Source organism: Myxine glutinosa, chromosome 4 (genome assembly GCF_964187855.1).
Source record: "Myxine glutinosa chromosome 4, kmMyxGlut1.1, whole genome shotgun sequence".
Classification (NCBI taxonomy): Eukaryota; Metazoa; Chordata; class Myxini; order Myxiniformes; family Myxinidae; genus Myxine; species Myxine glutinosa.
In genome coordinates, this window is record NC_136264.1 from 14,477,430 (window position 1) to 14,549,518 (window position 72,089).

The 72,089-nt window shown below is 43.5% G+C and overlaps 1 protein-coding gene across 1 annotated transcript; it reads left to right on the plus strand.

The window, feature by feature from the left end:
• Window positions 1-10,311: 10,311 nt before the first annotated feature.
• On the plus strand, window positions 10,312-22,841 carry LOC137424456 (juxtaposed with another zinc finger protein 1-like). The gene is made up of 5 exons (XM_068111924.2): window positions 10,312-10,713; window positions 17,025-17,097; window positions 17,748-17,914; window positions 18,464-18,633; window positions 22,480-22,841. The coding sequence occupies exons 1-5, from the start codon at window positions 10,599-10,601 to the stop codon at window positions 22,654-22,656; spliced, it is 702 nt and encodes a 233-aa protein (XP_067968025.2). The 5' UTR covers window positions 10,312-10,598; the 3' UTR covers window positions 22,657-22,841.
• Window positions 22,842-72,089: the final 49,248 nt, after the last annotated feature.

Consider the following 72,089-nt stretch of genomic DNA (forward strand, 5'->3'; position numbering starts at 1 on the left):
ACGACTGTTCACTGGTTTGATAATATCTCAATACAATTGTGATTTGACATTATATTTTGATATATTAATGGTTCGAGCAACGGTACCCGCCCTATGGGCGGGGCTTCAATTGGGAAGCCCAAATGAAAAGGCAAAGATCAGAAATTGAAGGCTTTTTATTTTATTTTAAACGATTCATATAAACATCCGTTAAATCATATCATACACAAATCATCAAAATTTAAACAGTACATGGCGCCCATTTTGAAAAAAAGATTGAATTCTGCAAAACGGAAGCGGCCGCTACACGTCTTTCTCAGTCGCTTTGCACACGCTGCCCTGTTACTTCGGAGCCGCACGTTTATATAGGAAGAGTTCGTCAGGAGTCAATCTACTCTCTTCTGGTACGTAGAATAAACAGTATTTGTAGAATTTCAACAAAAGTCACATCACTGTTCATATCGGTAAATATTATTCCATCGTGTTTGGAAAAATTGGAAAACTTGGAAAAATTGGAAAAACAATGTAGCCTATTTTACTCCAAGGGGTCCCAGGAATACCCACCCAAAATATCGTTGCGATTGGTTGATCCGTTTTTTGCGGTACCTTCAAACGGACGGATGGACATTTGGTGAATTATAGTAAGATAGTATTAATTTTTGATTGGAATGGTGAATGATGCTGTTTGGAATGAAAATATGGGGAACGTGATGTCAATGCCATTCGACTGATGGTGGCACAGGAATGCGGAATTTATTGGTTCATCGCTTGCCATTCACCGTTTTTTTTTTATCCGAGTCATTCACGAACCGGTTGTCCATACGTGGTCAAAAAAATTAATACTTTGTTGCATTATTTGCTATCTTGTATCCCCACCAAGGTCATACTATCCTCTTCAACTAAAGTATGAAAGAAGCTCGGCGATGCCGATGCAAGGCTATCGGTCTTGTTTTGTGTTGAATTGTGATTCTACACACTTTGAAGGGTAATTTAGTACTAAATTTGAAAATTTGATTATTTTATTGCAAACTAGCCGAAAGCACCGGCGTTGCTCGGGTTCTTTTTGAATGAATTTACTCGCTGCCATAGAAGATTGACTACTATAATTCAGCTCAGCTTTTAATTGCGGAATGGGCCCAGCCCGGCCGAGGCAGCCTTGACCGGCCTCGCCACCTAGCCTATAACCTTCCCAGGGCCCGTCCCGACATTTTTGGTTCTTTTTGAATGAATTTACTACTATAATTCAGCTTTTACTCGTGGCAGTAGAAGATTGACTACTATAATTCAGCTCACCTTTTAATTGCGAAATGGGCCCAGCCCGGCCGAGGCAGCCTTGACCGGCCTCGCCACCTAGCCTATAACCTTCCCAGGGCCCGTCCCGACATTTTTGGTTCTTTTTGAATGAATTTACTACTATAATTCAGCTTTTACTCGTGGCAGTAGAAGATTGACTACTATAATTCAGCTCACCTTTTAATTGCGAAATGGGCCCAGCCCGGACAAAGCGGCCTCGACCGGCCTCGCCACCTAGCCTATAACCTTCCCGGGGCCCGTCCCGACATTTTTGGTTCTTTTTGAATGAATTTACTACTAAAATTCAGCTTTTACTCGTGGCAGTAGAAGATTGACTACCATAATTCAGCTCACCTTTTAATTGCGGAATGGGCCCAGCCCGGCCGAGGCAGCCTTGACCGGCCTCGCCACCTAGCCTATAACCTTCCCAGGGCCCGTCCCGACATTTTTGGTTCTTTTTGAATGAATTTACTACTATAATTCAGCTTTTACTCGTGGCAGTAGAAGATTGACTACTATAATTCAGCTCACCTTGCGAAATGGGCCCAGCCCGGCCGATGCGGCCTCGACCGGCCTCGCCACCGAGCCTATAACCTTCCCGGGGCCCGTCCCGACATTTTTGGTTCTTTTTGAATGAATTTACTACTATAATTCAGCTTTTACTCGCGGCTGTAGAAGATTGACTACTATAATTCAGCTCAGCTTTTAATTGCGAAATGGGCCCAGCCCGGACAAAGCGGCCTCGACCGGCCTCGCCACCTAGCCTATAACCTTCCCGGGCCCGTCCCGACATTTTTAGTTCTTTTTGAATGAATTTGCTACTATAATTTCAGCTTTTACTCGTGGCTGGAGAAGATTGATTACTATAATTCAGCTAAGCTTTTAATTGCGAAACGTGCCCAGCCCGGCCGAGGTGAGCCTCGACCGGCCTCGCCACCTTGCCTATAACCTTCCCGGGCCCGTCCCGACATTTTTTGTTTCAGAGGTTTCCTCCTATCTTTCACTGTTCAGGAGATTAGCGCGTGCAGACAAACAAACAAACAAAAACTTTCTTTTATATATATACAAGTATATAGACTAGCCGAAAGCACTCGGCGTTGCACGGGGTCTTTTTGCATGAATTTACTACGATAATGCAGCTTTTACCCACGGCTGAAGAAGATTTACTACGATAATTCAGCTTTTACTCGTGGCTGTAGAAGATTTACTACTATAATTCAGCTTTTACTCGTGGCTGTCAAAGATTTACTACGATAATTCAGCTTTTACCCACGGCTGTAGAAGATTTACTACTATAATTCAGCTTTTACCCATGGCTGTAGAATATTTACTATGATAATTCAGCTTTTACCCACGGCTGTAGAAGATTTACTACTATAATTCAGCTTTTACCCACGGCTGTAGAAGATTGATTACAATAATTCAGCTTTTATTCACGGCTGCAGAAGATTGACGACTATAATTCAGCTTTTACTTGCGGCTGTAGAAGATTGACTACTATAATTCAGCTTTTACCCGCGGCTGCAGAAGATTGACTACTATAATTCAGCTTTTACCCACGGCTGTGGAAGATTTACGACTATAATTCGGCTTTTACCCGCGGCTGTAGAAGATTGACTGCTATAATTCAGCTTTTACCCGCGGCTGTAGATGATTTACTCCTATAATTCAGCTTTTACCCACGGCTGTTGAAGATTGATTACCGGTACTATAATTCAGCTTTCACCCGCGGCTGTAGAGGATTTACTACTATAATTCAGCTTTTACCCACGGTTGTGGAAGATTTACTACGATAATTCAGCTTTTACTCACGGCCGCAGAAGATTGACTACTATAATTCAGCTTTTACTCACGGCTGTAGAAGATTCGACTACTATAATTCAGCTTTTACCCGTGGCTGTAGAAGATTTACTACGATAATTCAGCTTTTACTCACGGCCGCAGAAGATTGACTACTATAATTCAGCTTTTACTCGCGGCTGTCGAAGATTGACTACTATAATTCAGCTTTTACCTGCGGCTGTAGAAGATTTACGACTATAATTCAGCTTTCACCCACGGCTGTAGAAGATTTACTGCTATAATTCAGCTTTTACCCGTGGCTGTAAAAGATTTACAACTATAATTCAGCTTTTACCCGTGGCTGTAAAAGATTTACAACTATAATTCAGCTTTAACCCACGGCTGTGGAAGATTGACCACCGGTACTATAATTCAGCTCAGCTTTTAATTGCGAAATGGGCCCAGGCCGGCCTCGCCACCTAGCCTATAACCTTCCCGGGGCCCGTCCCGACATTTTTTGTTTCAGAGGTTTCCTCCTATATTTCACCGTTCAGGAGATTAGCGCGTGCAGACAAACAAACAAACAAAAACTTTCTTTTATATATATATAGACAAGACGAAAGCATCCGGCGTTGCCCGGGTTCTTTTTGAATCAATTTACTACCATAATTCAGCTTTTACTCGCGGCCGTAGAAGATTGACTACTATAATTCAGCTCAGCTTTTAATTGCGAAATGGGTCCAGCCCGGACAAAGCGGCCTCGCCCGGCCTCGCCACCTGGCCTGTAACCTTACTGGGACCGTCCCGACATTTTTGGTCTTTTTGAATGAATTTACTAATATAATTCAGCTTTTACTTGCGGCCGTAGAAGATTGACTACCATAATTCAGCTCAGCTTTTAATTGCGAAATGGGCCCAGCCCGGCCGAAGCGGCCTCGACCGGCCTCGCCACCTAGCCTATAACCTTCCCGGGGCCCGTCCCGGCATTTTTAGTTCTTTTTGAATGAATTTACTACCATAATTCAGCTTTTACTTGCGGCCTTAGAAGATTGACGACTATAATTCAGCTCAGCTTTTAATTGTGAAATGGGCCCAGCCTGGCCGAAGCGGCCTCGACCGGCCTCGCCACCTAGCCTATACCCTTCCCGGGGCCCGTCCCGACATTTTTAGTTCTTTTTGAATGAATTTACTACTTGAATTCAGCTTTTACTTGCGGCCGTAGAAGATTGACTACTATAATTCAGCTCAGCTTTTAATTGCGAAATGGGCCCAGCCCGGCCGAAGCGGCCTCGATCGGCCTCGCCACCTAGCCTATAACTTTCCCGGGGCCCGTCCCGACATTTTTGGTTCTTTTTGAATGAACATCCTACTATAATTCTGCTTTTACCCGCGGCTGTAGAAGATTGACTACCGGTACTATAATTCAGCTCAGCTTTTAATTGTGAAATGGGCCCAGCCCGGCCGAGGCGGCTTCGGCCGACCTCGACACCTAGCCTATAACCTTCCCGGGGCCCGTCCCGACATTTTTAGTACTTTTTGAATGAATTTACTACTTGAATTCAGCTTTTACTTGCGGCCTTAGAAGATTGACTACTATAATTCAGCTCAGCTTTTAATTGTGAAATGGGCCCAGCCCGGCCGAAGCGGCCTCGACCGGCCTCGCCACCTAGCCTGTAACTTTCCCGGGGCCCGTCCCGACATTTTTGGTTCTTTTTGAATGAATATCCTACTATAATTCAGCTTTTACCCGCGGCTGTAGAAGATTGACTACCGGTACTATGATTCAGCTCAGCTTTTAATTGTGAAACGGGCCCAGCCCGGCCGAGGCGGCTTCGGCCGGCCTCGACACCTAGCCTGTAACCTTCCCGGGGCCCGTCCCGACATTTTTGGTTCTTTTTGAATGAATATCCTACTATAATTCAGCTTTTACCCACGGCTGTAGAAGATTGACTACCGGTACTATGATTCAGCTCAGCTTTTAATTGTGAAATGGGCCCAGCCCGGCCGAGGCGGCTTCGGCCGGTCTCGACACCGAGCCTATAACCTTCCCGGGGCCCGTCCCAACATTTTTGGTTCTTTTTGAATGAATATCCTACTATAATTCAGCTTTTACCCGCGGCTGTAGAAGATTGACAACCGGTACTATGATTCAGCTCAGCTTTTAATTGTGAAATGGGCCCAGCCCGGCCGAGGCGTCCTCGACCGGCCTCGCCACCTAGCCGATAACCTTCCCGGGGCCCGTCCCGACATTTTTAGTACTTTTTGAATGAATTTACTACTTGAATTCAGCTTTTACTTGCGGCCGTAGAAGATTGACTACTATAATTCAGCTCAGCTTTTAATTGCGAAATGGGCGCAGCCCGGCCGAAGCGGCCTCGATCGGCCTCGCCACCTAGCCTATATTAAAGCCTAAAGCCTATTATAGCCTAAAACTATTATAGCCTAAAGTTATAGTATAACTTTCCCGGGGCCCGTCCCGACATTTTTGGTTCTTTTTGAATGAACATCCTACTATAATTCAGCTTTTACCCGCGGCTGTAGAAGATTGACAACCGGTACTATGATTCAGCTCAGCTTTTAATTGCGAAATGGGCCCAGCCCGGCCGAAGCGGCCTCGACCGGCCTCGACACCGAGCCTATAACTTTCCCGGGGCCCGTCCCGACATTTTTGGTTCTTTTTGAATGAATATCCTACTATAATTCAGCTTTTACCCGCGGCTGTAGAAGATTGACTACCGGTACTATGATTCAGCTCAGCTTTTAATTGTGAAACGGGCCCAGCCCGGCCGAGGCGGCTTCGACCGGCCTCGCCACCTAGCCTATAACCTTCCCGGGGCCCGTCCCGACATTTTTAGTACTTTTTGAATGAATTTACTACTTGAATTCAGCTTTTACTTGCGGCCTTAGAAGATTGACTACTATAATTCAGCTCAGCTTTTAATTGCGAAATGGGCCCAGGCCGGCCTCGCCACCTAGCCTATAACCTTCCCGGGGCCCGTCCCGACATTTTTTGTTTCAGAGGTTTCCTCCTATATTTCACCGTTCAGGAGATTAGCGCGTGCAGACAAACAAACAAACAAAAACTTTCTTTTATATATATATAGACAAGACGAAAGCATCCGGCGTTGCCCGGGTTCTTTTTGAATCAATTTACTACCATAATTCAGCTTTTACTCGCGGCCGTAGAAGATTGACTACTATAATTCAGCTCAGCTTTTAATTGCGAAATGGGTCCAGCCCGGACAAAGCGGCCTCGCCCGGCCTCGCCACCTGGCCTGTAACCTTACTGGGACCGTCCCGACATTTTTGGTCTTTTTGAATGAATTTACTAATATAATTCAGCTTTTACTTGCGGCCGTAGAAGATTGACTACCATAATTCAGCTCAGCTTTTAATTGCGAAATGGGCCCAGCCCGGCCGAAGCGGCCTCGACCGGCCTCGCCACCTAGCCTATAACCTTCCCGGGGCCCGTCCCGACATTTTTAGTTCTTTTTGAATGAATTTACTACCATAATTCAGCTTTTACTTGCGGCCTTAGAAGATTGACGACTATAATTCAGCTCAGCTTTTAATTGTGAAATGGGCCCAGCCTGGCCGAAGCGGCCTCGACCGGCCTCGCCACCTAGCCTATACCCTTCCCGGGGCCCGTCCCGACATTTTTAGTTCTTTTTGAATGAATTTACTACTTGAATTCAGCTTTTACTTGCGGCCGTAGAAGATTGACTACTATAATTCAGCTCAGCTTTTAATTGCGAAATGGGCCCAGCCCGGCCGAAGCGGCCTCGATCGGCCTCGCCACCTAGCCTATAACTTTCCCGGGGCCCGTCCCGACATTTTTGGTTCTTTTTGAATGAACATCCTACTATAATTCTGCTTTTACCCGCGGCTGTAGAAGATTGACTACCGGTACTATAATTCAGCTCAGCTTTTAATTGTGAAATGGGCCCAGCCCGGCCGAGGCGGCTTCGGCCGACCTCGACACCTAGCCTATAACCTTCCCGGGGCCCGTCCCGACATTTTTAGTACTTTTTGAATGAATTTACTACTTGAATTCAGCTTTTACTTGCGGCCTTAGAAGATTGACTACTATAATTCAGCTCAGCTTTTAATTGTGAAATGGGCCCAGCCCGGCCGAAGCGGCCTCGACCGGCCTCGCCACCTAGCCTGTAACTTTCCCGGGGCCCGTCCCGACATTTTTGGTTCTTTTTGAATGAATATCCTACTATAATTCAGCTTTTACCCGCGGCTGTAGAAGATTGACTACCGGTACTATGATTCAGCTCAGCTTTTAATTGTGAAACGGGCCCAGCCCGGCCGAGGCGGCTTCGGCCGGCCTCGACACCTAGCCTGTAACCTTCCCGGGGCCCGTCCCGACATTTTTGGTTCTTTTTGAATGAATATCCTACTATAATTCAGCTTTTACCCACGGCTGTAGAAGATTGACTACCGGTACTATGATTCAGCTCAGCTTTTAATTGTGAAATGGGCCCAGCCCGGCCGAGGCGGCTTCGGCCGGTCTCGACACCGAGCCTATAACCTTCCCGGGGCCCGTCCCAACATTTTTGGTTCTTTTTGAATGAATATCCTACTATAATTCAGCTTTTACCCGCGGCTGTAGAAGATTGACAACCGGTACTATGATTCAGCTCAGCTTTTAATTGTGAAATGGGCCCAGCCCGGCCGAGGCGTCCTCGACCGGCCTCGCCACCTAGCCGATAACCTTCCCGGGGCCCGTCCCGACATTTTTAGTACTTTTTGAATGAATTTACTACTTGAATTCAGCTTTTACTTGCGGCCGTAGAAGATTGACTACTATAATTCAGCTCAGCTTTTAATTGCGAAATGGGCGCAGCCCGGCCGAAGCGGCCTCGATCGGCCTCGCCACCTAGCCTATATTAAAGCCTAAAGCCTATTATAGCCTAAAACTATTATAGCCTAAAGTTATAGTATAACTTTCCCGGGGCCCGTCCCGACATTTTTGGTTCTTTTTGAATGAACATCCTACTATAATTCAGCTTTTACCCGCGGCTGTAGAAGATTGACAACCGGTACTATGATTCAGCTCAGCTTTTAATTGCGAAATGGGCCCAGCCCGGCGGAAGCGGCCTCGACCGGCCTCGCCACCTAGCCTATAACTTTCCCGGGGCCCGTCCCGACATTTTTGGTTCTTTTTGAATGAACATCCTACTATAATTCAGCTTTTACCCGCGGCTGTAGAAGATTGACAACCGGTACTATGATTCAGCTCAGCTTTTAATTGTGAAACGGGCCCAGCCCGGCCGAAGCGGCTTCGGCCGGTCTCGACACCGAGCCTATAACTTTCCCGGGGCCCGTCCCGACATTTTTGGTTCTTTTTGAATGAATATCCTACTATAATTCAGCTTTTACCCGCGGCTGTAGAAGATTGACTACCGGTACTATGATTCAGCTCAGCTTTTAATTGTGAAACGGGCCCAGCCCGGCCGAGGCGGCTTCGACCGGCCTCGCCACCTAGCCTATAACCTTCCCGGGGCCCGTCCCGACATTTTTAGTACTTTTTGAATGAATTTACTACTTGAATTCAGCTTTTACTTGCGGCCTTAGAAGATTGACTACTATAATTCAGCTCAGCTTTTAATTGTGAAATGGGCCCAGCCCGGCCGAAGCAGCCTCGACCGGCCTCGCCCTGCCTCGCCACCTAGCCTATAACTTTCCCGGGGCCGTCCCGACATTTTTGGTTCTTTTTGAATGAACATCCTACTATAATTCAGCTTTTACCCGCGGCTGTAGAAGATTGACTACCGGTACTATGATTCAGCTCAGCTTTTAATTGTGAAACGGGCCCAGCCCGGCCGAGGCGGCTTCGACCGGCCTCGCCACCTAGCCTATAACCTTCCCGGGGCCCGTCCCGACATTTTTAGTACTTTTTGAATGAATTTACTACTTGAATTCAGCTTTTACTTGCGGCCTTAGAAGATTGACTACTATAATTCAGCTCAGCTTTTAATTGTGAAATGGGCCCAGCCCGGCCGAGGCGGCTTCGACCGGCCTCGCCACCTAGCCTATAACTTTCCCGGGGCCGTCCCGACATTTTTGGTTCTTTTTGAATGAACATCCTACTATAATTCAGCTTTTACCCGCGGCTGTAGAAGATTGACTACCGGTACTATGATTCAGCTCAGCTTTTAATTGTGAAATGGGCCCAGCCCGGCCGAAGCGGCCTCGATCGGCCTCGCCACCTAGCCTATAACCGTCCCGGGGCCCGTCCCGACATTTTTGTGTCAGGGGTTTCCTCCTATCTTTCACCGTTCAGCAAATTAGCGCGCGCAGACAAACAAACAAAAACTTTCTTTTAGTATGTAGATCGACGACAAGTCGAAGTGTTTCCTTTAGCCCGACCTCCGTGTGCACACAATAAACGCCATGACGCATGACGCCGAAGGATGGACGAAGTCTGCACGCTCGCCTACGAGCTGTCCAGCCTGGTTTCGAATCCCGACCCAGCTCCATCCAAACTGTCATGGCGTTGATTCGCAGTCGGGGTGATTCATCAACGTGTGTCGTCCCTCTAATGGACGTTAAACTGGGTGTCCCATGTTCCGGCATTAGTTGGTGGACGTTAAAGATCGCACGTTCTTCAGAACTCAACTTTCAAGATCACAATTCATGTCCCACCCTCCTGTAAAGTTCTGATGTAGAATAGATCACGAGGCGATGTCAAAGAGATTAGAGAACAATAATTTATTGCAGCACCCGGAATCATGTTCATGTCGACAACCCCGACCACACACCGCCTGCGCCTGGCCCCTTGGCCGGAACTCCCCGCCATGCTCCAAAACGCGAGCAAGCACTTCCGGTTCCACACAACTGATGTATAAATGGCATTAGAACTCCCACTCCAAAAATATCTATGTCCTGATATCGATCACTACTGACTTTGTCAGACAAACCAATGATCGTTTTTGTCTCTTCTTTTGTTGGTTTCGCGCCTTTTCCAAAATGGCGGTCTGTGTCGTGACCACGGAAACCAGGTGGCTGCATGCGTTACTTCCCTTTGCGTGGGGCTGAGGAGAACGCCGAGTTTTTTTAACCATTGAATGTTAATGGCGTTCTGATGTGATATTTTACGAATATTTTGAACAAAAATCGATTCCATCCTCCTTTAATCTTTCAACTTTTAACTCCTCCCACCGCAAATCGCGACCGCTCACCGCTGGCTCCGCCCTTTTTCCTCACACTCGTCTGCAAAGCCTTGGCCTGGCCTTCTCCAACCTTTAATATTCCCTACGATCTACCCCCACTTATTTATTCCTTATCATTTCCTCAGATCTTTTGTCATTATCTAACTATCTTGCCGTCTTTTCGTTCTCAGTCCGCTTTTTCCTCATTTTCTATTATTCACTAATTCCCCCATTTACGTCCCGTTAACTCCCTCTTCTTCTTCCGTCATTCTTACATCTTGGTCGCTCATTTCATGCCCCATCTTCCTCCCCTTCATATTCTGTTTCTAGAACATTCTCGTTGTTCCTCTCACGTCCCTCCCGCGGTTTTTTGCGCTTGGAGCGATGTCGGGATTCCCCAAGACCTATTTCTTCTCAAAGACCTGTCGTTTCAAGGATTGTGGACTCACGTTCCCCACCACAAAAGAACTGATCGAGCACATCGAGGAAACTCACATCGGTAACGCTGTTATGTTAAACGTGCACGCCGATCATGGTCATGTTGTGGAGCAAGAAGATGATTCTATTAATGGAGGAGGAGGATGATATGATTATGATGATGATGATGATAGAGGAGTTTTGGTGGTGAGGTTTGGTTGCGGTGACTGGTTAAGGTGGTGGGTGATGTAATAATTATTGATGTACAATGAAGAGGATGCAGTGAAGGTGCTTGTCATGGTAACCATTCATTGTGTGGTTGGGGATGATGCAGAGCAAGTGTATGAAGAATAAAATAGGCCCCGCCCCTCCCCCCCCCCTAGTGGGCTGATGGTCATCTTTTTAGGTTGTAGTTCAGACCTCTGCTGATTTGAGGTAACCACCCTGGGATCCCCCTGGAACGAAATTGAAAAAATGTTCGCCTGAACGAGCGAGTGTGTGGGCCATGGGGTAGAAGGGCTCAGAGAGTTAGTCGAGGACCTGGCTTAGACATGTATGCACATAATTTAGGAGAGGATAACTCAACTGTTATAGGCTAATATGACCCCAAGGAACAACTTGGGACGTGTGCCAAAATCTCTATCCGGGACGAAAAGCCCGAAAATGACCACGCCCTTTTAAAAATGACCACGCCCTTTTTCATCAGAAGTGCTACTTCCGACATAGCTGTATCTTCGAAACCGTTGGAGCTACAGATTTTCTGAGGTGCTCAAAATGTTCAGAATGGCCATGTTTATGGGGATCATGGAAGAGTGTAAAATTTCTAATTTGATATTTTACGAGAAAATGGCTAAAAACCGTTAGGTCAACTTATTACCATACAACTACCTACATACTGGAATTGCCATATATTTATAACAGTTGAGTTATCCTCTCCTAATTATGTGCATACATGTCTAAGCCCTGAGAGATAATACCCTGAGAGACGAACAGAACTAGAGGCAGTGCAGGTCAACTGTAATTCCAAAGAGCTCACGGGCGAATAATACAACACCACAAAGGAGCGCGCTGACACCATCAAAGCAGCCTTTCAAGTCTACCTTAAGGAAAGAGCATCGCTGTCCCAGTCCTTTGATTACTGGAACACATACGATTCCGACCTGTTCCCAATAGTCAGGGATCTGACCAATTCTCTGTGCTCTGGAGACTGGATTCTCTACCTCAGTGCTATGGAGAGGGCAACGTCACTGTTCTTCTTTTTTGGGAGAACAAACTACTGTCGATGAGCACCACTATTCCTGCAGGACTGCTATCAACTGAAAGATAAGTTCCCACTCCTCTACGACTCCTACATGAACGGTGGATTTGTCGTGAACACCACCAAGAAAGGTAGTGGAGTGCCCTTTGACCAGGCGCTAGAGCAGTGCTACAACCGGCCTGCCAAAGTGAGTGGGGGGATAATTGGGGTCACCAGGAAGAAGGAAGCAGTAGCTCTGTGGGGAATCATCAAGCATAAAAAAGACCAGTACGTTGACCTCCTGAAGATGAAGGATGATGTCGAAGGAGAACTCTCACTTCACCACGACTTCAACCCGAGTGCTGCAACTAAGATAGTTGGGATGGTGCAAGACATAGAGGAGTATCTCCTGAAGGTATGCAGTCCTCTTCAAGACCAGGTAGCGCTGAAGAATGTTCTCACTGGAGAAATTGTGACCAACGTAAACGTAGACAAGTTGTTGTGCTGTATCAATGAGGGCAGCGCTGCTTGTGCTAAATTTATCGATGATCGACTCAGAAATAGGTCGATATCGACACACTCAACTATTAGCAAAATCAAGTTTACGTCCCCTAAGATCACCTTGAATTTGGCTCCCACAGCAGACATCAAAGATGAGACAATCAAAGCTCTCATGTTTATTGAGTATGGGTGTCACCGGGGGTTCACTGCCTGGTGGTCAAGAGGTCAAAGGTCTGAGATCCCGTTCTGTAAAAATTCTGTTGCTGCGTTAACGTGTGAGCTAGTGATGGGCTTTTGACCAAACCTGGTATAAGTATATATTATGATGAAAAGATGAACTGATTAGATCTTCATTTAGAGCAAGGTTCTTCTGCAGCAATTTCCCACCATTAAATCAAGAGGAAGCATATTTTTTTCGGATGAGTTTTCAAGTTACCTCAGCAATCGATCCAGGAATGTTTATTTTTGGTGCAAAGAAAATCCTCATTTTTATGAGGTAATTGAACAGCATCCTCCTCATGTCATGATGTGGGCAGCAATTTCAGAAGATCACTTGATAGGCCCCTATTTTTTCGATACAAGTGTCAGTCACACTGCTTATTTGAACATGCTTCAGACGTGGTTTGCTCCACAACTGCGTGAGAGAGAGGTCTCGAGGCAACAGCTATCCTGCAACAAGATGGTGCATGAGCACATTATGCTGTCGCAGTTGGAGAATATCTCGACGACAAATTTAGTGGATGGTGGATCTGAGATAGTGTGGCCTCCTCAAAGTCAGGACTTAACAACATGTGACAACTGGCTTTGGGGCATTGTGAAAGAGGAAATTTATCATCTCTGCCTAACAACAGTTGAACACTTCAAAACGGCTGTCAGGGGCTGCTTTTATGACCTCCACAACAACATGGAAGAAGATGTCCGGAAGAACATGGAGAAAAATTCAAATTTGTGCGGAGAATGGAGGGGAGCACACAGATAAATTCCAACTGCATGCATAGGGACTTTGTGGCCACTCTTATGTATCTGTTTATATAAATGTGTGTGTGTGTGTATTGTTAATGTGTATGGTATATGTGTATTGTGTATGCCTGGTGTTGGCTTCGCGGTTAGTGTGCCGGCTTGGGATCCTAGGATCCTTGGTTCGAATCCCGGGCGATCGCTGAATTAACGCCAGGGGGGTTGACTCAGCCTGTCATCCTTCCGAGGTCGGCAAATTGAGTAATAGCTTGCTGGGATGAATGATCCCGGTGTGTACCCCGGTTTAGAATAGGTACACCGTATCCCTGCGCATCGTAAGAAGCGACCAAGGGTTGGCGTCAGGAAGGGCATCCGGCCATAAAACATTACCTCAAACAGGGAACCATGATTGTCATGGGGTCCGCAAGGCTAACCGCCGCTCTAGCAGGGAAAATGGCCCTAAAACGATCATTCATTCATATTATTGTGTATTGTTAATGTCCGACTTCCTTTTTGTAACTACAGTACAGTACAACAACAACAACAACAACATGCATTTTAAGGTCATTTTCCATGCTAGAGCAAGGGTTAGCCTTGCGGTCCCCATGACAATCTTCTCCATTTTGCCCTATTTTCTGCATCTCCCCTTGTTAACCCCCTTGCCCGCATTTCTTCTTCCACCATCTTTAGCCAAGTCTTTCTCGGTCTTCCCCGTCCTCTACTTCCTTCTACATTCATTTCCATCACTCTTCTCAACCAGTCACTTTCATCCTTCCTCAACACATGACCAAACCATCTCAAACTGTTCCTCTTCACAGCATCAATCACAGGCTCTATTCCCATCATCTTTCGCAATTCATCATTTGTCTTCCTCTCTCTCAACGATACTCCGCACATCCACCGAACCATTCGCATTTCCACCCTTTCCAGCCTTCGTTGCTGCTCTACATTCATTACCCATGTCTCGCTCCCATAAATCATAACACTTCTCACACATGCAGCATCCACCTTTCCCTTCAGCTTCAACGACACTCCCCTCCTCATCAGCACGCCATTCGGTTCTCGAAACTTCTTCCATGCACATCTCACTCGAGCAACCGTTGCCAAGTCTGATCCACCTTCTCCATTCAGCACGTCTCCGAGGTAGCAAAATGTTTTCACATCTTGCAGCTTCACGCCGTCTCCAAGTTACAACTCAACATTTCCTCCATCTGCAGCTCCCTCTGTGCACACCTTACATTTGAATGTAGCTGCCACACTGGTTATTGACCCTCTCACACCACTACATTTTTGATGAACCCACTCAGCGCACATTGTACATTGAATGGAGTTCACTCCGACACCCTTCCTGCACACAGCACACGGCCACTTCCCAGTTCTTTCCACCTCACCACATGCTTTACCACTTGCCATCACCTTCGTCTTTCCGATATTCACCTTCAGACCTTTTGTCTCCATACATTCCTTCCACTTGTTCATCTTTTCCTTCAGTCCATCCATACTTTCCGCAATCAACACCAGATCATCTGCATACAACAACTCCCACGGTAAACCATCCTTTACGTTCTGAGCCAGCACCTCCATCACAGCCACAAATAGGAGTGGACTTAGTACCGACCCCTGATGCACTCCCACCTTCACCTCAAACTCACCACTGTTTCCGTCCTTCGTCCTTACAGCTGTGCGCGCTCTTTTGTACATTGCCAACACTACTCTGATCAACCATTCCTCCACTCCTAACTTCCTCAATGCCCATGTCAATACTTTTTTTTTTCTTTTTTTTTTTTTGTATACAAGATCGAGGCTCATGAAAGAGCTAACATTAATCACACAAAAAGACAAACCGACACACAAAACACAAAAAACAAGGGGAGCGGCAGACAAGATGGGGAGAGAGGGGGAAGGACACAAAAGAGTGGGAGAAGAGGGGGAAGGACACAAACACAACATTTGAGAGCAGGGACATCGGGAGGACTTGGGGGGAGGTGGGAGAGGAATAAAACATATGAACACTGCAAGGACTCTGGGGTGAATTACCGGGGGTAGAAAAGATCAAGGTTTTCGATGGGGGAAGATAAGAGATGGTGGTGAACAGCTGTTTTAAAAACCTGGAGGGAGGAGTGGGATTGAAGGGAGTGGGGGAGTTTGTTCCAGAGGCGGGAGAAAAGGGGAATGAAAGAGTGAAGGTGAGCAGAGAGCCTAGACTTTGGCAGTTTAACCATAAGAGGGTTGCAGGCAGATCTTGTGCGACCTGAAGGAATATTGGGGGGACAGAGCACAGAGAGAGTTGGGGGAGCAAGGCCGGAGAGGAGTCGGTAGAAGACAGAAAGACCACCAACCTGCCTGCGGTGAGTGAGTGAAAGGCCCTCGGTGTTGACTACATCGCAGGAGATTCCAATGATTCTGAAAGCTTTGGCCTCAACAGCGTGAAGCCGAGCAAGGTGTGAGGCAGGAGCACCAGCCCAGAGGGGGGAACAGTATTCCATTGAGCTGCGGATGAAAGCCTTGTATGTGGTGAGGAGCTCAGGTGTGCCAAGGAAGGACTTCGCACGACGGAGGATGCCCAGTCGGCGACTGGCTTTGGAGGCCAGCTTGGAAATGTGGTTTTCCCAAGAAAGATCATGGCAGATAGTGAGACCCAAAAGCTTGAGCGACAGAACTTCTTGGAGAGGATTGTTGAGAAAGTAGATGGGAGGGTTGTCCAGTCGGTCCTTTCGGAGAGACATTGTAAGAGTGTGAGATTTGTCAGGATTGAAAGACATGTTCCACTTGTTTGACCAGTCTGTGATTTTGTCCAGGTCTGCAGAGAGTGAGGAGGCTGCAGACTGCCGATCTGAGGGATGAGGAATGGAGCGACAGAGAGTAGAGTCGTCAGCAAAGAGATAGAGAGGATTTTCAAGAGAGTCAGAGAGACTTCACGTGGAACCCTATCGAATGCGTTCTCCAGATCAACAAACCCAAGAAACAACTTCTTCCTCTTCTCCATGTACTTCTCCTGCAACTGCCTCACAATAAAAAGCGCGTCTGTCGTTCCTCTTCCTGGCATAAATCCAAACTGCATTTCGTCAATCTTCACTTTCTTCCTTATCCTCCTCTCCAACACCCTTTCCAATACCTTCATTCCATGCTCCAATAACTTTATCGCTCGGTACGAGCCACACTCCAGAGGGTCACCTTTCCCCTTGTATAGAGGGACGAGGGTACTCAGTTCCAAATCCACTGGAATGCGGCCTTCTTTCACCACCAGATTACAGATCTCTGTCATTCTCTTCACACCCCAACTTCCTGCTGCCTTCGACATATCTCCCACAACTCCCGTCGGTCCTCCAGCTTTTCTACTCTTCATTGCTTTTATCGCTTCCTCAACTTCCCTATCAGTTATCTTCTCTCCCGGTCCTAAAATTAGGTTACTCTCTATGTTGCCATCGCATTCATTCTCTGTATTCAACAGCATTTCCATATATCTTTTCCATCTAACTTTAATTCCATCTGGGTCCACAACGATTTGTCCCACTTCATCCTTCAAGCAACTCACCCCCATCACATCACACCTCTTTCGCTATGTGCTTTGCAATTGTAACTACAGTGCAGTAATTGGTCATTATTTTGATTGTTCTGATGAAAGGAGTTGTAATGGTTTACTTGTGTTGTCACGTGATGGAATATTCTTGTTTAGTCTTTGCTATCTTGTGTCCCAGACTCGGACCCTGAAGCAGTGGAAATTCTGGAGAAGCAGAAACCCAAGTGCATTCTTTTGAGCTACATATGCAGGTAGTTGTGAATGCCAATGCTGGGGCAGAGGTAGTGGCTACAGTGTCAAAATGAACGAATGAAGGAGTGAGTGAATGAATAAATTTGAACGTTTTTGTTTTTTATGCCTCCGCTGATGAAGCTGATGACGTTTCGTTTCCGCATTAACTTAAGAACGGCTCAAGGGATCCAAGTAAAACTTGGTATAAGTATGTATAATGGTGTAAAGATTAATTAATTAGATTATGTGGTCAATAGGTCAGATGTCATGTCAGGTAAAAATGCTTTGCAGTACTTGAGAACAGCTGTAGGGATTTAAATCAAACTTGGCACAAGTATGTGTGATGATGCAGCAATGTGGGCGAAGGCATATCGGTCAATGTCGAAGAGTGCTGTTCTTGTTTCACATGTATTAAATCTCACAGAAAACCTGCAACACCAATCACAAACAAAATACATGGGATAACATGCAGCTGAGCGCTGGGTAATATAACGTACCAGGGCACTCTGGGTAATGGTAAACACCATCTTTGTGACGTCGTTTCGCTTAAGGAATTTCCTCCTCTCAATGGTTGCCAAATTCCAGGCAATCCTCTCCACCCCGAAATGCTCGAGAATATTAAACGTTTCCTTTTGCCAAGTGGATATCGCACAAAGATGACATGTTTCAGGTTCAATTTGGATACGGCACGACACCAGGAGCCGACGAAGAAACCCATCCAGGTGAAGGCAACTCAAAGTGAGGTCAAGAGGAAATCACAAAACGATGTCAGTCAAACGTCTGTGGTCATCCCTCCGGATACACCAGCACCCCCTCTCTTTGCCAACACTGTGTCGGGTGAGGGCCTCACATTCACTACCATTTGAGATTTGGGATTTCGGTGGATCATTTGCCCCAAATTTTCGTCGGGTTTGAGAATCCTAATTAATTTAAGGAAGTAACCTCTGTATTCGATTTTGTTTTCAATCATTTGATAACTTCATCACGCGCCTGTGCAGACTGAGGGTTCTTTTGTTGTACTTGTCATTTGCAAGTTTGTTCGAGCCATTCCCTTTTCATATTTCAGGTCGCTAATTGTGGTGTCGAAAGGTCAAAGAAGACATTGGTAACTGCTCGATGATTAACTGCTCGATGTTTGTAAGATATATGATTAACCTCCTATAAGTACCGTGTTGAAGATGTATGAATCTAGTGGGTCTTTTGGGATCGAAGATTTTGTATTCCGATGTTTGCTTGTTGAGGCCCAAGCGAGACCCAGTGCCATAAGGCCCAGTTTTTTATTTCCCCACCCTTCACGTGCTTATCATCATGACCTTTAACATTTTACCACCACAGTAACTTTATGGTTTATTTGTGCATCTGCGTTGTTGTGCCTTTGTGAAGCAGCAAGTAAAGTTGACGATGTGGAAGATGATCGGGAGGAGTCAGATAGCGATGAATCATGGACCATGAAGAGCACCATGAGCGCGGAGGCCATTTTGAAGCGGATATGCATCAATTATCAGGATGAGAGGCCATATGCCTGCACATTGCCAGGCTGTGATAAGCGATACAAGGTAAGAGATCATCCTCACGATATATATTTAACCAAAGTGATGAAAAAAACACGGAAATTAACTTAAAATAAGAGGAGATATTAGGAAGGTTTCATTGGGGATGCATTTATTGAACCTACATGGGAAAGGTACTGTGAAATATTATGAACAGGTGATTGTGTTATACAAGAGGTCACATGTCTGTTTTTTAAATAATAAAGGAAACGTCCAAATAATACCCTATCGTCTCAAATTGGAATCACAAATGCGAGAAGGTCCCACAAATTTGTCCACGGTCTATACTTTTCCTGCACCCTTTTCCTTCCGCTTCAAACGAATGTTTTAAATCAAAGGACCAGACCAGCTGAACATACCGTTCAGCACAAAGGCCATGAGAGTACAACACATTCGGACAGGACCTGGTCCAAAGTGTCTGTATTAGGACAAGGTCGATGAGGACTACATTCCTCATAGACCTGGTCCAAAGTACAGGCAGATTGGCAAGAGTGGTCGGGGGAAGCATATTGACAAGAGTGAGAAAAAAAGGGTTAAACCTGGATAGTTCGTAAGGAGGGTTGAGTTAGGTGTTGGGGTTATGGAGTGAGAGTTGGGAAGAAATCTTCCCTTTCACAATCTTGAGTTTAAAGATTTCTTACCTTGGTATTTTTTGTTACAGATATGTGGTATTTCAGAATGTAAGTAAATGTGCAAAATTATCGAGACCGAGAAGGGAATTTATTACCTCCGCCACCAACGGTGGATGGAGGTTATGTTTTCACCCCTGTCTGTTTATCTGTCCGCTTGTTTGTGAACAAAATGTCTCAAGTTGTGGATGGATTCGGACGAAATTTGGCAGAGATGTAGCGTATGTCACAAGGACGAAATGATTAGATTTTGGGTTCGGATCCGGCTACTAGAATTTTTTAAGTGATTCTTCACCATTGGGACATAGGGCCAAAAACTATACATTGCGGGATATCTCAAAAGGTTGTGGATGGATTTGGACGAAACTTGGTGGACAGGTTGTGTTTGTGACGAGGAAGAATCGATTCGATTTTGGTGAAGATCTGAATATGGATTCGGATATGATAATTATTCAATTTTTAAAGTGATTCTTCACCATTGAGTGATTTGGCCAACCAGGCGGAGGTATGCCCTCTACTGAGTGCCGTTCTAGTTTAAAATGTTTTGGTCTCGTGGGGCATGTGTGGTGAACTTCAACATTCGTGTCATGTTTCAACAACACTGGTCTGCGTTTGAAATTTTTTTTCCTGCGGTGAAGGTTTTTTTAGTTGTTCGTTTATCATTTTTGCATGCTGAATTCAAAATTGTAACTCATTTTGCTCAATCAGGTCAGGTTTCTATGCTATCTCAATTAAAAAAAAATAGATAATTCGAAAATAATCGTGAAATTAGCAAGTAAATTTTTTTAAAAGACAAATTGACAGAAAATGTACAAAGTATATAAAAAATGGTACACGAGTACAGTTAATGTGGAAGAAAGGGCTTTCTCCAAGACTTTAGTCTGTGTTCCACAGCTGGAACGTCTTTCTTGAGGCACCAGCAGTAGTCCGCAAGCATGTTCACATCCCAACGGCCCTGATACCTCTCTTCCATCACTCGAATATCCTGGTGGAAGCGCTCTCCTTGCTCCTCGCTGACATCACCGTGGTTGTCCGGAAAGTAGTCTAAATGCGAGCTGAGAAAATGCATCTTTATGGACATGCGTGCACCAAGAGCCTGGAAGCTCTGCAGGAGCTCCTCGACAACACGTTCGTACTCTGGACTTCGGTGGTTGCCCAGAAAATTCGTGACAATGGACTTGAAAGTGAGCCAGGCATTGATCTCATTGTCCTCCAGACTTTCGTCGAATTGAGCATCTTTCATTAGCTCCCTGATCTGGGGCCCGTCAAAAATACCTGCTTTCAGTTTGCCCACGCTGACGCGTGGAAATGTCTGATTCAGGAAAGCGAAAGCTCGGCCTTCTTTGTTGAGTGCTCTGACGAAATTCTTCATTAGTCTGAGCTTGATGTGCAGCGGCGGAAGTAGAATCTTCTGCGGATTCACGAGAACGTGTGACAGAACGTTGTGCGAACCTGGTTCCAGGCCAGGTCTTGCTGGCCAGTCGCGTTGTACGTAGTGTTGCTTGTCTGCTCGGCTGTCCCACAGACAGAGAAAACAGGGGTATTTGGTGTAGCCGCCTTGTAGACCCAGCACTAGGGTTATAACATATAAAAAAAGAAGTTTATTAACTACTACTGGTGTCAATACTGAGTATGGTATCACATCGCTACCAAAAATACAAATATTAAAAATTATTGGAAATTATTTAAAATACTTCACTTTTTCTTACTTAGATTTTACTTTTAAAAAGTACCTAGGTTAACACCAACATACCTTTAGGTCTCCGCATATCATCCAATTGTGATGTTTGTACTTCAAAGCAGTTAGCAAAAGCTCCATGTTACTATATCTTTCAGTCATCTGCACCGAGTGACCCACCGGAACAGACGCGACCTTGTTACCATTGTGGAGTGGTACTGCTTTCAAGCTTCTGCTTGAGGAGTCCATGAAGAGCCGCCATTATGTAGGGTCATACGCTAAACCCAAAGCTGCAATGAGGCCGTTGACTTTGTTACAGTAAACCAGCGAAGCTTCTTCGTCCATCGTGAAATATTCTCGAAACTCTTCTTCGCGGCTGCGATACCAGAAGAATGTTGTTTCTGAAGTTAACAAACGATTTTCGTGAAGACGTGACCCTAGCAACTGAGCAGATTCTTTGGACAAGCACAAATCTTTTGTCAACCGCCATCCATTTCTTCATCTGAGTCAGACGACGAATCAAAGTTGTCGGGTGGTGTTGGAATTGGAATTTCTGGTCCATGAGGGCACTGGCTTTATGGCAGGTGGCACGTCTGGATACTTTACGTGTTGCTTATTTTTTCGTATTATGCCTAAAAGGAAACAGATAAAGAGAGATGGAGATAATATAAAGACATATCTCATATATTGTCAGGCATATTTTTGTAAGTATAAAATGAAAACCATACTAAGTTCATACTAACTTATCTTGTAGGTTTGTCATACAGAAATAACAGTCAGTGGTATGATCTCTTTCTTCCTTCCACACCATTGGGACACCAAAAGGTAGACACACTCTAGCTTCTTGTGGCTCCAGCACCGCAGACTTTCAACGCACGTTTTGCAGCATATGTGAGTGGCAAAGGCTTTGTCATGGTCACCAAGTTTAACTCCAAAGTAGTCGTGATAGCTCTTCCTCAAAAAATGTGTGATGTTTGACTGCTGGTCTGACATAGTGACGTCATACAGATATAGCAGAACCTGTTTGGGTCATTCTTGCACATTCTATGCATGCTGAAAAACAGCAATGACAATCTTAATTAGAAATAAGTTGTCTGTTTATTATATAGTGCTTGGCTAACACTTGCCTAAAATGTAAGTCTGTTTTATAAAAAATAAACTTGCTAATTTCATAACGATTATTTTCGAATTATCTATTTTTTTTTAATTGAGATGGCATAAAAACCTGACCTGATTGAGCCAAATGAGTTACATTTTTGAATTAAGCATGCATAAATTATAAAATAGGTTAAAAAAAACTTGACCTCAGAAATGACACAGACCAGTGTAATCGGGTAAAGAAAGACACAATTCTGACAAGGGCTCTGTGCATTCCGCGAGCACGTAAATCGAAACTCAGACATGGCGTCCAGAATGAAATTATCGTGATTTCATTAATTGCGCGTTAATTTCGCACACCAAGAATTATCGAGGTTTTAAAAGCGTTCAATCAAACATCGCAATTTGATTTTAAACCCTGTTTCCATGATTTGTTTTTATTTCTAGAACATGAATGGGATTAAATATCATGCACAAAACGGCCACCGTGTGCACACGCCTGCCCTGAAACCCTTCATATGCCACTGCGGAAAGAAGTACAAGACACGTATGATCCTGACATGTCACATGAAGAACGATCATCCTCCTGTCTCTACCGACCTCGTCACGAATGTGCAGGAGTAGCTATGGTGGTGTCGTTTCCGTCTGTTTGCGTCAGTTGTACATGCACCGTCGGTTTGTTTGTTGTTTATACCCACCGGAGACAAATGCGTCGAGTTCAGCAGTGGAGACCGTGACGTTTTGTGATCTCTTCTCACATTATCGCTTATAACTGTCAAATGATCATGATTAATAAAACTTCAAGTTTCCTTCGACTTCCGTTTCCAGTTACCTGCTTGTGGTCATTTCTCTTGATCTTGTGAGAAATCTGCTTCTAAAAGTCTAAGTAATCTTTCGTCTGTGCTGCCATTTATTTTATGTTCTGTGTGAAGTGCAAACTTTTATGTTCTATGTTTGTTTCCCATACCGACGACACATTTCCAATTATCTCTGTCCCATTATATACCTTCACTTTAATTAATTCCTTCCTTATACCTCCTGTTTAATGCAGATTTTTTTTCAATGGCAATATAACTCCTTCTTCTTCCACACCATTCTCACCATCAATTTCAACCTTTTAAAATGGCAATTTAAAAATGTTCAATATTCCCACAAACTTGCTTCTTACCCCTCTCTCCATCTTACCCCTCTCTCTGCAGACCTTGACAAAATCACAGACTGGGCAAACAAGTGGAACATGTCTTTCAATCCTGACAAATCTCACACTCTTACGATGTCTCTCCGAAAAGACCGACTGGACAACCCTCCCATCCACTTTCTGAATAATCCTCTCCAAGAAGTTCTGTCACTCAAGCTTTTGGGTCTCACTATCTGCCATGATCTTTCCTGGAAAAACCACATTTCAAATCTGGCCTCCAAAGCCAGTCGCCGACTGGGCATCCTCCGTCGTGCGAAGTCCTTCCTTGGCACACCTGAGCTCCTCACCACATACAAGGCTTTCATCCGCAGCTCAATGGAATACTGCTCTCCCCTCTGGGCTGGTGCTCCTGCCTCACATCTAGCTCGCCTTCACGCTGTTGAAACCAAAGCATTCAGAATCATTGGAATCTCCCGCGATGAAGCTAACTCCAAGGGCCTCTCACTCACTCACCGCAGGCAGGTTGGTGGTCTTTCCGTCTTCTACCGACTCCTCTCTGGCCTTGCCCCCCCAGCTCTCTCTGGGCTCTGTCCCGCAAATATTCCTACAGGTCGCACAAGATCTGCCTGCAACCCTCTTTTGGTTAAACTGCCAAAATCAAGACTCTCTGCTCACCTTCACTCCTTCATTCCTCTTTTCTCCCGCCTCTGGAACAAACTCCCTCACTCTCTTCAATCCCACTCCACCCTCCAAGTCTTTAAAACAGCTGTTCACCACCATCTCTTATCTTCCCCCATCCAAAACCTTGATCTTTTCTACCCCCGCTAATTTCACCCCAAATCCACTTTTTTGAGGTGACTTTTGTCTTCTTTCCTGGAAGTCCTTGGTGTCCTTGCGTTTTATACCTATCCTGCCTCCCCCCAGGCCCTCTGCCTCCCACACATCTCCCGATGTCCCTGCCCTCAAATGTTGTGTTTGTGTGCTTCCTCCCCTTCTCTCCCCATCTTGTCGACCGCTCCCCTTTTTATATACTTTGTTTGCTTGTTTGTTTGATTTGTTTGTTTGATAAATGTTAGCTCTTTCACGAGCCTCGACTCTGTATACAAAAAAAAAAGAAAAAAGAGAAAAAAAGAGAGGAGACGTGAAACGGGACGAGAAGAGAGGGGTCGGGAAACAGGACGAGAAGAGAGGAGACGGGAAACAGGACGAGAAGAGAGGGGTCGGGAGACGGGACGAGGAGAGAGGGGTCGGGAGACGGGACGAGAAGAGAGGAGTCGGGAAACGGGACGGGAAAGGAGGGGTCGGGAAACGTGACGAGAAGAGAGGGGTTGGGAAACGGGACGAGAAGTGAGGGGTTGGGAAACGGGACGAGAAGAGAGGGGTTGGGAAACGGGACGAGAAGAGAGGGGTTGGGAAACGGGACGAGAAGAGAGGAATCGGGAAACGGGACGAGAAGAGAGGGGTCGGGACACGGGACGAGAAGAGAGGAAACGGGACGAGAAGAGAGGAGAGGAGACGGGACGAGAAGAGAGGAGAGGAGAGGAGAGGAGACGGGACGAGAAGAGAGGAGACGGGACGAGAAGAGAGGAGACGGGACGAGAAGAGAGGAGACGGGACGAGAAGAGAGGAGACGGGACGAGAAGAGAGGAGACGGGACGAGAAGAGAGGAGACGGGACGAGAAGAGAGGAGACGGGACGAGAAGAGAGGGGACGAGAAGAGAGGAGACGGGACGAGAAGAGAGGAGACGGGAAACGGGACGAGAAGAGAGGGGTTGGGAACAGGACGAGAAGAGAGGAGACGGGAAACAGGACGAGAAGAGAGGGGTCGGGAGACGGGACGAGGAGAGAGGGATCGGGAGACGGGACGAGAAGAGAGGAGTCGGGAAACGGGACGAGAAAGGAGGGGTCGGGAAACGTGACGAGAAGAGAGGGGTTGGGAAACGGGACGAGAAGAGAGGGGTTGGGAAACGGTACGAGAAGAGAGGGGTTGGGAAACGGGACGAGAAGAGAGGAATTGGGAAACGGGACGAGAAGAGAGGGGTCGGGACACGGGACGAGAAGAGAGGGGTTGGGAAACGGGATGAGAAGAGAGGGGGTGGGAAACGAGAAGAGAGGGGTCGGGACACGGGACGAGAAGAGAGGGGTTGGGAAACGGGACGAGAAGAGAGGGGGCGGGACGCAGGAGGAGAAGAGAGTGGTTGAGATGCAGGGCAAGTAAAGAGTGGGTGGGGTGCAGGGGCAGCAAGTATGATGCAGGAAGTGAAGAAAGCAAAGAGTATGCAGGGAGTAGAGGAAACAAGGAGGGGTGGGGTGGAAAGAAAGCAAGGAGAGCGAGGGCCATGGGGTGGATGGACACGTAATCGGGGGATGCCAAGCAGGGGTGGGAGAGCCTGGAGCAGGTGTAGGGAAACCTGGATGTGAAGATGACATGGGAGAGGGAACTGACATGAGGGAGTTTGTCATCGTAGACGTGCACACACTATAAAAGGGTTGTATTTAAGGATTCCAATGATTGGGATGGCAAAGATGATTAAAGGCACAAAAGCAGCGCTATATGAAAATTATGGTGAATGAGACACAGGTGTACGAGTCATCTTTTTTTTTCTTTTCTTTTTTTTGTATACTGAATCGAGGCTCGTGAAAGAGCTAACATTAACTTCACAAACAAATCGACCAGACAAACAAAATACACAAAAAGAAGGAGCGGAAGACAAGATGGGGAGAAAAGGGGAAGCACACACACACAACATCCGAGAGCAGGGAGATGTGTGGAAGGGAGAGGGCCCGGGGGGAGGAGGCATGGGAAGGGGGGTGGGGGGGAGGGAGAAGTATAAAGCACAAGGACATCCAGGACAAAAGTTGGTATTTCAATTGATGATTGATGATCAAAAGAGATCATTGATGAAGACCAGAAAAAGCACAGGGCCCAGAACACTGCCTTGGGGAACTCCAGCCTGAACAGGAAGAGGAGATGAGAGAAACCCATTCAGGGCCACACGTTGACTACGACGAGAGAGGAAGTCCGCCAGCCATGCGTGGAGATTTCCATGGATACCAAAGGAGGAGAGTTTGGTGAGCAGAGCGGGGTGCCAGACCGTATCGAAGGCACGTGATATGTCGAGGGAGACAGCTCTAATTTCCTGTTTGGCATTGAGGACCTCCGTCCATTGTTGAGACAGCAGAAGCAGCATGTCCAGAGTAGAGTGACCTGGTCTGAAACCAAATTGATGATCAGAGATCAAGCCATTGGAGAAGAGGAAAGATTTCATATCCGAAGCAATGATGGATTCCATGACTTTGCTGATAATTGGGAGAAGGCTGATTGGTCTGTAGTTGCAAGGATCTGTTTTTGCACCTTTTTTGTGCAAAGCGGTGATGTTGGCTGATTTCCAAGCAGATGGCAGTTGACCTTGAGCAAAAGAGAGGGTGAAGAGAACAGAGAGAGGGAGTGAAAGAGCGGAGGAACAGGATTTTAGGACCCGTGGGCTGATGCCGTCAGCTCCAGTTGCAGTCTCCTCTCTTCTCGTCCTGTTTCCCGACCCATCTCTTCTCGTCCCGTCTCCCGACCCCTCTCTTCTCGTCCCGTCTCCCGACCCCTCTCTTCTCGTCCCGTCTCCCCACCCCTCTCTCCTCGTCCCGTCTCCCGACCACTCTCTCCTCGTCCCGTCTCCCGACCCCTCCCTTCTCCCCCTGCATCCACTATTCTGATCATATAGCGCTGTCTTTCTTCTTGCCTTTAATCATCTTTTCCACCCCAATTCTAATGGCTGTCTTCGGCTCTCCGCCCTTGGAATGCTTAAAAACAACCCCTTTTGCACTGTGTACGACTATGATGGCAAACTTCCTCACGTCAGTACCCTGAACCATGTCATATTCACACGCAGGTTTCCCTACAACCACTCCAGACTCCCCCACATCTACCCCTGCTTGGCGTCCCCCGACTACGTGTACATCCACCCCATGCCCTCCTCCTCCTCCTTCCTTCCTTCACTCCCCACCCACTCTTTGCTTCCTTCACTCCGCCCCCTTGTCACCACATCAAAGTTACTTGGAAGCAAAGTCACAATGTCCTTTGAAGGACAAGTCACTATAATACAGTGTGCAACAATTCTGTTAAGAGTTAGACTTCGGGATAGTAGAGTAAGGCTATTTGATTTCAGGAAGGCAAAGGGTATGAGGAGAGATTTACGTGCTTTACGCCTCGAGAGAAGATAATTTAATGTGTGGCATATTTTACTCATTGTCAGTTCGTTCTTCCATGAGCTTAGATCTTGTATTTCGATTTTTTACAGCGTAGTGCATAGGGCGGCTAACCCCCGCTCTTGCAGGGAAAATGGCTTTTAAAATGCCTGTTGTTGTTGTTGTTGTTGTTGTTGTTGTTGTTGTAGTGCATAGGGCAATGCCGCCTAGAACATCGCTTGGCTGTTTGTATGTCCCTTCGAAGGTACACTAATCAGAGCTGAGGATCTGGTCACATGACAGGGGGACATCGTTCAGTAACCATTACAGTTGCATATTTTACTAAAATAAAATATAATAGCATTTGGTGGAACGTTTTGGGGTCCCAGTGGGTACCGTAAGGTAGGTAGGAGGTTTCATAAATTCCTCAATACAAGTATGATTTTGAATTTTGAAATGTGATCGACATGGACCTTGCTCCCGAATCCGAAAGTGAACAGATGATGACTGTTCGCTGGTTGATAATATCTCAATACAATCGTGATTTAACATTATATTTTGATATATTAATAATATAGTATTCATTTGTGATTGGAATGATGAATGATGCTGTTTGGAATGAAAATATAGAGATATTGAGTTTAAAGCAGAATGTGGAAATGACGTACGGATTTCTATCCATGACATTCACGGATTCCCCGTTCGCAGTTTCGCCATTGACTGGATATAGCAACAGTCAGACTGGGTACCTTTTTATTTTTTATTTACCCGTCATTCATGAACCTGCTGTCAATGCCTGACGTTTGACTGAAGGTGGCACAGGAATGTGGTACTTATTTGTTCATCGGTTGCTATTCATCGTTTCTTTACCCAAGTCATTCACGAACCGGCTGTCAATGCCTGAAGTCAAAAAAAATGTAATACTTTCATTATTTGCTAACTGTTATCCCCACCCAGATCATACTATCCTCTTCAACTAAAGTATCAAACAAGCCCGGCTACGCGTTGTTAGATTATCGGTCTTGTTTTTAAATATGTGGGTGGTGGAATTGTGCAGTACAGTACTTGTTTAATCGGATTGGATTGGAGAAACTGCATTTGCTGATGTTTTGGTTGACCGTCCTCGGTGAAAGTGTGCAGTGATTTTACACCTAGCTGGCTAAATAGGTAGAAGGAGAGGATTGGGCAGAGATCTTCTCTCACCTGTGAATTGTCGTCATATGTTATTCAGGCTCTTTTCAATGTACAGCTGAAGGAGTTGTGAGACTGAACCTCTCTTTCTCTTGGCTTCTTCACTGTCTGATCGCTGAGCACATGCAGTGGTGTCAAGTTTGTTCTTGGAGGGTTTTGGGGTGATGCAAGAGCTGCTGTGCATTGGATTAGACTGTGAACACGTCCTTGTTCAACCACCAAAGGTTAGGCATGTGTGCAGGAATGATTGGGACATGAACTTGGGTGAATCTGAGTCCCAAAGATGACTTTACCAAGCCTCACGTTGGCTTAAAGGAGAACCCAAATGCTCAGCTCACCTTGATGCCAATCTATCCCTTAATACCCTACAAAATAGATATGATGTGTCCTTTTCTGCTTTATGAAGTGGGTAGTTTTGCGATTAAAAGTCAAAATATTCACGAGTCGCTTGACGTCACACCAGGAAGTACACCGCCATCTCTGTATTGTCTATGGGTTACATTCTGGTGCAATTAAATTCAAAGGACGAATAATTTTCGAATTTCTACAAATATGCCGAGTCGATGTGTCCTTGGTGGTTGTAGTAATGCAAACCGAGATGTTTCATGCTCCACCAATGGCAGACAGATCCGAGGGTTGCCAGAAATTGGACGAGGTTTTTCTGAAATGCTCGAGTGTGGATCGGGTCGACAAAATGTTCACTTTTGTGCTTGGAACATTTTACAGAGCACTGTTAGGAAACAACAGAGATGGTTAGATTTTGTAGTTATCCGCCACGATTGAGATGGGATGCTTATGCTAAACCCCAACGATTAAATAGAAGAAACAGCCATCGCTCGAAACTAACACCATCTCTACTGAGCTACCAGCGATTTGAGCAGTGAATCAAACACCTGTGTTGGCCTGCCGGCGACCGTTCTTACCTCATCATCACCCCACACCTACCCCCCCACCCCCGGCCCCCTCCATCCACTGGGGCAGGACGCTTCATGGACACAATGGTGGGACATGGCATGGACACGATGGAGGGACATGACACAGCATGAACACAGACACAAATGGCGTCCCGGGAAAGTATGAAACGGGACGGTCCTGTAACACTGGGCCAGCCTGCATTCATCGCTCATTTGATCAGTGGTGTCCAAGTGTGCCTGGGCGGTGTCCGTGCTGTGTCGTGTCGCATTTCTTCTGGAATAATATAACTGAATTATTAATATATACAAAATCCCTGATGAACTGTCAATTGAACGGAAAAAGAAAACCTGCCAATCCGTAGTAAACACGCGACCGACCGGCGTTTTCATCTGCACTACTAACACCGCCATCTTCACTAGCACCATGGTTGTCTGAATTGCTCGCACAAGGCTCAAAACGATACAGCTCCAAAATTCCCCCAAAAGCGTTTGCATCACGAATTGTGGCTCCAATAGTTTCTTCAACATCTCACTGGTCAGTTTCAACATACTGAGAACCTTCAGAGTTGCTAATGATGTGTAATCAGTAGACTATGGATTTTTATGTTAAGAAAATAGGCCTTTTATGTTTTGAAAAGCGGAATTTTTTTTTTTTTATGTGAAAAAATCCCGAAATATTTTTTTCCCCCGTTTTATTCATTTTTTATTATTACCAAGTTTTTCAGAAATCAGTCAAAAAAAGAACAAAAAATGGTAAGCTTTTTCCTGCACAACATTAAGCACTCTGGGCTAGTAAACAGGTAAAAAATGACGTTCAGGTACCTTTATTGCAACCGCATTGTTTGATAAGTAGAGGACTAGAAGAAATTGACAAGACCCTTTTAGGAACGGTTAAAGTAGGTGTTTGAAATCATTATCTTGGTAATGTTCTCCTTGGTGAGGCGGTGTCGGCGGTCGGTGAGGACGTTTCTGCAGACGGAGAAGGACCTTTCCACGTCGACGCTGACGATGGGGCAGTACCTCAAGAGGGGGATGTCAGCAAGCTTGACTCCAGCCGGCACACCAACCTCAGATCCGTGCTGATCTCCATCCAGGATCAAAGCCACTGTCCTCAGCACACCAATGTCGGGATTGCGCTGCAGCACCGCCTTGAACTTGGTGAGCAGGATCTCCTTACGGCAGCCTCGGATCTTTTCAAGCTCCTCCTTGGCCTGATCAAGGAGCTGGAAGGCCTTGGCCAGCTCCATGCCGGCCTCCTCCAGCTGCTTAAGGATCTTCGGGATGAACGACACGTGGGCATTTAAGAAGATCAAACTGAGCTTGATGTCCGCCTTTCCGAACAGGTCCTTGGCACTCCGGATTGCCATCGCGTCGTCATCATTCAGCTGGTCCACAATGTCCTTGACGGCCTCGAAGTGCTCGGCGTAAAACACCGCGGCGTCGATCCACGTCCCCCACCGAGTCAGAATGGGCTCCGGGGGGAGAGAAAGATTGGGCTGCTGCTCCTTCCAAAAGACAACACGCGACGGGGCTTTGACGAACACCTTCTTCGTCGTGGCAATCAGGTCGTTGACGTCCTTGAACATTTCTCGGACTGTCTCGCAGACACGGTGGAGCGCGTGGGCAACGCAAGTCACATGCAGCAAGTCTGGGAAGAGTTCCTTCAGGGCATGGCCGGCCTTGATCATATAGGCCGCGGCGTCGCTGACGAGGACCTTGAGGCACTCCGGCTTGAAATCAGGCCAAAGATAGCGCAGCATGTCATTGACTGCACGCACGATCTCCCCGGAGTTGGTCTTCTCCAGAAACATGCACTGGATGAGGTGGGGACGAAAGTACCCCTCCTTGGACAAGCGTCCCGCGATGATGTTGGCCACATATCGACCTGCCGAATCGGTCGTCTCGTCGACGGACAGCCAGATGGGCTGCTGTCCGAGGTCGGCACGGATCCCCACCAAGGCCTCGTCGTAGCACTTGTCGAGGTAGTGCTTTCGAATCCAGCTTTCATCGGGGATCTGGAGAGTGATGTGCTTCTCCAGGAACGACCGGAGGGCAGGGTTTTCCAATTTCAACCATGGGATGCCAGCGGCCAGCATGGCCTGGCACAGCTCCTGAGCCACGACGTCGCACTTGTGCCTCTTTCCACCACCAAAGTCCTCCATGGTGGCTTGCGTGACCGTCCTCTTCTTCTTCAAGGCCAAGTTGCTCTTGTGGCGGTCTCCTCGGACATGTTGGGCCAGCTCAGACTTCTGCTTCGCCTGGAAAGTCTTTTCACAAGCTCGACAGAAAGCCGTGTCACTCGACACGTACTTGAAGGTGGCCCCATCGCCGCCAGCGTTGAATTCCTTCAGCCACTTGTCACGAAGAGCAGCACTCATCTTGATAGGAGACTTGTTCACACTTTGTGTACACTCTCTCACTGTAGTACACCGCCTCACTGCTGTACACGCTGGGGACGCAACGCACGCAAGTGGACGCAACGTTTTGTTTTTGAGATCGATCGCAGTTAAAAATTTCGATCGCAGTTACAAATTTCGATCGCAGTTTAAAATTTCGAAAAATTCCCTAATTTTTTTAGCGTTGCCAGACATTTTCGACCAAAAAGGGCATTTTATTTTATTTTTCCCGAAAAAGGGCGAAATTCTTTTTTTCTCCGAAAATAGCAAAATAATTTTTTTGCGCGCAAAAAAGCCGTTTTATGTGAAAAAATATTTTTTATTTTTTCACATAAAAATCCGATGTGCAGTAATCAGTATCAAAATACGAGGTTGAAATACACTTTCTCTATGTAAAGCCACCATTTGGATAAATGTGAGTTCATAGTGTGACGTCACTGGCAAAATCGAAAAGACACTTTAGGCCTTTTTCAACACTTTGTGATTGGAAAAATAAATTCAAACAAACAAAATGATGCAACCAGCAGCCACAGACTGCATACGAAACAAAATCAAGAAGGTAGCTTTACCATCATATGTATATTGTTACAGCTGTCAGACCACGGACCTGATTTGAATCCAGTGTGTCATGCCAAAGTAACCACAGCAGTGGACCGCTTTGAGACATCTCTGCCGAATCTGTGTCTGAAGGCCGCGTGGCCGTGCAGATTGGGAGTACCAAAGCCGCCCAGTGTTGCGATGATAGGCCTCACATGACTGGATCGAATTTAGGCCGAGCAACCTCAGACATGTGACATTAAAGTGGGGTGGAGACCTCGACCAATTATATCCCTTAACAGGTTATCTAAACCACCAATTAAACCAGAACGGCACTCGGAAGAGTGCATACCTCCGCCAGGCTGAACAGTTTACGTTTTGTATCCACTGATAGGCCAGATCTTAATTCGAACCTGAACCAAAATCTAATCGGCTTGTTCTTGTCGCCTAACCCACTCATCCACCTAGTTTTTTTTACAAGTCGTCCACAACGTTTTGAAATATCAAGCTCCATATTGTTTTTGGCCCTTTCATTCAATGGTGAAGAATCACTTAAGAAATTAAACATTCTCATGTCCGGAATCTTATTCGGATCTTCACCAAAACTGAATGATTCATTCTTGTCACACACCCAACGTGTCCACCAAGTTTCGTCCGAATCCGTCCATAGCGTTTTGAGGTGTCGTGCTATATATCGGTTTGAGGCCCATCACCCAATAGTGAAGAATCTCTTAAAGATTGTCTGCTCCAGAATTAGAATTGAATTGTCACCAAAATTTGAGGCCCATCACTCAATAGTGAAGAATCTCTTAAAGATTGTCTGCTCCAGAATTAGAATTGAATTGTCACCAAAATGTAATCGATTCTTCCTTGTCGCACACCAACCTGTCCACCAAGTTTCGGCCGAATCCGTCCACAACCTTGAGATATTCTGATCACAAACAAGGGTGAAAACATAACCTCCATCCACCTTTGGTGGCAGAGGTAACGATGTCCAAAAATCTTTTTTTTTCATATAAAACACAGCAAGCAACTAATGAAGCATAATTTAAAAATCCCATTTCTTCAACAATATCATGTCTGAAGAGCTTTTGCAAACTAGCTTTGTGAAACTGTGTAGTCTGCTGGCAATCTGCAATAATCTTACATTCTCAACAAAGACGAACATGAGTTTACTGGTTTTTTATGACTAATGCAAGATGAAATGGCCCAAAGCCCACGTCGCTTGATCTTCTGATGGAGCTGCGCGTCTCGGAGGCCATAAACTAATGCACTCAAAAATCTAGGCAGCACAAAAACCACTAAAAACATAACAAAGTATGAATTAAGTAGCATCCGGTTCTGCAGTTCTAATGTTTTAAGCCAGTTAATGAATGGCGAATAAAACAGGGAGCTCAGTAAAAGGACCAGATGAATTGCATGCAGAGTGACGGTCATCAGGGCCCTGTAACGCACACGGAGAAAAGAGTTCAGTTAAGAAAAGACCCGTCCTGGGTTATCAGCTTAAAGTTCATGTTTGGGTGCAATGTGAAACTGGTTTATTTCATTGACCTGCACCGTTCATCCTCTTTCCAGAAAGTAAGATAAAAAATATACACAGAATGCATTATATGGTAAGACAGATGTCAGCAGCACTTCTATTTCAAATAGGAAAATAAACAAAAGTGTAATTTGAGTTCAGGCAAACATTTACAAGAGGATTTATAAACTTGTACAAGCCTCTTTGAACGATAACACTTCATTTTATTTCAATTGTAGCCATTAATAATGCTGACCAACCACAAATGCAACCATATTTGTCAACTGGAGTTATTTTTGTTGCAGAAGAAAAATATCTACTTCTGTTGCCGTCTTGTCAACCCCATGTCTTCCCACACCCATTATTTATGCCAATCACTGCAGTGATCGAATCAGGTTGAGATAACGTCATGAGGTATATATATCGGCAATATGAAAGGTAAATGTTGAACGGTTTTTGAAATATCGTGTGCACAAGCCAAGTTACCGAGATGGTTGCCATGGCAACAGCATTCACCCAATCACAGCCATGTTCTAATCAAGTTGAGATAATGTCACGCGGAATAGATATCTCTAATATGAAAGCTAAATGTTGAAGGTTTTTTTGAAATATCGCGTACACAATAATAGTACATGGACGGATAATTGGTCAGTCGGTCGGTCGAACAGAGCTCATTTTAACATCCCCCGTCTTCCACCTTGTCGGAGGGATGGGGGACAAAAAAAAGTGTTCCAGTTTTGGTTCACAAAACTTGCTTGTGTCAAGAACGAAGATTCTGTATACAATAAATATGCACATTGAGATGCCTCTCTAAGCTACACGTCGACCTGTGTTTCCATACAATTATTTTGCAACGAGTGTATGCGGTTCAGGCTATGGCTCTTCACAACTTGCCAACTCTTCAGCAGAAATTACCACCTCGTGCCGCAAAACTTTCATTTCAACCCTTGTTCTCAATCCTCGAAGCCTAATGTTGGCTTAACGGTCAAGATCGCTGGTTTGAGATCTCAGGGTCCTGAGTTCAAGCTCCTGTCACTCCATTGAATTGACACAAGGTGGGTTGACTCAGCCTGTCATCCTTCCAAGGTCGGCAATACGAGCACCAGCTTACTGGGAAGAATGAGCCATTCAGGTATCCTGTGTTGGAGTGGCGACATGTCCAGGATTGTTCCCGATTGCCGAGGAAACTGCTTCATCAGCTCCATGCATCTGAAGATGCAAAAGCGAGTGGTCGTCTTCCTCTCACTCCTCTACTTTTGTAATCGTCTTCGCCATCTCATTTGTGCTTGCCTCCCCTCCCTGATATTCCCCTCCCTGATATTGGTGTCAGCTCCAACACCTGTTTCTCCATATCTTAGCACTCATGCACCCTGACCCTGCAGTACCCACCTCACTATGACGGGCAATCCATTGGCTCTCTATCTGCCAAAGCCAAGATTAAGACCGTGGTGCCCAGTTACACATGGAAAATGTCTTGGCAACATCCTCAAACCACTCTGTCTCCTATAGTTACACACATTCTTTCAACTGTGGCCTTCTACTATAAATGGATGGGGTGTGTGTGGGGGTGTGTTTCATGTTTTAGTGAAGTTCTACTGGAGCTTTCTGATGTTGAGTGTGACACACCAAAATGATCATTATGATCTCCTGAGTTGAGTAAGCTAATTAACGACAAATAATCTGGACTTAGTGAAAGCGAAGCTAATGCTCAAGTAGTACAGCATGTAGGTACACTACAAGGCTGTGAAGACCAATGAAAATTTGGTCCAATGGATGAACGGGCCCACTAGTTTTACTAAAAAGGTTGCATCGTACCTGGCTGATGAGACATATTCTCATAAATTGGCTCTAGATGGCATTAGTGCTTCAATTCCTGCTCCAATGAACTGTCACCACCTTCATGTGCTTTCTTAAACGGGGTTTTCTTCGCAGGGCAACTCGTATCTACAGGGACAGTGGAAAACATGACGCCAATTCACAAAAAAGGCACTAATCTGCCTTTATTTAGCTTGTCTAGGATCTCTTCCCAAGCAACTTTAAACTGTTCCCAACCAACAACTTTAAACTCGCTTCCTCAACTTCCTTCTCAGTTATCTTCTCTGCCGGTCCTAAAACTGGGTTACTCTCAATGTTGCCATCCCATTCATTCTTTGCATTCAACAGCATTTCCATATATCTCTTCCATCTTCCTTTAATTCCATCTGGGTCCACAATGATTTGTCCCACTTCATCCTTCAAGCAAGTCACCCCCATCACATCACACCTCTCTTTCGCTATCTGCTTTGCAATCCTGAATACCGCTCTCTGACCCTCTTCCGAATCCAAGCGTTCTCCGAACATTTTCCTACATGCCTCCTGCGCCTTTGCTACCTCTTTCTTTGCAGCCTTCTTGGCTGCCTTATAACTTTCATGCTCTGCCTTTTCTGCCCCTGTACCCTTCACCTTCTGCCACTCCTTGAACTTCTTCCTCTTCTCGTCGATCCTCTTTCCAACTTCATCATCCCACCACCATGTTTCCGAGTGCCTCGTTGGTCCTTTTGTCCATCCACATACCTCACCAACGGCTCCCAACAGACTATCTTTCATTGACATCCAACCACTTTCAAGCTCAACCACATTGTCCTCTACCCTACTCAGCCTCTCTTTTAATGCCTCCCTTACTGTCGCCTCTTTCAACCTCCACACCTTCATTCTTGGTTGGTATTTCACCCGCCGAGCTCTCCTCGCACCTTTCACCCTTATGTCGCAGACAACCAAGTGGTGCTGTGAAACAGCCTCCTCCCCCGGGATCACCTTTGTGTCCCGGAGGTGCCCCCTATCTCACCGACGCACCATCAGGTAGTCAACGGTTGTCGTCGACCCACCTGACGTGCATGTAACAAACTTATTATCCTCTTTCTGGAACTGAGTATTACAAATCAACAAACCAGCTCCATCTACAAACTCCAAAATCATTTCACCTTCTCCATTCCTCACACCATATCCGCAACCCCCATGAACTCCCTCAAAACCATCCATACTCCTTGCCACATGTCCATTTAGGTCTCCTCCACAACACCACAACAACTTCCTCATCTTTCACGTTTTCCATCAGCTTCTCTAACGCACACCAGAACTTGTCCCTCTCTTCATCGCTCCAACCGACCTGCGGAGCATATCCCGAGATGACGTTCACCAAGAGCTTTCCATTCATCATTTTCACCATTATAAACCTATCACTCACTCTAGTCACACTCACCACACTGTGTACAAACTCCTCAAAAAACAGGACACCAACACCATGCACGCCCCTTGCCACACAAACTTGTATTTCTGTCCCTGCCTACCCTTCACCATTCTCACACCACTTCCCTTCCATCTCGTCTCCTGCACACAACATATGTCCACTCTTCTTCTGACCAATACTTCCACCACTTCTCCTGAACTCCCTGTCATTGTCCCTACATTCCATGTCCCAAACCTCAGAAACAGATCTCCACGTCCGGAATCAGACCTTTCGTCATCATAAATGGAGTGATTTCCACCCTTGCTTCGATCGGGTTCCCCACCTTAAGTTTTGACGAGAGGGAGTGAGGTCCCCCACAGGGTACTTCGGGCTGTACCCTGCCCATATATAGTTGTAATTGTCATGGTTCTCTTTTTGAGGCAATGTTTTTATGGCCGGATGCCTTTCCTGACGCCAACCCTTTTAGTTGCCTCTTACGACACGCAGGGATACGGTGTACCTATTCTAAACCGGGGTATTTGTATACCATATACAGGGTGAATCAACAGTTGCGCCCGTGCCTGATTTCTGTTTTTTCGGCTGTCAGATTCTTTCTGGGATGTCATTGTTAATAATTGTCTTGCAGATTATTGACAGAAATTGACATTTGACAGACATTTGACATTGAGATTGACAGATCAACTGACAGAAATATATATATATATATAAACAGAAATCGGGCGCTACTTTTGACTCACCCTGTATATATATATTAGGGTGGTCCACAGATATATGTAATATTTAATACTATTAAAAATCCATGCTCCACAAGGCTGCCCTTGTTCCTATGTTTATAAAGATCATATTTTCACTTATTTTCACTCACTCACCGCAGGCTGGTAGGTGGTCTTTCTGTCTTCTACCGACTCCTCTCCGGCCTTGCTCTGTCCCCCAAATATTCCTACAGGTCGCACAAGATCTGCCAGCAAGCCTCTGATGGTTAAACTGCCGAAATCTCGGCTCTCTGCTCACCTTCACTCCTTCACTCCTTCATTCCTCTTTTCTCCCGCCTCTGGAACAAACTCCCACACTCCCTTCAATCCCACTCCTCCCTCCAGGTCTTTAAAACAGCTGTTCACCACCATCTCTTAGCTTCCCCCATCCAAAACCTTGATCTTTTCTACCCCCACTAATTCACCCCAGATCCACCTTGTTTGTAATTCCAACTTCTTTCCTGGTAGTCCTGGCAGTGTCCATATGTTTTATGCCTCTCCCACCCCCTTTCCCATGCCTCCCCCCCAAAGCCCTCTCCCTCCCACAGATCTCTCGATGTCTCCATGTCTCTCGGGTCCTGCTCTCAAATGTTGTGTTTGTGTCCTTCCCCCTCTCTCCCCATCTTGTCTACCGCTCCCGATGTTATTTGTTTTATGTGTCGGTTTGTCGGTTATGTGTCGGGTTGTCTTTCTGTGTGATAAATGTTCGCTCTTTCACGAGCCTCGATCTTGTATACAAAAAAAAAAATGAACCAAATATGAGGTCAATTGGAACTTATTTAGAGGTTGCTCAAAAAATAACATTTTTAATACATCTTGTTTTTTTCAGATGGCAGAAACTCGCAGCTCTTCCACAGTTTGGTTGCTGCGCAAGTCTGAAAAGGAAATAATATGTGGGGGACTACCAACCAAAGGACACACATTGCAGAAAACGGTGTACCATCACATACAAGAACACCATACAGTTCATGAAAGTGCCAAACTTAGTGTACAAGCTGTGTGTGCATACTGGGAGAAAGCACGAATTCCAGTGCAGAGAGTAGATTCCTGTGAGCGCCAACTTTTGAAGTTGTATGATGCCTACAAACTGGTAAAGAAAAATAGAACCAAGACATTCGAAAACTATAGAGTGAAGGAGCAGATGTTCAAAGATGATCTTCAATCCCTCTTCGATATCTCACCAAATGATGCGCTTGAGAAAATGACGAATGAAGAAGACAAAGCATTCCTTATCATGCAGCGTGAGGATCCCTCAAGTTCACGTATGGGATCTGTGGACAACACTCTGACCGTGAAGGAGAACAGAAAGCGTATCAGGCTTGAGAATGAAGATAAAAGAAAGAAGAAACATGCTGCTGAGACTCTAACAGCAATGCAATCTGTTCCATCAACATCGGCTGTGGTTGATGAAGATGATGAGTCTGAGATTGAAAGCTCCAATTCAGGGGACAATGAATTCAAACTCCAAAGTCCATCTTCTGCCAAACAGGCGAAAAAGGCTCCCATCAAGGTGATCACTCCAGCAATAGTGGCAACTCTGGACAGAGTAAATCTCTCAGATCGGCGTGCTATGTTTGTGGCCAGTGCTTTTGCACAATCTCTTGGTCATACCATTGGAGACGAGTGCAAGCCAACAATAATAAATAATTTGAGTAATTGAAAATAGATAATTATCTATGAATTGATGTATGATGCTAAAAATTCTGTATCTTATTATTCATTAAAATTTGGCAACATTTTGAGCAACCTCTAAATATTGTCCAATCAAGCTCAAGTTTTCACCACAAACTACTTTCTTCAATAGGAATAGGGGCAGGTTTGTGGAGAAATGAAAAAAAATAAAATAAAACAAAATTCAAAATAAAACAAAAAAACAAACACTTCAAAATAAAACACACTAGTAAACAAACACATCGAAATAAAACACCAGTAAACACACACTTCAAAATCTTCAAAATATAACACTATTAAGCACACACTTCAAAATAAAACACTAGTAAACACACACTTCCGAATAAAACACACGCGTAAACAAACGGTTCAAAATAAAACGCACCAGTAAACATACGCTTCAAAATAAAACACACCAGTAAACACACACTTCAAAATCTTCAAAATAAAATGCACAACTAAGCACACACTTCAAAATAACACAAACAAGTAAACAAACACTTCAAAATAAAACAAACCAGTAAACAAACACATCGAAATAAAACACACCAGTAAACAAACACATCGAAATAAAACACACCAGTAAACACACACTTCAAAATCTTCAAAATATAACACTATTAAGCACACACTTCAAAATAAAACACTAGTAAACACACACTTCTGAATAAAACACACGCGTAAACAAACGGTTCAAAATAAAACGCACCAGTAAACATACGCTTCAAAATAAAACACACCAGTAAACACACACTTCAAATCTTCAAAATAAAATGCACAACTAAGCACACACTTCAAAATAACACAAACAAGTAAACAAACACTTCAAAATAAAACAAACCAGTAAACAAACACATCGAAATAAAACGCACTAATAAACATACACTTCAAAATAAAACACATAAGTAAACACACACATCGAAATAAAACATACTACTAAACACACACTTCAAAATCTTCAAAATAAAACACACGAGTAAACAGGTTTTGAACTGGCACCACATATGGTCTCGATCAGGTAAGCTGAGCAAATTTGTTTTTTTATGCCTCCGCCGACAAAGTCGCTGGAGGCATTATGTTTACGGGTTTGTCTGTCTGTCCGTCCTGTCCATCCATCCGGGCTAAACCTCGTTTTTCTCAGCAACCATATGTCCGATTGAGACTAAACTTTCAGGGTAGGAATGACACCAATGCGGAATGTTGTTATTATAATTGTGATGTCATAGGTCACGTGGTATGGCAGCCATTTTGGATTAAAAGCAAATAATTAAAAAATTATTTCTCAGAAACCACTGAATGGAAAAATTTGAAACTTGGCACATTGTCAAGTACTCCCAATGGGGAACGAAAGCATGATAATGATGACATCATAGGTGAAGTGGTATACCAGCCAAAAATGTTTTAATTGAATTTCTTGTCCTAAAAATCTGAAATTGCATGCACATGATCTATGACCCATTTGTATTGAAATATTAAATTTATGACATCATAGGTCACATGGTTTGCCAGCCATTTTGGATTGAAGGAAAATATTAAATAATTATATCTCTGAAATTGCTCACCCTATCGATGCGAAATTTTACAAATATCATCTAACAGCCCTGTTGCATATAGTTTGAAAATGATGTCATAGGTCACGTGGTTTGGCAGCCATCTTGGATAGTAAAACGAACCTTATCCGATCAACATGAAACTTCACAAACGTGATCCACTACCCATACATATATGCAGAGTGATGGCATCTACCCATTGTGGGACTATGCAGAGGCATATTGGAGACACAGTCGCATTGTTCTAGTTTTTTTTTAAATGTTGAAGTCACGTCACGGTCTATATAGACCTCATCGAGGCCAGGCCTAAATAAAAGAGCTGCATTGATAGAAAAGTGAAGAGAGAATAGTCTTAGAGTTTTTGAGGAAGTAAAAAATCTGCTTTTTGAAAAGGGGAAGATCGTAAGTGTTTGAAAATACATGGGAAGGTAAAGAGTTCCAGAGTTTGGCAGTGGAGGCGAAGAAACAAACATCATAACAAGCCACCCTTGAGTTTCCAATGGCCACACCCTAATCATGTGATGTAGTGGCTTGTTGAGTATTCTGTGGTCTCGCTAATGGCAGAGGTACACAAGCAGCAAGTTCTTGGGAGCAGAAACCGAAGTAATATCTGTAGAAAAGAGAAAGAGAGCCAACTTTGCAGCGTAATTCGAGCAGGTCGAGTTTTGAGGTCAGATTGGGAGAGTTGATACGTCGGATTACTTTGGATTCAATTCCTTCCAGTAAGTATGTGGAGCTAGAACCTCCCCAGGTGTGAGAACAGTACTCTATACAAGGACGAATTAATCCTTTATATAGTTGAAGCAACTGTTGAGAGGTGAAGAATCTTCGACATCTGAACAGGAGTCCGAGTTTTTTCGAGGCAGACTGAGGTATTTGTGTAATGTGTGGATTCTAGGATAAATTTGATGTTAGGGTAATACCTTGTAGGTTTATTGAATTGCATGGTGTAATTGTGGAGCTTTCAAAGGAGATTGGAGAGTTGAGAGGTGTTTTAAAGAGAGAGAGATGGGAAGAAATTGAGTTTTAGAAGAAATTAGCACCTATTTTACCAGATTAGGTAATATAGATCAGGTGAGGTGGGCTGATTGGCATCTATTTCAACAAATCAGATAGTATAGATTGGGTAAGGTGGGCAGATTAGCCCCTTTTTCACTAGATCAGGAAATACAGACCAGATAAGGTAAGGTGGGCAGATTATCCCCCATTTCACCAGATCAGGTAATGCAGACCAGATCAGGTAAGGGGGAACATTAGCCCCTATTTCACCAGATCAGGTAATATAGATGAGATCAGGTAAGGGGGGCAGATTAGCCCCTATTTCACCAGATCAGGTAATGTAGACCAGATCAGGTAATGGGGGAAGATTACCCCTATTTCACCAGATCAGGTAATAAGGACCAGATCAGGTAAGGGGGGGCAGATGAACCACTATTTTGATGTATGAACAAACCAACCAGCTGGATTTTTTTTCTAAATACCAGGGTGAAAATCACATGAGAACCAATAGAGACCAGGAGGACATTTCTATGGGTCTCTATTGGAAATCACGGTTTCTGTTGGTTTCTGCAGGAACCAGTAGTTTCCAGTAGAAACCTAACCAGATTTGGTTAAAACCATTAAAAATCATTGGATGCAACTGGTCTGAAACCCATAGACCAACCAAGAGGAACCTTAAAGTTCAACTGGTCCTGCAGAAACCATTAGGGGTAACTGGTCTCAAACCCATCGATCAACCAAAATACTTTAATTATATTTTGTGATAAACAAACACAAAGTAGTTGAGATGTAGCCAGATAGCTCAGATGATCAAGCACATGCACAGTTCACCAGAAAACCTGTGGTTCGATTCCCAGTCTGGGCATGTAATTTACCCACATATGTCGATTGCTTATTTTCAATCCTGTTCATTTACACATTGGTATTCTATTGGTCACCTACTGGTTTTGTATTGGTGTGGAATGCGAGATGAGAACAACTGATCTTGCTTCAACAGTTTATTGAGCATTGCAGGTGGAGATGGATGAAAAACCTTAAAGACACAATGAAAACTCTGTCAGGATGCAGCCGTTGGCAATTTAGGAACTTACAAACGTCAGGGTAATACTTTCATGTATTCAATGATAAACTCTGTTACCATTACCGTTACAATTTACTACAGTTGAAGAGTAAATTTTTTACCAATGCAATCTACTTGCAATTGAACAACTCTGATCAACTATCTTCTGTCATTAATTCAGGTGTTAACTAATAAAAATATTATCCTTAACCATTAAAGACATTATAGTTAATAACAATTCAACATTCCAATTTCACTAATGACTACAATTATTCTGTAGTTGACCAGAAATAATATTACCATAAATCAACCGGTAACCAATAGTAGAATTGTTCTCCAATAAATTGTACAATTTTTTTATTTATTTATTTATTTATTTTTGTATACTGAATCGAGGCTCGTGAAAGAGCTAATACATATAGTACTTCTTGTTATTAATGAATATAACCGAATGTATCAGTTAATATAACAAGACCCAGGACAAGACAGATACAATACCCTAAGCATTCGTATACATAGCAATGTAAACATTGCAGCCATAACAGATGAAACAGTCAATAAAAACAAACATACTGTGTAGTTAATAAATCATATTTGTTCTTCCTTCACCCCTCTTATTCTTTGGGTTTTCCTCTCATCCGGTCGCTTTAGTCTTTTCCCAATTGAGTACCTGTGGCACGATTTGGCCAACCGCTTTTAATCGGGTTTAGTCCTTTTGCTAACGGCTCGAGCTTCGGATTGCTAAACCGCTCGGCAATCTTCCATCTTGTCCGTGGCTCGAGCAGAAGTATCGTCCTGCTTTGCGGCGAATCATATTTGTTCACGAGGGGGCGGGGAATGTTATTTAGCCCAGGGATTAGGTTAAGTAATTCCCTGTTCGTCGTTCTCTATGTGATTTATCCTTTATCTCTTTTGGCACCGCACCATAGACAGTAGCGCAGGAAATGCCCATTAACTACACTAAACAACAATAAAACCAACCAGAAGCTAGTTCTGAGCACTGCCGATAGGACACCACCATCTACATCACCACGAATGTCGAGCAGGCCGAAGACACACCCAGAAGGACAGTGATTGGGCGGGAGTTGACCAACAGGAAGGCTGGGGTAAGAAGCAACTCGCTGATTGGTAGAGGGAAGGGCGAGTACAACTGCATCACGAGAGCGGACTGCGTGTGGATTGTTGGAGAGCTGGACAATGTAGCGATGGCCTGCGGGCATTGGTAGAGAGGCACAGATGACGTCACAAGACGATCAATAAAAGAAGACTCGGACCGACATTTTCCATCTTGCATTTTGCCCTTCATGCCTTCATCTTGCCCTCGATGACCTCTTGCCCTTCCTGCCTCTTCCATCTTCCTCTGTCCCTCGACGTTCCTGCCTCTCACCCCTGGTCCTCGACACTCTTGCTGACACCATCCTTTGGTGTGCGAGGAGAACAGAGGCTGACGCGGCTGGGGAGGCAAGCTGCGCGCCTGCCGTCCAAGACAGACCGTGCAGCAAGGCCTGGCTTTGTGCACACGCGCCAAAAGACGTGTGGGTTTTCCCGCCACCGGCCGGAGACGATTCCTGAGGAGAAATACCCCAGCCGATTGAGTTAAGTCCTCCAAATTAAATTCACACATAATTTATTTTCAAGTTCTTTTTATATTCCCCTTTGTCCGTGTTTTACGTCTGGTGCGGAGGATCCCATAGGAATTTAGTTTTACTGTTGCGTTTTTCCTGTCACAGGTATTTATTGTAATAAATCGTTTTGTTATTTTCCTTGTACATTTTAAACCTGTTTTTCGTCTGAGTTATTTTCTTTGCAGGTTTAGGACTGCTGGCAGGATTGCGACAGGTAAGACCCTTCATCCCTCCCCCTTCTCTTTCTTCCTCCCGCATATAATAAAATCCGCTGTTTGAACTGAATGCCCAGGAGTAATGCTTGATTGCCTTCCATGACTCTCCTGGTGTTAACTGAGAGTAGTCACACGACAATACATTACGCCGTAGCGTGATCAATGCAACACTCACCCCCGGTGACAGCTACACGGACATGGTAGAGATAACGGACTAGTCCCAATAACCACGACTCATTGTCCATCGACCGCATGGCTCGCATCAAGATGGTGGAACCCGTGACGATGAGGATCATGGGAGTTTATAACAGTTTTTGCTCTGAATGCATTATAAGTATTTTACTTATCACGGTCATCTCAAAAGTGTACCCTGGTTAGAATAGGTACACCGTATCCCTGCGTGTCGTAAGAGGCGACTAAGAGGGTTGGCGTCAGGAAGGGCATCTGGCCATAAAAACATTGCCTCAAAAAGAGAACCATGACAATTACAACTACATATGGGCAGGGTACAGCCCGAAGTGGAGATTCTGAGGTTTGGGACATGGAATGTAGGGACAATGACAGGGAGATCAGGAGAAGTGGTGGAAGTATTGGTCAGAAGAAGAGTGGACATATGTTGTGTGCAAGAGACGAGATGGAAGGGAAGTGGTGTGAGAATGGTGAAGGGTAGGCAGGGACAGAAATACAAGTTTGTGTGGCAAGGGTGCCCAGAAGGCGTGAATGGTGTTGGTGTCCTGTTTTCTAAGGAGTTTGTAGACAGTGTGGTGAGTGTGACTCGAGTGAGTGATAGGTTGATGATGGTGAAAATGATGATTGGAAAGCTCTTGGTGAACGTCATCTCGGGATATGCTCCGCAGGTTGGTCGGAGCGATGAAGAGAAGGACAAGTTCTGGTGTGCGATAGAGAAGCTGATGGAAAACGTGAAAGATGAGGAAGTTGTTGTGGTAGGAGGAGACCTAAATGGACATGTGGGAAAGAGTATGGATGGTTTTGAGGGAATTCATGGGGGTTACGGATATGGTGTGAGAAATGGAGAAGGTGAAAGGCTTTTGGAGTTTTCTGATGGAGCTGATTTGTTGATTTGTAAAACTCAGTTCCAGAAAGGGGATAATAAGCTTGTTACATACACGTCAGGTGGGTCGACGACAACCGTTGACTACCTGATGGTGCGTAGGCGAGATAGGGGGCACCTCCGGGACACAAAGGTGATCCTGGGGGAGGAGGCTGTTTCACAGCACCACTTGGTTGTCTGCGACATAAGGGTGAAAGTTGCGAGGAGAGCTCGGCGGCTGAAGTACCAACCGAGAATGAGGGTGTGGAGGGTGAAAGAGGTGACAGTAAGGGAGGCATTAAAAGAGAGACTGAGTAGGGTAGAGGATGATGTGGTTGAGCTTGAACGTGGTTGGATGTCAATGAAAGATAGTCTGTTTGGAGCAGTTGGTGAGGTATGTGGATGGACAAAAGGACCACCGAGGCACTCGGAAACATGGTGGTGGGATGATGAAATTGGAAAGAGGATTGACGAGAAGAGGAAGAAGTTCAAGGAGTGGCAGAAGGCGAAGGGTACGGGAGCAGAAAAAGCAGAGCATGAAAGTTATAAAGCAGCCAAGAAGGCTGCAAAGAAAGAGGTAGCAAAGGCGCAGGAGGCATGTTGGAAAATGTTCGGAGAACGCTTGGATTCGGAAGAGGGTCAGAGAGCGGTATTCAGGATTGCAAAGCAGATAGCGAAAGAGAGGTGTGATGTGATGTTGGTGAGTTGCTTGAAGCATGAAGTGGGACAAATCGTTGTGGACCCAGATGGAATTAAAGGAAGATGGAAAAGATATATGGAAATGCTGTTGAATACAGAGAATGAATGGGATGGCAACATAGAGAGTAACCCAGTTTTAGGACCGGCAGAGAAGATAACTGAGAAGGAAGTTGAGGAAGCGATAAAAGCAATGAAGAGTAGAAAAGTGGGAGGGCCGATGGGAGTTGTGGGAGATATGTTGAAGGCAGCAGGAAGTTGGGGTGTGAGGAGAATGACAGAGATCTGTAATCTGGTGGTGAAAGAAGGCCGCATTCCAGTGGATTGGGAACTGAGTACCCTCGTCCCTCTATACAAGGGGAAAGGTGACCCTCTGGAGTGTGGCTCGTAGCGAGCGATAAAGTTATTGGAGCATGGAATGAAGGTATTGGAAAAGGTGTTGGAGAGGAGGATAAGGAAGAAGGGGAAGAGACGAAATGCAGTTTGGATTTATGCCAGGAAGAGGAACGACAGACGCGCTCTTTATTGTGAGGCAGTTGCAGGAGAAGTACATGGAGAAGAGGAAGAAGTTGTTTCTTGGGTTTGTTGATCTGGAGAAAGCATTCGATAGGGTTCCACGCAAAGTATTGACATGGGCATTGAGGAAGTTAGAAGTGGAGGAATGGTTGATCAGAGTAGTGATGGCAATGTACAAAAGAGCGCGTGATGGCACAGCTGTAAGGACGAAGGACGGGAACAGTGGTGAGTTTGAAGTGAAGGTGGGAGTACATCAGGAGTCGGTACTGAGTCCACTACTATTTGTAGCTGTGATGGAGGTGCTGGCTCAGAACGTAAAGGAGGGTTTACCGTGGGAGTTGTTGTATGCAGATGATCTGGTGTTGATTGCGGAAAGTATGGATGGACTGAAGGAAAAGATGAACAAGTGGAAGGAATGTATGGAGACAAAAGGTCTGAAGGTGACTATAGGAAAGAAGAAGGTGATGGCAAGTGGTAAAGCATGTGGTGAGGTGGAAAGAACTGGGAAGTGTCCATGTGCTGTGTGCAGGAAGGGTGTCAGAGTGAACTCCATTCAATGTACAATGTGCGCTGAGTGGGTTCATCAAAAATGTAGTGGTCTGAGAGGGTCATTAACCAGTGTGGCAGCTACATTCAAATGTAAGGTGTGCACAGAGGGAACTGCAGATGGAGGAAATGTTGAGTTGGATCTTAGACGGCGTGAAGCTGGAAGGTGTGAAAACATTTTGCTACCTCAGAGACATGCTGAATGGAGAAGGTGGATCAGACTCGGCAACGGTTGCAAGAGTGAGATGTGCATGGAAGAAGTTTCGGGAACTGAGTGGCGTGCTGATGAGGAGGGGAGTGTCGTTGAAGCTGAAGGGAAAGGTGTATGCTGCATGTGTGAGAGTGTTATGATTTATGGGAGCGAGACATGGGTCATGAATGTAGAGCAGCAACGAAGGCTGGAAAGGGTGGAAATGCGAATGGTTCGGTGGATGTGCGGAGTATCGTTGAGAGAGAGGAAGACAAATGATGAATTGCGAAAGATGATGGGAATAGAATTGATCCTGTGAAGGGAAACAGGTTGAGTTGAAATGGTTTGGTCATGTGTTGAGGAAGGATGAAAGTGACTGTTTGAGAAGAGTGATGGAAATTAATGTAGAAGGGAGTGGAGGATGGGGAAGACCGATAAATACTTGGTTAAAGATGATGGAAGAAGAAATGCGGGCAAGGGGGTTAACAAGGAGAGATGCAGAAAATAGGGCAAAATGGAGAAGATTGTCATGGGGACCGCAAGGCTAACCCCCGCTCTGGCAGGGAAAATGGCCTTAAAATGCATGTTGTTGTTGTTGTTGGTCATCTCAAAAGGATCATCCGAATATTCTCAAGTAACAACTTAAAAAAAAAAACGGAAAACATTTGTTCAACCAATCAACTCCGTGCACTGATAATTTACGGAAGTCGCCGACTGGCACAATAACCGAGAATCATCGAGAATTCACAGCAGAATAGTAATGAATGGCTGAGGTCTGGTTACATCAATATCTACCTTACACTCCCCTGCTCCATAGTTGACCCCTGACAACTATAAGGGTTACGTCGAAAGATTAACCGGTCTGTTCTAGCCAGCAGTCATTTCACCGTCTCTTCGCTGCCAAAAGCTTCCACTAAAAGTTGCACAAGCAGCAACTGAGTTTTGCTAATGTCTGCGAACACATCTGGATTTACGTATGTATAATTTGCTTTCCTCATGAAGGACTGATCTAGGCAGGTTAAATGGGTTGCTATGCTGCCCTGCATTCACTCTAGAGGTTCGTCGTAGTGAAGTGCTGTCAATATTTGAGGTAGTGTCCTATAGTCCTGATGTCGTTGACCCAACAGTCACTTCCAACGACTCCTGAATTCACATCAGCAGTTTGCACTGGATTATCCTCAGAATTAGAAGACACATTAAGCACACAATCGCTGCATGCATCAGCACTGGTTCTGGCATCAGAACACACATGATCGGGCTCCCCTGCTGAGCATGAAGCACTCTTGTGTCTGTCAGTCAAATGATCGGGCTCCCCTGCTGAGCATGAAGCACTCTTGTGTCTGTCAGTCAAATGATCGGGCTCCCCTGCTGAGCATGAAGCACTCCTGTGTCTGTCAGTCAAATGATCGGGCTCCCCTGCTGAGCATGAAGCACTCCTGTGTCTGTCAGTCAAATGATCGGGCTCCCCTGCTGAGCATGAAACACTCCTGTGACTGTCAGTCAAATGATCGGGCCTCCCTGCTAAGCATGAAACACTCCTGTGACTGTCAGTCAAATGATCGGGCTCCCCTGCTTTTTTTTTCTTTTTTTTGTATACAGAATCGAGGTTTGTGAAAGAGATAACATTTATCACACAAACAAATCAAACAGACAAACAAACAAAGTATATAAAAAGGGGAGCGGTGGACAAGATGGGGAGAGAAGGGGATGCACATAAACACAACATTTGAGAGCAGGGACATCGGGAATGTGTGGGAGGGAGAGGGCTTGGGGGGAGGCGGCATGGGAAGGGGGGCGGGGGGGTAGGGTTGGGACAAGGACACCAAGGACTTCCAGGAAAGAAGTTGGTATTTCAAAAAAGTGTATCTGGGGTGAATTAGCAGGGGTAGAAAAGATCAAGGTTTTGGATGGGGGAAGATAAGAGATGGTGGTGAACAGCTGTTTTAAAGACCTGGAGGGAGGAGTGGGATTGAAGAGAGTGAGGGAGTTTGTTCCAGAGGCGGGAGAAAAGAGGAATGAAGGAGTGAAGGTGAGCAGAGAGTCTTGATTTTGGCAGTTTAACCATAAGAGGGTTGCAGGTAGATCTTGTGCGACCTGTAGGAATATTTGGGGGACAGAGCCCAGAGAGAGCTGGGGGGGGGGGGGGGCAAGGCCAGAGAGGAGTCGGTCGAAGACGGAAAGACCACCAACCTGCCTGCGGTGAGTGAGTGAAAGGCCCTTGGAGTTAGCTTCATCGCAGGAGATTCCAATGATTCTGAATGCTTTGGTTTCAACAGCATGAAGACGAGCTAGGTGTGAGGCAGGAGCACCAGCCCAGAGGGGAGAGCAGTATTCCATTGAGCTGCGGATGAAAGCCTTGTATGTGGTGAGGAGCTCAGGTGTGGCAAAGAAGGACTTCGCATGACGGAGGATGCCCAGGCGGCGACTGGCTTTGGAGGCCAGATTTGAAATGTGGTTTTCCCAGGAAAGATCATGGCAGATAGTGAGACCCAAAATCTTGAGTGACAGAACTTCTTGGAGAGGATTATTCAGAAAGTAGATGGGAGGGTTGTCCATTCGGTCTTTTCGGAGAGACATCATCAGAGTGTGAGATTTGTCAGGATTGAAAGGCATGTTCCACTTGTTTGCCCAGGCTGTGATTTTGTCCAGGTCTGCAGAGAGTGAGGAGGCTGCAGACTGCCGATCTGAGGGATGAAGAATGGAGCGGCAGAGAGTGGAGTCATCAGCAAAGAGATAGAGAGGATTTTCAAGAGAGTCAGAGAGATCATTGATGAAGACCAGAAAAAGCACAGGGTCCAGAACACTGCCTTGGGGAACTCCAGCCTGAACAGGAAGAAGAGATGAGAGAAACCCATTCAGTGCCACACGTTGACTACGACTAGAGAGGAAGTCCGCCAGCCATGCGTGGAGATTTCCATGGATACCAAAGGAGGAGAGTTTGGTGAGCAGAGCGGGGTGCCAGACCGCATCGAAGGCATGTGATATGTCAAGGGAGACGGCTCTAATTTCCTGTTTGGCATTGAGGACCTCCATCCATTGTTGAGACAGCAGAAGCAGCATGTCCAGAGTAGAGTGACCAGGTCTGAAACCAAATTGATGATCAGAGATCAAGCCATTGGAGAAGAGGAAAGATTTCATATCTGAAGCAATGATGGATTCCATGACTTTGCTGATAATTGGGAGAAGGCTGATTGGTCTGTTGTTGCAAGGATCTGTTTTTGCACCTTTTTGTGTAAAGCGGTGATGTTGGCTGATTTCCAAGCTGATGGCAGATGACCTTGAACAAAAGAGAGGATGAAGAGAACAGAGCGAGGGAGTGAAAGAGCGGAAGAACAGGATTTTAGGACCCGTGGGCTGATGCCGTCAGGTCCAGTTGCAGAATCAGAGTCGAGGGTTGACAGAAACTTTTCCACCTTGTCAGGAGGAAACGACACAGAGTCCAGGAGCAGCTGGGTTCGACTGTGTCTGGTGGGTACAGAGAGGGATGGGTTTGGGACACAAGATTTAGAGGCAAACACAGAGTTGAGGCATTCAGCTGTTTCACGTGCGGAACCTTTTCACGTTTTTTTTTCAGCTGAGCATGAAGCACTCCTGTGATTGTCAGTCAAATTATCGGGTCCCCTGCTGAGCATGAAGCACTCCTGTGATTGCCAGTCAAATGATCGGGCTCCCCTGCTGAGCATGAAGCACTCCTGGGACTGGCAGTCAAATGATCGGGCTCCCCCGCTGAGCATGAAGCACTGCTGGGACTGTCAGTCAAATGATCGGGCTCCCCCGCTGAGCATGAAGCACTCCTGTGACTGTCAGTCAAATGATCGGGCTCCCCCGCTGAGCATGAAGCACTCCTGTGACTGTCAGTCAAATGATCGGGCTCCCCTGCTGAGCATGAAGCACTCCTGTGACTGTCAGTCAAATGATCGGGCTCCCCTGCTGAGCATGAATCACTCCTGTGACTGTCAGTCAAATGATCAGAGCTCCCCTGCTGAGCATGAATCACTCCTGGGACCGTCAGTCACATCATCACATCCATGTGAAACAATAGATTGGGGCAGTGTTTTGGCATCCTTCACCCTTTCGCTGCCAACATCATCCCATAAATAGAATTCACAAGATTTAGGTCGTGTCGCATATTTTACGACATGATCACCACTCGCTACATCACACACACTTCCATTGTTGGTCGTGTCCTCACCAGTGGAATTCGAAGCCGGTTCAGCTTCTGCGACTGGAGTTCGAGAATCCAGAATTTCTCGACGGTGGACCAGTGGACCACCCTTTCACTGTCACCATTCAGTGATTTTACAACAAACACATTAAACTCTCTCCGTTCAGTCACTTTCTATGGTTCAGGTTGCCAGATGTCTTGAATCTTACGTCTACCTAACGGCAAAGGTCTGGTTACATCGAAATCTACTTTACATTGGTATTTTCTAATAGTCCATTATTTCACTTTCCTGATTGAAAGCAGTGGATCCTACTGGTTCAATTTCCTATGGGATGTTTATGGGATTTGTCCTATTAGTTTTCAATGGGATTTTCGACCTGCGATTCCAAAAGTCCAATAATAAACAAACACAGGAATTCTTCTGAGATGAACCGCCTTTCAAGATCCAGATCCAGATCCAGATCCAGATCATTCCTTTTCCTTCCTTCAACTGGATTTGAACCCACAAACTACAGATCACAAACCATCAACACTAATCTCGGCACAATGACAATGGTAGCTTGAAAATCAATAGTTGGGAATGTATTTTGATTTCTCATCAAAGCATCAGTAAAAACAATTGAGAAAAGTTTGGATTATTTATTTATGGATCACAGATTTGGAGTAAAAAGACATTTATTTTAAACATATTTATTATTCTTTTGAAGGTGTTACAAGGTGTGTTCACCTGATAAATGATTCATTGGATTTACTACACTTGGATTTCAAAAGTTTAATTTGATAGGATTCATTTGAGGCACAATAGGACATGGGTTAAAAAGTTTAGGAAGAACAAAGAGAAATCCATGGATAATGATTATATCTCGGGTTGTTACCTGTAACTGAAGCCAAGGTGTGTCTGTAACCCCCCAAGATGACCGTTCTTCACACCTTCCCCTAATTATCCACACAACAGTAATTAAACAAGGCCCTGGCTCATCCTGGCAAGAAACTTATGTTGTTTAGAAACTTCTGGCTGTTTGGATTCAAACTTGTAAAACGTTCATATTCGTGATGATAAACCTGTTTTTGTATGATCCAAACCCTGTATACCCTGTATGTTTATGAAACCCTGTATGATCTATACTCTCTTATAAACCCTGTATGATCCAAATCCTCTTATAAACCCTGTATGATCCAAATCCTCTTATAAACCCTGCATGATCCAAACCCTCTTATAAACCCTGTATGATCCAAACCCTCTTATAAACCCTGTATGATCCAAATCCTCTTATAAACCCTGCATGATCCAAACCGTCTAATAAACCCTGTATGATCCAAACCCTCTAATAAATCCTGTATCATCCAAACCCTCTTATAAACCCTGTATCATCCAAACCCTCTTATAAACCCTGTATCATCCAAACCGTCTAATAAACCCTGCATGATCCAAACCCTCTTATGAACCAAACCCTCATATAAACCCTGCATGATCCAAACCCTCTTATAAACCCTGTATGATCCAAACCCTCTTATAAACCCTGTATGATCCAAATCCTCTTATAAACCCTGCATGATCCAAACCGTCTAATAAACCCTGTATGATCCAAACCCTCTAATAAACCCTGTATGATCCAAACCCTCTTATAAACCCTGTATTATCCAAACCCTCTTATAACCCCTGTATGATCCAAACCCTCTTATAAACCCTATAGGATCCAAACCCTCTTATAAATCCTATATGATCCAAACCCTCTTATAAACCCTAGATGATCCAAACCCTCTTCGAAACCCCATATGATCCAAACCCTCTTATAAACTCTGTACAATCCAAACCCTCTTATAAACCCCATATGATCCAAACCCTCTTATAAACCCTGTATGAACCAAACCCTCTTATAAACCTTTTATGACCAAACCCTCTCATAAATCCCATATGATCCAAACCCTCTTATAAACCCTGTATGATCCAAACTCTCCAATAAAGCCTGAATGATCCAAACTCTCCAATAAATCCTGAATGATCCAAACCATCTAATAAACCTTTTATGACCAAACCCTCTGATAAATCCCATATGATCCAAACCCTCTTACAAACCCTGTATGATCCAAACTCTCCAATAAACCCTGTATGATCCAAACTCTCTAATAAATCCTGAATGATCCAAACTCTCCAATAAATCCTGAATGATCCAAACTCTCTTATAAACCCTGTATCATCCAAACCCTCTTATAAACCCTGTATCATCCAAACCGTCTAATAAACCCTGCATGATCCAAACCCTCTTATAAACCCTGTATGAACCAAACCCTCTTATAAACCCTGTATGATCCAAACCCTCTTATAAACCCCGTATGATCCACATCCTCTTATAAACCCTGTATGATCCATACCCTCTTATAAACCCTGTATGATCCAAATCCTCTTATAAACCCTGTATGATCCAAATCCTCTTATAAACCCTGCATGATCCAAACCCTCTTATAAACCCTGCATGATCCAAACCGTCTCATAAACCCTGCATGATCCAAACCCTCTTATAAACCCTGTATGAACCAAACCCTCTTATAAACCTTTTATGACCAAACCCTCTTATAAACCCTGTATGACCCATACCCTCTTATAAACCCTGTATGATCCAAACCCTCTTATAAACCCCGTATGATCCACATCCTCTTATAAACCCTGTATGATCCATACCCTCTTATAAACCCTGTATGATCCAAATCCTCTTATAAACCCTGTATGATCCAAATCCTCTTATAAACCCTGCACGATCCAAACCGTCTCATAAACCCTGCACGATCCAAACCGTCTCATAAACCCTGTATGATCCAAACCCTCTAATAAACCCTGTATGATCCAAACCCTCTTATAAACCCTGTATCATCCAAACCCTCTTATAAAACCCTGCATGATCCAAACCGTCTTATAAAGCCTGTATGATCCAAACGCTCTTATAAACCCTGTATGATCCAAACCCTCTTATAAACTCTGTACCATCCAAACCCTCTTATAAACCCTGCATGATCCAAACCTTCCAATAAACCCTGTATGATCCAAACACTCCAATAATTCCTGAATGATCCAAATCCTCGAATAAACCTTTTATGACCAAACCCTCTTATAAATCCCATATGATCCAAACCCTCTTATAAACCCTGTATGATCCAAACCCTCTGATAAACCCTGTATTATCCAAACCCTCTTATAAACCCTATATGATCCAAACCCTCTTCTAAACCCCATATGATCCAAACCCTCTTATAAACCCTGTATGATCCAAACCCTCTTATAACCCCTGTATTATCCAAACCCTCTTATAAACCCTATATGATCCAAACCCTCTTCTAAACCCCATATGATCCAAACCCTCTTATAAACCCTGTATGATCCAAACCCTCTTATAAACCCTGTATGAACCAAACCCTCTTATAAACCCTACATGATCCAAACCCTCTTAGAAACCCCATATGATCAAAACCCTCTAAAAATCATGTATTATCCAAACCCTCTTATAAATCCTCTTTGATCCAAACCCTCTTATAAACCCTGTATGAACCAAACCCTCTTATAAACCCTACATGATCCAAACCCTCTTAGAAACCCCATATGATCAAAACCCTCTAAAAATCATGTATGATCCAAATCCTCTTATAAAACCTATATGATCCAAACCCTCTTATAAACCCTGAATAAGCAAAACCCTCTCAGAAACGCCATATGATCCAAACTCTCTAAAAAATCCTGAATGATCCAAACTCTCCAATAAATCCTGAATGATCCAAACTCTCCAATAAATCCTGTATGATCCAAACTCTCTCATAAAGCCTGAATGATCCAAACTCTCCAATAAACCCTGTATGATCCTAACTCTCTCATAAATCCTGAATGATCCAAACTCTCCAATAAAACCTGAATGATCCAAACTCTCCAATAAATCCTGTATGATCCAAACTCTCTAAAAAAGCCTGAATGATCCAAACTCTCCAATACATCCTGAATGATCCAAATTCTCTTATAAACCCTGTATGATCCGAACCCTCTTATAAACCCTGTATGATCCGAACCCTCTTATCAACCCTGTATGAACCAAACCCTCTTATAAACCTTTTATGACCAAACCCTCTTATAAACCCTGTATGACTCATACCCTCTTATAAACCCTGTATGATCCATACTCTCTTATAAACCCTGTATGATCCAAACCCTCTTATAAACCCCGTATGATCCATATCCTCTTATAAACCCTGTATGATCCAAATCCTCTTATAAACCCTGCATGATCCAAACCCTCTTATAAACCCTGTATGATCCGAACCCTCTTATCAACCCTGTATGAACCAAACCCTCTTATAAACCTTTTATGACCAAACCCTCTTATAAACCCTGTATGACCCATACCCTCTTATAAACCCTGTATGATCCATACTCTCTTATAAACCCTGTATGATCCAAACCCTCTTATAAACCCCGTATGATCCATATCCTCTTATAAACCCTGTATGATCCAAACCCTCTTATAATCTCTGAATGATCCAAATCCTCTTATAAACACTGTGTGATCCAAACCCTCTCCTGTATGATCCAAACCCTCTTATAATCCCTGTATGATCCAAACCCTCTTATAAACCATGTATGATCCAAACCCTCCAATAATCTCTGTATGATCCAAATCCTATTATAAACACTGCATGATCCAAACCCTCTTATAAACCCTGTATGATCCAAACCCTCCAATAAACCCTGTATGATCCAAACCCTCTTATAAACCATGTATGATCCAAACCCTCCAATAATCTCTGTATGATCCAAATCCTATTATAAACACTGCATGATCCAAACCCTCTTATAAACCCTGTATGATCCAAACCCTCCAATAAACCCTGTGTGATCCAAACCCTGCATTCCCTGTATGTTTATGAAACCCGGTATGATCCAAACCCTGCATACCCTGTATGTTTATGAAACCCTGTATGATCCAAACCCTCTAATAAACCCTGTATGATCCAAAACCTCTTATAAACCCTGTATCATCCAAACCCTCTGAAACCCTGTATGATCCAAACACTCTGAAAAACGCTGTATGATCCAAACCCTCTTATAAACCCTGTATGATCCAAACCCTCTTATAAACTCTGTACCATCCAAACCCTCTGATAAACCCTGTATGATCCAAACCCTCCAATAAACCATGTATAATCCAAACCCTCCAATAATCTCTGCATGATCCAAACCCTCTAATAAGCCTTGTATGACCAAACCCTCTAATGAACCCCATATGATCCAAACCCTCATAAACCCTGCATGGTCCAAACCCTCTTATAAACCCTGTTTGATCCAAACCCTCACATAAACCCTGTATGATCCAAACCCTCTTATAAACCCTGCATGATCCAAACCCTCTGACAAACCCTGTATGAACCAAACCCTCTTATAAACCCTGTATGACCCAAACCCTCTTATAAACCCTGTATGAACCAAACCCTCTTGTAAACCCTGTTTGATCCAAATCCTCTTATAAACCCTGTATGACCCAAACCCTCTTATAAACCCTGTATGACCCAAACCCTCTTATAAACCCTGTATGATCCAAACCCTCTTATAAACCCTGTATGAACCAAACCCTCTGATAAACCCTATATGATCCAAACCCTCTGATAAACCCTATATGATCCAAACCCTCTTATAAACGCTGTATGATCCAAACCCTCTTATAAACCCTGTATTATCCAAACCCTCTTATAACCCCTGTATTATCCAAACCCTCTTATAACCCCTGTATGATCCAAACCCTCTTATAAACCCTATAGGATCCAAACCCTCTTATAAATCCTATATGATCCAAACCCTCTTCGAAACCCCATATGATCCAAACCCTCTTATAAACTCTGTACAATCCAAACCCTCTTATAAACCCCATATGATCCAAACCCTCTTATAAACCCTGTATGAACCAAACCCTCTTATAAACCTTTTATGACCAAACCCTCTCATAAATCCCATATGATCCAAACCCTCTTATAAACCCTGTATGATCCAAACTCTCCAATAAAGCCTGAATGATCCAAACTCTCCAAAAAATCCTGAATGATCCAAACCCTCTTATAAACCCTGTATGAACCAAACCCTCTTATAAACCTTTTATGACCAAACCCTCTGATAAATCCCATATGATCCAAACCCTCTTATAAACCCTGTATGATCCAAACTCTCCAATAAACCCTGTATGATCCAAACTCTCTAATAAAGCCTGAATGATCCAAACTCTCCAATAAATCCTGAATGATCCAAACTCTCTTATAAACCCTGTATCATCCAAACCCTCTTATAAACCCTGTATCATCCAAACCGTCTAATAAACCCTGCATGATCCAAACCCTCTTATAAACCCTGTATGAACCAAACCCTCTTATAAACCTTTTATGACCAAACCCTCTTATAAACCCTGTATGACCCATACCCTCTTATAAACCCTGTATGATCCAAACCCTCTTATAAACCCCGTATGATCCACATCCTCTTATAAACCCTGTATGATCCATACCCTCTTATAAACCCTGTATGATCCAAATCCTCTTATAAACCCTGTATGATCCAAATCCTCTTATAAACCCTGCATGATCCAAACCCTCTTATAAACCCTGTATGATCCAAACCCTCTTCTAAACCCTGTATCATCCTAACCCTCTTATAAACCCTGCACGATCCAAACCGTCTCATAAACCCTGCACGATCCAAACCGTCTCATAAACCCTGTATGATCCAAACCCTCTAATAAACCCTGTATGATCCAAACCCTCTTATAAACCCTGTATCATCCAAACCCTCTTATAAAACCCTGCATGATCCAAACCGTCTTATAAAGCCTGTATGATCCAAACGCTCTTATAAACCCTGTATGATCCAAACCCTCTTATAAACTCTGTACCATCCAAACCCTCTTATAAACCCTGCATGATCCAAACCTTCCAATAAATGCTGTATGATCCAAACACTCCAATAATTCCTGAATGATCCAAATCCTCGAATAAACCTTTTATGACCAAACCCTCTTATAAATCCCATATGATCCAAACCCTCTTATAAACCCTGTATGATCCAAACCCTCTGATAAACCCTGTATTATCCAAACCCTCTAAAAAACCCTATATGATCCAAACCCTCTTCTAAACCCCATATGATCCAAACCCTCTTATAAACCCTGTATGATCCAAACCCTCTTATAACCCCTGTATTATCCAAACCCTCTTATAAACCCTATATGATCCAAACCCTCTTCTAAACCCCATATGATCCAAACCCTCTTATAAACCCTGTATGATCCAAACCCTCTTATAAACCCTGTATGAACCAAACCCTCTTATAAACCCTACATGATCCAAACCCTCTTAGAAACCCCATATGATCAAAACCCTCTAAAAATCATGTATTATCCAAACCCTCTTATAAATCCTCTTTGATCCAAACCCTCTTATAAACCCTGTATGATCCATATCCTCTTATAAACCCTGTATGATCCATACTCTCTTATAAACCCTGAATGATCCAAACTCTCCAATAAATCCTGAATGATCCAAACTCTCCAATAAACCCTGTATGATCCTAACTCTCTCATAAATCCTGAATGATCCAAACTCTCCAATAAAACCTGAATGATCCAAACTCTCCAATAAATCCTGTATGATCCAAACTCTCTAAAAAAGCCTGAATGATCCAAACTCTCCAATAAATCCTGAATGATCCAAATTCTCTTATAAACCCTGTATGATCTGAACCCTCTTATCAACCCTGTATGAACCAAACCCTCTTATAAACCTTTTATGACCAAACCCTCTTATAAACCCTGTATGACTCATACCCTCTTATAAACCCTGTATGATCCATACTCTCTTATAAACCCTGTATGATCCAAACCCTCTTATAAACCCCGTATGATCCATATCCTCTTATAAACCCTGTATGATCCAAATCCTCTTATAAACCCTGCATGATCCAAACCCTCTTATAAACCCTGTATGATCCGTACCCTCTTATCAACCCTGTATGAACCAAACCCTCTTATAAACCTTTTATGACCAAACCCTCTTATAAACCCTGTATGACCCATACCCTCTTATAAACCCTGTATGATCCATACTCTCTTATAAACCCTGTATGATCCAAACCCTCTTATAAACCCCATATGATCCATATCCTCTTATAAACCCTGTATGATCCAAACCCTCTTATAAATCCTGTATGATCCATACCCTCTTATAAATCCTGAATGATCCAAACCCTCTTATAAACCCTGCATCGTCCATAACCTCTAATAAACCCTGTATGATCCAAACCCTCTTATAATCTCTGAATGATCCAAATCCTCTTATAAACACTGCATGATCCAAACTCTCTTATAAACCCTGTGTGATCCAAGCCCTCTCCTGTATGATCCAAACCCTCTTATAATCCCTGTATGATCCAAACCCTCTTATAAACCCTGTATGATCCAAACCCTCCAATAATCTCTGTATGATCCAAATCCTATTATAAACACTGCATGATCCAAACCCTCCAAAAAACCCTGTATGATCCAAACCCTGCATTCCCTGTATGTTTATGAAACCCGGTATGATCCAAACCCTGCATACCCTCTATGTTTATGAAACCCTGTATGATCCAAACCCTCTAATAAACCCTGTATGATCCCAACCCTCTAATAAACCCTGTATGATCCAAACCCTCTGATAAATCCTGTATCATCCAAACCCTCTTATAATCCCTGTATGATCCAAACACTCTGAAAAACACTGTATGATCCAAACCCTCTTATAAACCCTGTATGATCCAAACCCTCTAATAAACCCTGTATGATCCAAACCCTCTAATAAACCCTGTATGATCCAAACCCTCTTATAAACCCTGTATCATCCAAACCCTCTCATAAACCTTTTATGACCAAACCCTCTTATAAACCCTGTATGATCCATACTCTCTTATAAACCCTGTATGATCCATACTCTCTTATAAACCCTGTATGATCCAAACTCTCCAATAAATCCTGAATGATCCAAACTCTCTTATAAACCCTGTATGATCCGAACCCTCTTATAAACCCTGTATGAACCAAACCCTCTTATAAACCTTTTATGACCAAACCCTCTTATAAACCCTGTATGATCCATACTCTCTTATAAATCCTGAATGATCCAAACTCTCCAATAAATCCTGAATGATCCAAACTCTCTTATAAACCCTGTATGATCCGAACCCTCTTATAAACCCTGTATGAACCAAACCCTCTTATAAACCATTTATGACCAAACCCTCTTATAAACCCTGTATGACCCATACCCTCTTATAAACCCTGTATGATCCATACTCTCTTATAAACCCTGTATGATCCAAACCCTCTTATAAACCCCGTATGATCCATATCCTCTTATAAACCCTTTATGATCCAAACCCTCTTATAAACCCTGTATGATCCAAATCCTCTTATAAACCCTGTATGATCCAAATCCTCTTATAAACCCTGCATGATCCAAACCCTCTTATAAACCCTGTATGATCCAAACCCTCTTATAAACCCTGTATGATCCAAATCCTCTTATAAACCCTGCATGATCCAAACCGTCTAATAAACCCTGTATGATCCAAACCCTCTAATAAATCCTGTATGATCCAAACCCTCTTATAAACCCTGTATCATCCAAACCCTCTTATAAACCCTGCATGATCCAAACCCTCTTCTAAACCCTGTATGAACCAAACCCTCTTATAAACCTTTTATGACCAAACCCTCTTATAAACCCTGTATGACCCATACCCTCTTATAAACCCTGTATGATCCAAACCCTCTTATAAACCCCGTATGATCCATATCCTCTTATAAACCCTGTATGATCCATACCCTCTTATAAACCCTGTATGATCCAAATCCTCTTATAAACCCTGTATGATCCAAACCCTCTTCTAAACCCTGTATCATCCAAACCCTCTTATAAACCCTGCACGATCCAAACCGTCTAATAAACCCTGTATGATCCAAACCCTCGAATAAACCCTGTATGATCCAAACCCTCTTATAAACCCTGTATCATCCAAACTCTCCAATAAACCCTGAATGATCCAAACCATCGAAATAAACCTTTTATGACCAAACCCTCTCATAAATCCCATATGATCCAAACCCTCTTATAAACCCTGTATGACCCATACCCTCTTTTAAACCCTGTATGATCCAAACCCTCCAGTAAACCCAGTATAATCCAAACCCTCCAATAATCTCTGCATGATCCAAATCCTCTTATAAACCCTGTATGATCCAAACCCTCCAATAAACCCTGTATGATCCAAACTCTCCAATAAATCCTGAATGATCCAAACTCTCCAATAAAAGCCTGAATGATCCAAACTCTCCAATAAAGCCTGAATGATCTAAATCCTCGAATAAATCTTTTATGACCAAACCCTCTTATAAATCCCATATGATCCAAACCCTCTTATAAACCCTGTATGATCCAAACCCTCTGATAAACCCTGTATTATCCAAACCCTCTTATAAACCCTGTAAGAACCAAACCCTCTTATAAACCCTGTATGATCCAAACCCTCTTATAACCCCTGTATGATCCAAACCCTCTTATAAACCCCATATGATCCAAACCCTCTTATAAACCCTGTATGATCCAAACCCTCTTATAAACCCTACATGATCCAAACCCTCTTAGAAACCCCATATGATCAAAACCCTCTAAAAATCATGTATGATCCAAACCCTCTTATAAAACCTATATGATCCAAACCCTGTTATAAACCCTGTATGAACCAAACCTTCTGATAAACCTTTTATGACCAAACCCTCTTATAAACCCTGTATGATCCAAACCCTCTTATAAACCATGTATGACCCATACCCTCTTATAAACCATGTATGATCCAAACTCTCCAATAATTCCTGAATGATCCAAACCATCGAAATAAACCTTTTATGACCAAACCCTCTCATAAATCCCATATGATCCAAACCCTCTTATAAACCCTGTATGATCCAAACTCTCCAATAAATCCTGAATGATGCAAACTCTCCAATAAACCCTGAATGATCCAAACCATCGAAATAAACCTTTATGACCAAACCCTCTGATAAATCCCATATGATCCAAACCCTCTTATAAATCCTGTATGATCCAAACTCTCTAAAAAATCCTGAATGATCCAAACTCTCCAATAAATCCTGAATGATCCAAACTCTCTTATAAACCCTGTATGGTCCGAATCCTCTTATAAACCCTGTATGAACCAAACCCTCTTATAAACCTTTTATGACCAAACCCTCTTATAAACCCTGTATGACCCATACCCTCTTATAAACCCTGTATGATCCATACTCTCTTATAAACCCTGTATGATCCAAATCCTCTTATAAACCCCATATGATCCATATCCTCTTATAAACCCTGTATGAACCAAACCCTCTTATAAACCTTTTATGACCAAACCCTCTTATAAATCATGTATTATCCAAACCCTCTTATAAATCCTCTTTGATCCAAACCCTCTTATAAACCCTGTATGATCCATATCCTCTTATAAACCCTGTATGATCCATACTCTCTTATAAACCCTGAATGATCCAAACTCTCCAATAAATCCTGAATGATCCAAACTCTCCAATAAACCCTGTATGATCCTAACTCTCTCATAAATCCTGAATGATCCAAACTCTCCAATAAAACCTGAATGATCCAAACTCTCCAATAAATCCTGTATGATCCAAACTCTCTAAAAAAGCCTGAATGATCCAAACTCTCCAATAAATCCTGAATGATCCAAATTCTCTTATAAACCCTGTATGATCTGAACCCTCTTATCAACCCTGTATGAACCAAACCCTCTTATAAACCTTTTATGACCAAACCCTCTTATAAACCCTGTATGACTCATACCCTCTTATAAACCCTGTATGATCCATACTCTCTTATAAACCCTGTATGATCCAAACCCTCTTATAAACCCCGTATGATCCATATCCTCTTATAAACCCTGTATGATCCAAATCCTCTTATAAACCCTGCATGATCCAAACCCTCTTATAAACCCTGTATGATCCGTACCCTCTTATCAACCCTGTATGAACCAAACCCTCTTATAAACCTTTTATGACCAAACCCTCTTATAAACCCTGTATGACCCATACCCTCTTATAAACCCTGTATGATCCATACTCTCTTATAAACCCTGTATGATCCAAACCCTCTTATAAACCCCATATGATCCATATCCTCTTATAAACCCTGTATGATCCAAACCCTCTTATAAATCCTGTATGATCCATACCCTCTTATAAATCCTGAATGATCCAAACCCTCTTATAAACCCTGCATCGTCCATAACCTCTAATAAACCCTGTATGATCCAAACCCTCTTATAATCTCTGAATGATCCAAATCCTCTTATAAACACTGCATGATCCAAACTCTCTTATAAACCCTGTGTGATCCAAGCCCTCTCCTGTATGATCCAAACCCTCTTATAATCCCTGTATGATCCAAACCCTCTTATAAACCCTGTATGATCCAAACCCTCCAATAATCTCTGTATGATCCAAATCCTATTATAAACACTGCATGATCCAAACCCTCCAAAAAACCCTGTATGATCCAAACCCTGCATTCCCTGTATGTTTATGAAACCCGGTATGATCCAAACCCTGCATACCCTCTATGTTTATGAAACCCTGTATGATCCAAACCCTCTAATAAACCCTGTATGATCCCAACCCTCTAATAAACCCTGTATGATCCAAACCCTCTGATAAATCCTGTATCATCCAAACCCTCTTATAATCCCTGTATGATCCAAACACTCTGAAAAACACTGTATGATCCAAACCCTCTTATAAACCCTGTATGATCCAAACCCTCTAATAAACCCTGTATGATCCAAACCCTCTAATAAACCCTGTATGATCCAAACCCTCTTATAAACCCTGTATCATCCAAACCCTCTCATAAACCTTTTATGACCAAACCCTCTTATAAACCCTGTATGATCCATACTCTCTTATAAACCCTGTATGATCCATACTCTCTTATAAACCCTGTATGATCCAAACTCTCCAATAAATCCTGAATGATCCAAACTCTCTTATAAACCCTGTATGATCCGAACCCTCTTATAAACCCTGTATGAACCAAACCCTCTTATAAACCTTTTATGACCAAACCCTCTTATAAACCCTGTATGATCCATACTCTCTTATAAATCCTGAATGATCCAAACTCTCCAATAAATCCTGAATGATCCAAACTCTCTTATAAACCCTGTATGATCCGAACCCTCTTATAAACCCCGTATGATCCATATCCTCTTATAAACCCTTTATGATCCAAACCCTCTTATAAACCCTGTATGATCCAAATCCTCTTATAAACCCTGTATGATCCAAATCCTCTTATAAACCCTGCATGATCCAAACCCTCTTATAAACCCTGTATGATCCAAACCCTCTTATAAACCCTGTATGATCCAAATCCTCTTATAAACCCTGCATGATCCAAACCGTCTAATAAACCCTGTATGATCCAAACCCTCTAATAAATCCTGTATGATCCAAACCCTCTTATAAACCCTGTATCATCCAAACCCTCTTATAAACCCTGCATGATCCAAACCCTCTTCTAAACCCTGTATGAACCAAACCCTCTTATAAACCTTTTATGACCAAACCCTCTTATAAACCCTGTATGACCCATACCCTCTTATAAACCCTGTATGATCCAAACCCTCTTATAAACCCCGTATGATCCATATCCTCTTATAAACCCTGTATGATCCATACCCTCTTATAAACCCTGTATGATCCAAATCCTCTTATAAACCCTGTATGATCCAAACCCTCTTCTAAACCCTGTATCATCCAAACCCTCTTATAAACCCTGCACGATCCAAACCGTCTAATAAACCCTGTATGATCCAAACCCTCGAATAAACCCTGTATGATCCAAACCCTCTTATAAACCCTGTATCATCCAAACTCTCCAATAAACCCTGAATGATCCAAACCATCGAAATAAACCTTTTATGACCAAACCCTCTCATAAATCCCATATGATCCAAACCCTCTTATAAACCCTGTATGACCCATACCCTCTTTTAAACCCTGTATGATCCAAACCCTCCAGTAAACCCAGTATAATCCAAACCCTCCAATAATCTCTGCATGATCCAAATCCTCTTATAAACCCTGTATGATCCAAACCCTCCAATAAACCCTGTATGATCCAAACTCTCCAATAAATCCTGAATGATCCAAACTCTCCAATAAAAGCCTGAATGATCCAAACTCTCCAATAAAGCCTGAATGATCTAAATCCTCGAATAAATCTTTTATGACCAAACCCTCTTATAAATCCCATATGATCCAAACCCTCTTATAAACCCTGTATGATCCAAACCCTCTGATAAACCCTGTATTATCCAAACCCTCTTATAAACCCTGTAAGAACCAAACCCTCTTATAAACCCTGTATGATCCAAACCCTCTTATAACCCCTGTATGATCCAAACCCTCTTATAAACCCCATATGATCCAAACCCTCTTATAAACCCTGTATGATCCAAACCCTCTTATAAACCCTACATGATCCAAGCCCTCTTAGAAACCCCATATGATCAAAACCCTCTAAAAATCATGTATGATCCAAACCCTCTTATAAAACCTATATGATCCAAACCCTGTTATAAACCCTGTATGAACCAAACCTTCTGATAAACCTTTTATGACCAAACCCTCTTATAAACCCTGTATGATCCAAACCCTCTTATAAACCATGTATGACCCATACCCTCTTATAAACCATGTATGATCCAAACTCTCCAATAATTCCTGAATGATCCAAACCATCGAAATAAACCTTTTATGACCAAACCCTCTCATAAATCCCATATGATCCAAACCCTCTTATAAACCCTGTATGATCCAAACTCTCCAATAAATCCTGAATGATGCAAACTCTCCAATAAACCCTGAATGATCCAAACCATCGAAATAAACCTTTATGACCAAACCCTCTGATAAATCCCATATGATCCAAACCCTCTTATAAATCCTGTATGATCCAAACTCTCTAAAAAATCCTGAATGATCCAAACTCTCCAATAAATCCTGAATGATCCAAACTCTCTTATAAACCCTGTATGGTCCGAATCCTCTTATAAACCCTGTATGAACCAAACCCTCTTATAAACCTTTTATGACCAAACCCTCTTATAAACCCTGTATGACCCATACCCTCTTATAAACCCTGTATGATCCATACTCTCTTATAAACCCTGTATGATCCAAATCCTCTTATAAACCCCATATGATCCATATCCTCTTATAAACCCTGTATGAACCAAACCCTCTTATAAACCTTTTATGACCAAACCCTCTTATAAATCCTGTATGATCCAAACCCTCTTATAACCCCTGTATTATCCAAACCCTCTCATAAATCCCATATGATCCAAACCCTCTTATAAACCCTGTATGATCCAAACTCTCCAATAAACCCTGTATGATCCAAACTCTCCAATAAATCCTGAATGATCCAAACTCTCCAATAAACCCTGAATGATCCAAACTCTCCAATAAACCCTGTGTGATCCAAGCCCTCTCCTGTATGATCCAAACCCTCTTATAATCCCTGTATGATCCAAACCCTCTTATAAACCCTGTATGATCCAAACCCTCCAATAATCTCTGTATGATCCAAATCCTATTATAAACACTGCATGATCCAAACCCTCCAAAAAACCCTGTATGATCCAAACCCTGCATTCCCTGTATGTTTATGAAACCCGGTATGATCCAAACCCTGCATACCCTCTATGTTTATGAAACCCTGTATGATCCAAACCCTCTAATAAACCCTGTATGATCCCAACCCTCTAATAAACCCTGTATGATCCAAACCCTCTGATAAATCCTGTATCATCCAAACCCTCTTATAATCCCTGTATGATCCAAACACTCTGAAAAACACTGTATGATCCAAACCCTCTTATAAACCCTGTATGATCCAAACCCTCTAATAAACCCTGTATGATCCAAACCCTCTAATAAACCCTGTATGATCCAAACCCTCTTATAAACCCTGTATCATCCAAACCCTCTCATAAACCTTTTATGACCAAACCCTCTTATAAACCCTGTATGATCCATACTCTCTTATAAACCCTGTATGATCCATACTCTCTTATAAACCCTGTATGATCCAAACTCTCCAATAAATCCTGAATGATCCAAACTCTCTTATAAACCCTGTATGATCCGAACCCTCTTATAAACCCTGTATGAACCAAACCCTCTTATAAACCTTTTATGACCAAACCCTCTTATAAACCCTGTATGATCCATACTCTCTTATAAATCCTGAATGATCCAAACTCTCCAATAAATCCTGAATGATCCAAACTCTCTTATAAACCCTGTATGATCCGAACCCTCTTATAAACCCTGTATGAACCAAACCCTCTTATAAACCATTTATGACCAAACCCTCTTATAAACCCTGTATGACCCATACCCTCTTATAAACCCTGTATGATCCATACTCTCTTATAAACCCTGTATGATCCAAACCCTCTTATAAACCCCGTATGATCCATATCCTCTTATAAACCCTTTATGATCCAAACCCTCTTATAAACCCTGTATGATCCAAATCCTCTTATAAACCCTGTATGATCCAAATCCTCTTATAAACCCTGCATGATCCAAACCCTCTTATAAACCCTGTATGATCCAAACCCTCTTATAAACCCTGTATGATCCAAATCCTCTTATAAACCCTGCATGATCCAAACCGTCTAATAAACCCTGTATGATCCAAACCCTCTAATAAATCCTGTATGATCCAAACCCTCTTATAAACCCTGTATCATCCAAACCCTCTTATAAACCCTGCATGATCCAAACCCTCTTCTAAACCCTGTATGAACCAAACCCTCTTATAAACCTTTTATGACCAAACCCTCTTATAAACCCTGTATGACCCATACCCTCTTATAAACCCTGTATGATCCAAACCCTCTTATAAACCCCGTATGATCCATATCCTCTTATAAACCCTGTATGATCCATACCCTCTTATAAACCCTGTATGATCCAAATCCTCTTATAAACCCTGTATGATCCAAACCCTCTTCTAAACCCTGTATCATCCAAACCCTCTTATAAACCCTGCACGATCCAAACCGTCTAATAAACCCTGTATGATCCAAACCCTCGAATAAACCCTGTATGATCCAAACCCTCTTATAAACCCTGTATCATCCAAACTCTCCAATAAACCCTGAATGATCCAAACCATCGAAATAAACCTTTTATGACCAAACCCTCTCATAAATCCCATATGATCCAAACCCTCTTATAAACCCTGTATGACCCATACCCTCTTTTAAACCCTGTATGATCCAAACCCTCCAGTAAACCCAGTATAATCCAAACCCTCCAATAATCTCTGCATGATCCAAATCCTCTTATAAACCCTGTATGATCCAAACCCTCCAATAAACCCTGTATGATCCAAACTCTCCAATAAATCCTGAATGATCCAAACTCTCCAATAAAAGCCTGAATGATCCAAACTCTCCAATAAAGCCTGAATGATCTAAATCCTCGAATAAATCTTTTATGACCAAACCCTCTTATAAATCCCATATGATCCAAACCCTCTTATAAACCCTGTATGATCCAAACCCTCTGATAAACCCTGTATTATCCAAACCCTCTTATAAACCCTGTAAGAACCAAACCCTCTTATAAACCCTGTATGATCCAAACCCTCTTATAACCCCTGTATGATCCAAACCCTCTTATAAACCCCATATGATCCAAACCCTCTTATAAACCCTGTATGATCCAAACCCTCTTATAAACCCTACATGATCCAAACCCTCTTAGAAACCCCATATGATCAAAACCCTCTAAAAATCATGTATGATCCAAACCCTCTTATAAAACCTATATGATCCAAACCCTGTTATAAACCCTGTATGAACCAAACCTTCTGATAAACCTTTTATGACCAAACCCTCTTATAAACCCTGTATGATCCAAACCCTCTTATAAACCATGTATGACCCATACCCTCTTATAAACCATGTATGATCCAAACTCTCCAATAATTCCTGAATGATCCAAACCATCGAAATAAACCTTTTATGACCAAACCCTCTCATAAATCCCATATGATCCAAACCCTCTTATAAACCCTGTATGATCCAAACTCTCCAATAAATCCTGAATGATGCAAACTCTCCAATAAACCCTGAATGATCCAAACCATCGAAATAAACCTTTATGACCAAACCCTCTGATAAATCCCATATGATCCAAACCCTCTTATAAATCCTGTATGATCCAAACTCTCTAAAAAATCCTGAATGATCCAAACTCTCCAATAAATCCTGAATGATCCAAACTCTCTTATAAACCCTGTATGGTCCGAATCCTCTTATAAACCCTGTATGAACCAAACCCTCTTATAAACCTTTTATGACCAAACCCTCTTATAAACCCTGTATGACCCATACCCTCTTATAAACCCTGTATGATCCATACTCTCTTATAAACCCTGTATGATCCAAATCCTCTTATAAACCCCATATGATCCATATCCTCTTATAAACCCTGTATGAACCAAACCCTCTTATAAACCTTTTATGACCAAACCCTCTTATAAATCATGTATTATCCAAACCCTCTTATAAATCCTCTTTGATCCAAACCCTCTTATAAACCCTGTATGATCCATATCCTCTTATAAACCCTGTATGATCCATACTCTCTTATAAACCCTGAATGATCCAAACTCTCCAATAAATCCTGAATGATCCAAACTCTCCAATAAACCCTGTATGATCCTAACTCTCTCATAAATCCTGAATGATCCAAACTCTCCAATAAAACCTGAATGATCCAAACTCTCCAATAAATCCTGTATGATCCAAACTCTCTAAAAAAGCCTGAATGATCCAAACTCTCCAATAAATCCTGAATGATCCAAATTCTCTTATAAACCCTGTATGATCTGAACCCTCTTATCAACCCTGTATGAACCAAACCCTCTTATAAACCTTTTATGACCAAACCCTCTTATAAACCCTGTATGACTCATACCCTCTTATAAACCCTGTATGATCCATACTCTCTTATAAACCCTGTATGATCCAAACCCTCTTATAAACCCCGTATGATCCATATCCTCTTATAAACCCTGTATGATCCAAATCCTCTTATAAACCCTGCATGATCCAAACCCTCTTATAAACCCTGTATGATCCGTACCCTCTTATCAACCCTGTATGAACCAAACCCTCTTATAAACCTTTTATGACCAAACCCTCTTATAAACCCTGTATGACCCATACCCTCTTATAAACCCTGTATGATCCATACTCTCTTATAAACCCTGTATGATCCAAACCCTCTTATAAACCCCATATGATCCATATCCTCTTATAAACCCTGTATGATCCAAACCCTCTTATAAATCCTGTATGATCCATACCCTCTTATAAATCCTGAATGATCCAAACCCTCTTATAAACCCTGCATCGTCCATAACCTCTAATAAACCCTGTATGATCCAAACCCTCTTATAATCTCTGAATGATCCAAATCCTCTTATAAACACTGCATGATCCAAACTCTCTTATAAACCCTGTGTGATCCAAGCCCTCTCCTGTATGATCCAAACCCTCTTATAATCCCTGTATGATCCAAACCCTCTTATAAACCCTGTATGATCCAAACCCTCCAATAATCTCTGTATGATCCAAATCCTATTATAAACACTGCATGATCCAAACCCTCCAAAAAACCCTGTATGATCCAAACCCTGCATTCCCTGTATGTTTATGAAACCCGGTATGATCCAAACCCTGCATACCCTCTATGTTTAT

What these genes read in the sequence shown, in the direction of transcription:
- LOC137424456 (XM_068111924.2), top strand. Translation starts at nt 10,599, where the DNA reads ATGTCGGGATTCCCCAAGACCTATTTCTTCTCAAAGACCTGTCGTTTC. An exon ending in CATCGAGGAAACTCACATCG is followed by an intron (nt 10,714 to 17,024) that starts GTAACGCTGTTA and finishes CTTGTGTCCCAG; the next exon opens with ACTCGGACCCTGAAGCAGTG. An exon ending in GCTGTGATAAGCGATACAAG is followed by an intron (nt 18,634 to 22,479) that starts GTAAGAGATCAT and finishes TTTTATTTCTAG; the next exon opens with AACATGAATGGGATTAAATA.